Below are 51,495 nucleotides of genomic sequence, written 5' to 3'. Positions count from 1 at the left end.
ACGTACCCGTTCCTTGGCTAGAACAGTTGAAACTTTCCAGAACCTTTGTAAAAACACTAAAAGCGCAACATAGTGTTGTATCGTTGTACTTTCACTCTTTATTTTTAACTTATCCGTACAATTACAATTACTATGTCTTCGCAATACCAGCAACGTCCGTACTCCGTCACGGTTCGTAGGAGAGAGCCCCGAACGCTCTCTTCCTTGCACCCACGATGCTATGCCCTCCACCCGAGCGGCACTCATCTCTTCGTTCCCAGGGGCCGGCAACCTATCTTGTACTCTACAACATCTCCCCCTATTTAGTACCGGCGATATTGCTCAATCCACTGAGGCGGTTTACGAATCCTCGTAGAACGTCGTAGAGGCTGTACTGGCGTTGATGAACCGCTATCTGCTGTAGCGAACCTCGGAGATGTTGCCGATCTTAGCTCTTCTGAGGACGATGACGAGGGACTCTCGGATTGCACCGCTGACGGCGACAGTAGCGGTGAAGACGATGAGGATGATGGGGGTGATGACGATATAGCCAACGATGGCGATTCCGTATATTGTGCCCTAGCTATATCCGTGTTCATTTCAGCGTTTCCCTGCCTGCTAGCTCCCGATTCATTCGAGTTCATACCCCAAGCATCCAACAACACGTCTAACATACGGTACGAACGTGACTCATCAACGTTAAACGGACTTGATTATTTATCACTCACTCGAGAACGCAACTAATTAATGTGGGATCGTAAATGTCTATTTTCTGTGGTAACAATCTCGTACATAACCGAGCCTAAACGCTTCCTGACTGTTCCGGATACCCATTTCCATTTGTTTCTAAAATACTGTTTTGCGTAAACGAGATCATTACATTCATATTTTCTTAATCGCATCCTATGTTTAACTTCTGTGCCCAAATCCATAGACGGGCACATGGATCGCAAAAGCTCCATGCATGTACGCATTTTACGCCCTATCATAACTTCTGCTGGCGATTGATTCCGTTCCAAAAGCTTATGCGGTATGCTTCGAAACGTCATTAAGAAAATATCTATTGCTTCTTGCACTGTACCACCTTCCCCCTCCATTTTCTTAAGTGCCCGTTTAAATGTATCCACAAATCTTTCCGCTTGCCCGTTGGATTGCGGATGGAAGGGGGTTGTTCGCAAATGCTCAATGCCGTTTAACGTACAAAATAGCTCAAACTCCGTGCTTACAAACTGCGACCCGTTGTCGCTTACTAAAACATTAGGCATTCCAAAACGGCTAAAAATTTCACGTAAAATCCTAATTGTTGTTCTTGCTGAAATCGTTGCTGTTGCCACTATCGCCGGCCATTTAGAATAAGAATCGATGACTAGCAAATAATACATTCCATCGATAGGGCCAGCATAATCAACATGTATTCGCTACCACGGAGCAGTCGATTCTGGCCACGAGATGGGTGTGCTATGCGCTGGTGACCTTGCAACCGCTGCACACCGGTGGCACCTTCTAACTTTTCCCTCTATCTCTCGATCTATTCCGGGCCAATATACATAGCTCCTTGCCAGCGCTTTCATCTTATCCATACCAGAATGGCCTCTATGTAGTTGTTGTAAACATCTTTCTCTCTGTGGCCCTGGTATTACCAACCGCTCACCAAAAAGTAAACATCCGTTTACGATGGACAGGGATTCACTCCTGCTTTGGAAATTTCGCAACTCTTGGTTCTCTACTTTCTTACTAGGCCATCCTTTGATCACATAATCTCTAAAATTTCTTAATACCGGGTCTTCGTTGGTTTCATTCAGCACTTCTTCTAATGTCAATGGCATTATTTGCGTTACGCAGCCAATCATGGCTTGCAAATCCCTCTCTGTTTCGATGCTAGCAATAACATATTCTGCATCCGGTTTCTCATGATTTGCAATCAAGCGCGACAACACGTCAGCATTACCAAATTTCTCCGTAGATACGTATTCAATGCTGAAATTATACAGCAGCAGCGTCAACGCCCAGCGTTGCAATCTATTCGCGGTATACACTGGTATTCCAGTGCGCGAGCCAAAAATACGCAGCAAGGGTGCATGATCCGTTTGGAGCGTGAAACGTCGCGCCAAGGATCATTCGATGAAACTTAGTCACCGCATAAATTATTGCTAATCCTTCACGATCTGGCTGACTATAGTTTGTTTCAGTTTTAGTAAGAGCGCGTGATGCATGCTGAACTATTTTTATCGTGCCATCTGGCATTCTGTGGCTAATAGTGGCTCCTACTCCCACTGACGACGCATCAGCTGCCACTATTATCGGTTTCTTTGGGTCATAATAAGTCAGAAGGGGGTCTGAGCTTAACAACCGCTTAAACGTGTCAAATGCAATCTGACATTCTGGACTCCAATACCATTGCCCATCTTTTTTAATAACTCATCAAGCGGGTAACGAAGATTCCTCATTTGCGGCACAAACTTCCCATAATAGTTTATCGCTCCTAGGAATGAGCGTACTTCAGCAGGATTCTTCGGGGAAGGCATCTACACAATCGCTTCAATCTTGGCAGGATCCGGGCGTTGTCCATCACCATCTAAAATATGACCAAGATATTTAATTTGCTTTTGGAAAAAGTTACACTTTTCAGGCTTTATTTTGAACCCATATTCCTGCAACTTCGCGAGCACCGCGCGAAGGTTTCCCATGTGGGTGTGTTCATCCATTCCGCCAATCACGATGTCATCTAGGTACACCGCCACATCCTTTAACCCAGCTAACATGGTCTTCATTAACTGCTGGAAGGCTCCTGGTGCGACCTTCACCCCAGGCGGAAGTCGGTTATAAGCATATAACCCTCTGTGTGTGTTAACCGTTAGCAGCTCTCTGCATTCTTGTTCCACTTCAACCTGTAGGAACGCATCGGTGAGGTCTATCTGGCTAAACATGGCCGAATTTGCCAACGTTGAAAAAATATCCTCCGGCAGCGGGATCGGATACTGGTGAGGATGGAGTGCATCATTCAACCCCGTTGAGTAGTCGCCACATATACGAATGCTTCCACTCGCCTTGCGCACTACCACTATAGGCGCAGCCCAAGCTGACAAATTAACACGGGTTATTATACCTTCTTTTTCCAGCCGGTCTAGCTCCTCGTCTACAGCGGGGCGCATCGCATATGAAACAGGACGCTTTGGACGAAATACAGGGGCTGCATCCTTTTTCAGCTCCATCCTCACTTTTGCTTTCATACAGTGCCCCAACTCGTGGGAAAATAATCCTTCAAAATCCCTTTTTACTGCCTCTAGACTAACCGTTGCTACACACACACGATGTTCACTGTTGACCATGTTCACGAGGACTGTTCTCACTTTGCTGTGGGTTTTCGATGCGATAAAACGTGCCGCTGCCCCACAGTGCCCTTCCTTATGACCATATTTTTGACACTGCCTGCACTTGTAATTTCTATACGTGCACTTTTGAGCATAGTGCCCCTCACCACAAAGCCAACATTTTGTAGTGGACTTAGCCGGTTGCATATCACGTTGCGCTCCTCCGTTACCGCGGTTCATTTGCCACTTTGGACCGTTGCGATTATACTTCCCGTCAGTCACGACGTTTATTTGTTTCTCGCTCTCTATCATCACGGTGTCCTTTTTCAATGTCACCATCTTTTGGCACATTTCGACTAACTGCGTTAGTGTGGTAACTTCGTTGTCCTCTATTCTGCTGAGCAACCGCAACCTTACATCGGCGTCTCTGTCGTCCTTCAGCCCGCACACAAACAAAAAAACATTTAAACTGCTCCTCTGCTTCCTTGCACCCACGATGCTATGCCCTCCACCCGAGCGGCACTCATCTCTTCGTTCCCAGGGGCCGGCAACCTATCTTGTACTCTACAACACATAGGCACAAATTGATAGACACCTCACTCCGATACAATGTATAATTTGCACCTCAAAAAGAAATGTTGGAAAAACATATCGGTGCCAGCAACCACAAAATAAAAACAATAGAAATACAAAAACAAAAAAACTGGACCTATCAATAATACTATAATAATTATTAACAAAGTAATAGAAAATATCAAAACTTTGAAAGGAAAATATATTAAGAACATAAAACAACTCACAAAATATATCAACAAAATAGTATCAAACAGCAAATAAAAAATAAAATTTCATTTAAAATCATGCTGGAACAATACACTAAGACAGGCACTACATGATAGAAATGAAGCCAGACAAATTTTCAATACCACTAGAAATATTACACACGCAATCGATTTTAGAAAAAAATAGCAATACTCAAAAGTAAAAATCAAACGAGCCAAAATAAAACAAACAGATAAAAACCCAAATAGCCAGAATTGCTTAAGCAGCTCATTTTGGCACGCTAAAGATCGCTGCTCTAATTCGCCTTTTGCAGTAGATAAACAGCATCAAAGTTCTATGTGGGTCTTTCAAACAGCGCCTAAGCAGCTTCCTTATGCCACGATGCCAGGGATTATTTTTCTTTGTGTTTTATTTTCAAGCAAGCGTCATCGATGAAATAAACAACAAGATTTGTTTCGTTTAAACACATATGTATATTTTTAAATCCTTTGTATTGATGAATTACGCAAAATTTTACACAATTTACTGATAATTCACAATCACTTCCCTCAATATTCATTCTTCAATTAACGAATCTAACTTGTGCAGCAGCAATGAGATTATTGCCGGCGTCCGTCTTTGACACTTTGACAAGAGCCACCTTGTACCGATGTCATGCATTAAAAAGCTATAAAGTTCCACCAAGTTCAGTACCCTTTCTTAACAAGCCTTCAAGTTCCATCATGAACCCTACACATAGTGCTAATCAGCCGCAAAGTTCCAAAGAGTACCATGTGCCTGTTAAAAAGCTCCATAGTTCCGCAAAGTACCGTCTATCTCTTAATCAGCCATAAAGTACAACATCGGAACGATTTTTCGTTAAACAGCCCTAAATCAGCTATAAAGTACGAGCTGGCTATTTGGGAACATAGCATACATTAACTCAAACTCAAACAGTAAAGAATTATGGGATTTACTAGGAAGAATAAGCAATAACAACATCCAAAATAAGGAATCAAATTTGATACACAACGAAGAAAAACAAGCAAATATATTTATGAACCTTAATTTTACTAAAACCAAAAATCAAAATTTAGACTACACATAGACCCAACTTTTCCCATGGATAATAAACTAATCAATAAAGATTTGTGGGAAAAAATCCTTAACAGAAAAAATACGGCACCCGGAAACGACAAAATTATACATCAAATGCTGAAACACATAAATGAAGAAACATTAGAGAAAATAATACAAGATGGAAATAACATGTGGAAAAAAGGAAAAATAAGCAAAGATTTAAAATCAATTAGAATAATAGCAATACCTTAACCGAATAAAGACGTGAACAACCCCAATAACTACAGACCAATAGCATTATTACCAACCCTTTTAAAATTTTTAAACTCTTCAGTATTATTAAAACTAAAAAAAAAATCCTAGAAACCAGAAATATATTACCTGAAAACTCCCTGGGCTTCAGAAATAGAAAAAACGATAAACCAATGTATAAACCTTTTTAACAACCATATCAAACACAACCAAAGACAGGACAGAATTTGCGGTGCAATATTTATAGACCTAGAAAAAGCATACAACAAAGTAACAACTAAAACTCTTATTGAAAAAATGATAGCAGCAAACATACCACTACAAATCACCATATGGGTATACTCATTTCTCAGAAATACAAATCTACAAATAGAAAGTAACAAAAAATACAAAACATGTTAGTGATAGACGAATTACCTCAAAGAGACCTCATGTCCCCATCCCTTTTTAACATCTACACCAACGACATACACAAAATCATAAACGACACCCAGGAAAATTTCATAATCCAATATGCGGATGATTTTGTAATCCTTAGCAGTGGAAAAAACGAAAACGAACCTAAAATAACTTACAAAAAAGCCTACACAGAAAACTTTTTTTACTGAACTTCAGTAAAATTTTACTGAATTTTTTTTAACTGAAGTTTCAGTAATCCTTTCAGTAAAAAGAATGTTTACTGAATCATTCAGTAATATCCGGTGCTCACCAAAATGACAGCTCGTTTACTGAAATCCCAGTAAAGCCATTCTCATATTACTGATTTTTCAGAAGTTGGTAGCGATTAAAAAATGACGAAATATTTATTTTAAATTGAGTTTTTATTGATGCGCAGATATTGCCAGTCCCTCAGTTCATATTCATATATGTTTTGTGTTGTTTTATACAGTTTTTATACTGTATTTTGCAGCCGCAATTGTAGATGGTTCAGTAAGCGCTCACAGACACCACGCAATTTCAGCAAGCACAGTGGATTGTAGCAAATATTTTACACACCAACACGGCTGCCAATTGTGTGAAATAAATCCCGTCAGCCGAAATATAACCTGGAATTTCACCAGGGTGCCTGTAAGCGCCTACAAAATCAACTTTTTGCACATCACGAGCAAGTGGGAACCGCATTGTTTTGTTTTGATGTTCTGACTAACAGGTCGATTTGACAGAATGAATTGCTGCATTTTCAGTTGTTAAATGAAATAAGCGAAATGATTCCAACTCTAATGCGGCACTGTTCGGTGGGTTTTTTACGATGTTTTATTTGCGATCAACTTTCTGCATGTGCTCTGTTCTCGATCTCCTAGCGAACACACATTCACACAACGCTTCGGCTTCTGGTTTGACAGTTCAAAAACGCGGTAATCTGTCAGCGCGCAGATTGCGTCACTCGGTGGCTGTCAGCGGCCATGATGCCAAGCATTCTTAACATAGCCGGCCCCTGTGGAAATTGAAATTTCCACCACTTATTCCGTGTTGGAATGGATGGGCAAAACGCAGATCTTCGTAATTGCTCGTTTGTATTCGCCGTCCTTTGTCTTCACCGTGACCACGCGGATGTTGCCGTCGTCTCCTCGGTAGATTTGAGTTACTCGTCCATAACTCCATTTCAACGGTGGCAAGTTGTCTTCCTTCATCAACACGAGTGTTCCGATATGGATGTTGTCCCGTTGTTTCGTCCACTTCGTGCGGGGCTGCAAGCCAGACAGGTAGTCTGTCCTCCATCGGTTCCAAATGCGTCTCACGAATTCCTGATTCTGTTGATATCTATCCAGGCGATTAGATGGCACTTCCTCGTATGAAGGTTCAGGAACAGCAACCAGAGGACGATGGATCAGGAAATGCCCTGGAGTAAGCACCTCCAAATCCTCGGGTTCCGTGCTGATGGGGGTCAAAGGGCGCGAATTCAAGCAGCTTTCCACCTGGGCGATGATCGTCTCTCAGTCGTCTCGACGCAGGATCGAAGTTCCAATAGTAGCTCTAAAATGATGCTTAAAAGACTTGACGGCGGCCTCCCAGATTCCACCAAAGTGGGGAGACCTAGGAGGGATAAAACGAAACTCTATACCTTCTGGACCGCAATACGACGAAATTGATTGTTGAAATTGTTGTTGCTGCAGTTGTTGATGAAACACTTTCAATTTTCGTTCCGCTCCACGAAAATTTTTAGCGTTATCACACTGAAGAAGAGATGGTTTTCCCCGACGAGCGACAAATCGTTTCAGTGTTGATATGAACGCATCCGACGACAAATCAGCTACCAATTCTAGATGGATAGCCTTCGTGGCCAGGCACATAAATACTGCAACGTAGCACTTCACCGGAGCAGATTTCCTGGACGCCGAACGATAAAACAGCGGTCCACAGAAATCGACACCAGTGTTCAGGAACGGAAAAGTTGGAGTAACTCGTTCTGCGGGTAAATCTCCCATTATCTGTTCCATTGTCGATGGTTTACAACGGAAGCACTGGATACACTCGTGTACTACTTGCCGAGCAAGGTTTCGAACGCGTAAAGGCCAGTATTTCTCTCGAACAGAAGCAATCAACAGTTGTTGTCCAGCATGTAAGGTTTTAAGATGATAGAAATCCATGACAAGACGTGTCAATGGATGTTTGTAGGGCAGTATCATTGGGTGTTTCCGATCATAAGCAACAGGAGCATTTCAAAGACCTCCCCCAATGCGTAGTACACCGTTAACAAGCATTGGTGTCAATGATCTTAAAGATGACGATGTTTTGACTTCTCCAGCAGTTTCGAGAGAACGAATATCATCAGCAAAAGATTCGTTCTGTGCAATGCGTACCAAATTCTCTCTTGCTGCATGTAGTTCAAATGTTTGAAGGTAGCCTTGACGACGATTGTTTCTATTAACAGGTTTACAGTTGTAGCTAAACCGTTGCATATATGCCATCAGTCTAACGAGTCCGGAGAATGTCGATTTTAAGCTAAATATTGAATGATGAATATTAGACTGTTTGTTAATGATCAGAACAGTCTTCCGTTCTTCAAACTCAGAGGGTGGGCAATAGAGTATTGGATGATGTAGCTTCCAAGTATTGGATGGTTGGCTGATGGTTGGCTTAACCACTCTGGTCCATGCCACCATAGGCATGATTCTTGCAATTGACTCGGCATCATTCCTCTAGAGATGATATCAGCTGGATTTTGATCCCCAGGAACATGATTCCAATGTCTAGGTTCCGTCAGATGCTGGATTTCAGACATCCGATTAGCAACAAATGGCTTCCAGCGTGACGGGCTACTGTTTATCCAGTGAAGCACGATGGTCAAATCCACCCAGTAGAAACACGAATACTCGTGTTTAAGACTGTCTTTAACCTTTGCCAGAGATGGCATAACAATAAAGCTGCAGATAATTCCAGCCGAGGTAAAGTGACGTTCTTCTGTCGTTTGCTATTTGCGAGTGGAGCAACTCTGGATTTAGAGCACAAAAGGTTAACAGAAACATTTCCATCCTCAGAGACCGATTTCATATATAAACAGGCTCCATAAGCCTTCATGGACGCATCACTAAAACCATGGATTTCAATGCGATGGGTACTTCCTACCACTCTACGTGGCATACGCATGTCTTTCACAATTGAGAGCTGTTGGCGAAACTGATTCCATTGTTTATGCAATTCTTTTTCTAGCGGCTCATCCCATGCCTTTCGTTGTGCCCAAAGATTTTGCATAAAGCATTTGGCTATCATTATTGTTGGATCTATGAGTCCCAATGGATCGTATAGACGCGATGCATCTGATAAGGCGATCCGCTTTGTTATTTGTTCATCTTCTGTCCAAATCGGTACGCAGAATCCCAACTCATCGGTCGCTGGGATCCATTTAAGACCCAATGTCTTAATGGAACTATTTATGTCAAGGCTGCACAATCCAGAAGTATCGCGTTGGTCTACGGGAATACTTTGCAGAATTTGGGAAGAGTTAGACGCCCATTTTCTCAAAGTAAAACCAGCACTCGACAACAAGTCAGTTAGTTGATGGCATAATTCTTCTCCTTCTGTTTGAGTTTCTACTCCGGTAAGCAAGTCGTCCATATAAAATTCATTTGCCAGTACTCTAGAGGCTTTCGGATGAGTAGAAGTTCCATGAACGGAAAGCATTTGCAAATATTTGGTATTTGCTAAAGCAGATGCAGTGCCATACGTAATTGTTTTTAGCTCACGTATTCGAAGCTTATCTTCGGGATAATTCTGCCAAAGGATTCTTTGTAACGAGCGATCCTCTATTTTATTCCATACTTGTCGGTACATCTATTCGATGTCCGCTACGATTGCAAATTTGGGCAGACGAAAACGAATCATAATTGCGACCAAATCATCCTGAACAACTGGACCCACCATTAACGCATCATTCAACGAGAGGCCGGAGTCGGTAGCACAAGACGCATCGAACACGACTCTAAGCTTTGTAGTTAAACTGTCAGGGCGTAAAATACAGTGATGAGGTAAGTAATAAATGGGTGTGTCAATGTTCGTATGTTGTTCCGTGATTTCTTCCATATGTCCCAATTGAACATATTCCTCCAAAAAGGCTATATAAGCAGCCTTAAGGTCTCTGTTTGATGCAAGACGACGATTTAGCGAGTTCAATCTACGTTTGGCGATTTCAAACGAGTTTCCGAGTTGTGGAACGATATCCTTTTTCGTAGGAAGCGTTACAATAAACCTTCCTTGATCATCACGCGTTGTTGTTTCAGAGAAAACCTTCTCACATGATGTTTCTTCAATAGACATGGTGCTATTTTTATAACAAGATTCGATTTCCCAAAATTTAGTTAGTTGATTTTCTAGGTCTTGATTAGTACATACCAGATTTACTATAGAGGATGTAGGACGACGTTCGAGCTCAACCCTGCCAGAAACGATCCAACCTAACTCGGTGTTCTGTAGCATTACTTTCTCGGGTACCAGTTTAAGAATACCTTCTAGCATCAGCTCATCATAGCTCTCTCTGCCGATCAATAAATCGATGGATGATGGTTCGTAGAATTTGGGATCTGCTAGAGTACAAGTGTTGGGAATGCAGTAACGTGTTTTGTTCACTTTCTCTGCAGGTAAATTCCAAGTAATGTAACGCATTACATGAAATTTCCAATTTGCCTTGAAGCTAGTGCAATGAGATTTTATGGTAAGCTGTGTCGAGTGCGATGATACATGCTTGCTTTGTCCAACTCCGCCAATTGGATGGTTCTCTCTCTTTTTAAAGAACCTGCAAACGCTGACACAAACGCTCAGTTACAAGATTAATCTGCGATCCTCCATCTAATAGAGCGCGTGCCCAATGCAACGATCCGTCTGGTAACTCTTTTTTCACCAAAGCTGTGGGTAATAGGATAGTAGATGGTGTTTCTATCGAATTTGTTAACAAAGCATTGCCACAGTATGTGACCACGTTCTGATCCGCAGGTGGATCCGGTTGCGTCACTATCTCCTGGTCATTAGGAGATGCTTCAGCTGAATTACTGGTTTGTACTGGTTTGTGCAACATAGTGTGATGTTTTTTGTTGCAAACTCGGCATACACTAGATGTACAGTTCTTCATAATATGCCCAGGCAACAAACAGTTGATACAAAGCTTCTTTTCTTTGACCTTGTCATAGCGCTCTTGTACTGTCCAGCCACTAAACATGTCACACTTAAAGGGCGAATGTGAACCTTTTTTACAAAACGAGCATATCTCCATAGAAGAATTTACCACGTGCACCTCACTCTTCGATCGCTGCTTCCACGACGATGTATATTGTTCTTTCTTTTGGCCTGGAGACAGCATTGCCAGCAACACTAACGCATGACTCTTCAAGAACGTTAGAAGTTCATGGTACTCTGGAACGTCAGTACTACGATGGTGAGCCTCCCAATGCATTTGAGTTGCCGAATCAAGCCGAGAATCTAGCATGTGCGCCAGAAGCACACTCCAACCCTCTGTTGCCACACCAAGCTGCTTCGTTATGTTGACGCTTCTCTCGAAACTATCTAGAATGTTTCATTACCTTCTTCATTACCGGTATCAAAAACAAAGCATCAATATGTCGCTTCACCGCTAGCTTTTTGTTTTCATAACGAGCCTTAAGAAGCTCCCATGCCACTATGTAATTAGCCGAGGTAATCTCAATGTCCGCAATTAGCTTGTTTGCTTCCTTTGTCAATGCTCCCTTCAAATACCGCAATTTGTCCACGTCTGACAGGCTTGCATTAGCATCAATCAGGCTACTAAAAGAATCGCGAAAAGGTAGCCAAGCTTCGAGAGAGCCATCAAACGTTGGCAGCCGTAATTCGGGAAGCTTTACACGAGATTGCGAAACATTTGTAGTGATCGACATACCACGTTCCATCCGTAGCAATAATTTGAAGTGACGTTTTTCGAATCGTGCATATTCCTCCTCACCGTTCTCAAAATTCTCCATATCGGCCGTTTCCAAGACGGTTTGATGCCATTTTTCATACTCCGACGCCAGTGAGGTAAGCCGATTTGCACATCCCTTCAGAAACGTCGTGTCACCCAACGATGTACCACTCAATGCTTCTTCGATTCGCTGTAATTTGTTAAGAAAATGCTTGCGTATACATTGGTTTTTATCAATAGGCCGATGCACTTCCTTTGCTTCATCCAAACCCGCAGGTATTTCCGATGAAGGTCCAGCTTCTTCCATGTCAATGGGTGCAATTTTCCATTCCTCGGATTCCACTGGCGTTTTGTGCACATCACTTCTCCTGACCGACATTTTGTTGAGCTATTTGCGCCGACAATACTTTTTACGATGCTGCTCTGCAAAATGGCTGCGAAACGATCTCACCAACACTTCCAAACAGGTACAGCCTGACGACGCGTACACGCACACCAATGTATCTTTTCCTAAAAATTGTCCGCGTCTAATACAGCATACCCGATAGTAAGCTGAATTTGTACAATATCACACTCAATTTTATGATATTCAACAAAGTATCCTCTAACAGGAACTGTCTTCAAATTATCACCATAGATAATAACAACAAGATAAAACTCCACACGAACAAGGTGCATACAACGAAAGGAACACCTATGAACAACGCATACGATAATGCTCGACTGTTCACAAAGGCGTACGAATGTTCACGAAAGATCACCATAGATCACGATTTTCAAACGATATCCGGATTTGAAGGACCAAAAATGTTAAATGAAATAAGCGAAATGATTCCAACTCTAATGCGGCACTGTTCGGTGGGTTTTTTACGATGTTTTATTTGCGATCAACTTTCTGCATGTGCTCTGTTCTCGATCTCCTAGCGAACACACATTCACACAACGCTTCGGCTTCTGGTTTGACAGTTCAAAAACGCGGTAATCTGTCAGCGTCACTCGGTGGCTGTCAGCGGCCATGATGCCAAGCATTCTTAACATCAGTAATTTGTTTTACTGGTATCCAGTGAAACGACTAATTTGACACTTATTTTACTGATTTTCAGTAGAATGCGTATTACTGAAATGAATTCAGTAAATTATTTTGCTGAAAGTCAGTAAAAACATGACATTCATGCTGAAAATCAGTAAAATATTCTATTACTGAACCGTTTCAGTAAAAAACTTTACTGAAGCAGGATGAGAAAATTTGCTGTGTAGACTTTTTCACTCAGGAAACTGAAAACTTAAATCAATACATAAATATAATTAATACAAAATTAATGATTTTTTGAAATAACACTCACAATATTCAACTCAACATAACAAATATACACATAGAAAACACAAATACGTACAAATACCTAGGCACAATTATAGACAAAAAACTAAATTTTGAAAAAAAAAAACACATAGAACACATAAGAAATAAAGCCACAACAAGATTCAATTTCTTAAAAATAATAAGCGCCAAACAAAACAACTAAAGTCCAGAAAACAGCCTAAAAATATACCGGGCAACAATAAGAAATATATTAGAAACAGGAGCTTCGTACATATCAAACAGCAGGAAAAACTGCATAAAAACCATTAACATCCTAATAAATCAAGCAATAAGAAAGGCGACAGGATGCACAAAAACGACCCCACTCAACACCTTACACGCCATAGCATCGGAAATTCCGTTCAATATCAGAAGCAATTTTATCGTAAGGAAAGAACTAGCCAAAGATATAGTGTTCTCCAGACCAATCAGACAACAATTAAACAAACAACACAGAACACAATACAAAAAGAATAAAAAAACATTTCAGGAACAAACATACGATAAAGACATACATATAATAAAAAATATTTATACACCCAAGAATAATGATTTAACAACAAAAATAAACACAAGTCTCACACTGGATATAGGATCTAAACACAAGTAAAACGCTCAAACCATCTGTGGGGGATTTGGGGTTAGATGTGATATGCACTTTTAATTGTCCGAACACTGTATATGTTTGTAAGATGTTGTTAATTCACAAGTTTATTTAACTTTAGAACAGATTGGTTAGAACGCGACTTTCTGTGTCAGAGGTCAAAACGCGATTTGTTGGCATGGGGATCAGAACGCTACTGATCGGGTCAGAGTTCAGAACGCGACTGTATGGTTTGGGGATCAGAACGCTACAAATTAAGCTGATAAGAATTCTCTCGGTCAGCGCGTAGCGCTTTCTCGTTGAGCAGCGCACGGCGACAACGATTAAGTTCCCTCTCTCTCTCTCCTTCTCTCTCTCGTGCGCACGTATGCTATACGGAATACGGTTTCTTCAACACCATCAAACAAATCACTTTAGCAAACATAAACAAAAACGACAAAAATAGACCACAAATTTTCCCAGATGGAAGTATCGTAGGAGAAAAAGCGGGTATAGGTATCTACATTAAAAACAAACAACACCAACACTACTACAGCTACAAAAAAATACTACATCCATAACTACAACTGAACTAATCGGTATAGAGATAGCCTTACAAATAGCATAAAATGAAACAGAAAACCCCATTATATATACCGACAGTCTAACATCCTGTAACATCCTTCAGAACGCATTAATAGAAAATAAAATAGAACAAATCTTGTACAACATACTAAAACTAGCAGCTAAAATACAAGCAGACATTTGTTGGATCCCATCACATGTGGGAATTGATGGAAATGACAAAGCTGACGACCTAGCGAAAAAGGGAACCCTCTCAACAAGCACAATACAGAATTAAATAAGATATACAGACGCTATCCAAACATTTCGAAACGAAATGAAAAAAAACACACAAAAATGGTTCATAAACACATTAAGAGAAAAAGGGAAAAAATCTTAAAATTTCAAAAAGAATTTAGACTAGAGTTGTGGCACAAAGGAATTGATTTCAAAGGAAATGAGATTAAAATAATAAATAAGATTTTAGCAAGACATGACCTATCTGAAGTTTGGCTACACAAAATGAAACGGTACGTGCGATATATGCCAGACCCCTGAAACCGGAAGACATAAAATTTTCGAAAGTCACACACATGTAAACAAATACAGGTAGTCCCCGAAATACACGGTACCTCTTATACGCGGATTCGGAGATACGCGGTTTTCTAAATTTGACAGTTCTTTGAGTAAATTTGATTTGACACATCAATTGTAAAATGCCAAATAATTTCCCTTTTGATCGAATGTTAAAAACCATTTAAAAAGGTTTAAAATTGTTAAAATCAGTCATAATCATATCAAATAATTAATTAATAGGCTAAAACCACCCCTTACCCTTACTTACTTGCAAAATTATATCAAAATTAGAAATTACGAGATCCGACTTTCGCGAAAATTCGAGATACACGGTTTTTTGCGGCCGTTTTCGGTCCCCATTAACCGTGTATCTCGGGGACCGCCTGTAATACAATTCATAGCAAAAAACAACATAGCATTATAGTCACAACAAAAAAAAAATGCACTGCAACATTATAATTATACATAAGATTATTTAATTTAATTCATTTTTTATTTTATTTATTTATCTATTATTTATTTTCCAAAAATTCATGTTAAATAGTTGTCGATTCAAAGAGGATTCTTACCAAGGATAATGTATTTAGAAGGTTGATTTTTATCGCTTTTGCTGGGCGACATTGTGGGGGACATCTGTCACTCTCTGCATACAAATTTCATTACCCCGCACCAGCCCTCCCCGATTTTTATACCGGAGCCCCCGGAAGAGAAATGTCAAGTCGAGAAATGTCATTTTGCTCTGAACAACTTCACCTTGTCATTTATAACACCTTGATTCTTACGCACGTGCAAGGTGTGTTTATTAAGGAGGTGAATTGTTAGCGCGTTTTCGGGCGCCATCATTGAGTATTGTTATGTCAAATCGCATACAATTTTCTATACCCCCTCCAGCCCTCCCCGATTTTAATACTGGAGCCCAAGGTGTATGGATATTAGGAGGTGAAGTGCTTCAGAGCAAATTGACATTTCACGACTTGACATAACAATACTGGGGGCTCCGGTATTAAAATCAGGAAGGGCTGGAGGGGGTATAGAAAATTGTATGCGATTTGACATAACAATACTCAATGATGGCGCCCGGCAAACGCGCTAATAATTCACCTCCTTAATAAACACACCTTGCTGGAGCCCACAGTATTGCTATGTCAAGTCGTGAAATGTCAATTTGCTCTGAAGCACTTCACCTCCTATTATCCATACACCTTGCGCACGTGTTGTCTGGTTGAAGGTTTTATACGGACGTCACACGAAGCGTAAACTTTGGCGTAAATTTGGAATTTGATCAAAACATCTGTCAAAAAGTTTACGCTTCGTGTGACGGCGTTTTTGGTCGGTCAATAGCGCTGATGCGTAAACTTGCTGTCAAATCGTTGTTACCGGCGGATTGTTGATGTGGATGCCATTGTGTGTTGTGTTGATATTTTATAAAAACGTCGAAGAAAGTTTAATATAATAAAATGGACTCACTACTAATGAACAAATCGTGGCTCTCTGCAGTTGAAAAAGTGTTAGAGGCTTCTGAAGCTAGGGAAGCCGGTCGCCGGCCAGCAAATCGCCGTTGCTATTGGGTTCAACCGTTGTTTATGGAGCGCCGGCAAATTGGAAACGATGTGCTAAAGCATGTATCTGCCGAACGTACAGGTGCGATGCTGCTGAAATTCCTTCGCATGAATAGGCAAGATTTCGACTTTTTGGTGGGGCTTGTTCGTCCTATGATCGAGCGCATGGATACAAACATGCGGGAAGCGATTACTACCCAGGAAAGGGTATTAATCGCGTTGCGTTATATGGCAACTGGCGAAACGTTTACAGGCCTGCAGTATATGTTTCGTGTAAGTGAAGTTCAGCATTGCTAGAGCAAGAAATATTAAATGATCCTTATTACAGGTGTCTCGTCCATGCATTGCCCAAATAGTAATGGAAGTGTGTAAATGCATTCGAGAGGCTCTACGTGACTATGTTAAGGTAAGACCAGGAGTATTATGATTGTTTACTTAACTCATTTTTTTTATTCAGGAGGGACGGCTTTGCCGTATTGCTTAATAGTTAACTCATTAATATTACTACATTTTATTCATGTTTTTGTAGTTGATGATATATTTAAAATTTTAACTTACTTACTTACTTATCCGGCGCTACAACCGCTTTGCGGCCTTGGCCTGTCTCAGGACTGTCCGAAACCTCTCACAGTCTCGAGCCCCTCGTTTGCCAGTCCGTTATCCCGGGATTATATAACATTGATTGAAATTCGTTTTATACCAAAATTCACAAAATTTATTTCTCCTACATTTCTTCACTGGCCCGAGCAGCCATCACCGATTCTTCTTCTTCAAGCAGGAGTCGCAAAATTTTGGAGGTTACCCGATCCTGCTCCTGAGGGGTAAACCTCCGCAAAAAATCAGCCACCATACGGCCGAACGTGTTCTCTCTGCTATTTGCGGCAGCAAGAGTCTGCTCCATCAGCCGGTTGACGCTTCCTATGAGGACCTCGTCCAGCTCATTATCCCGCTTTCTTTTCCTTGGGTTGACCGGGGTGGAATTTGAGGGACCAGGAAGTGATGAGGAGGGACCAGGGAGTGATGAGGAGGGACCAGGGAGTGATGAGGAGGGACCAGGGAGCGATGAGGAGGGACCAGGGAGTGATGAGGAGGGACCAGGGAGCGATGAGGAGGGACCAGGAAGTGATGAGGAGGGACCAGGGAGTGATGAGGAGGGACCAGGGAGTGATGAGGAGGGACCAGGGAGTGATGAGGAGGGACCAGGGAGTGATGAGGAGGGACCAGGGACAGGGATGGAAGGCTCATATTCATGTTGATTTCAACATCATCCATTCCGACCAGGAAATAATCATCTTCCGGGGAAGATTGAAATTGGAGTGGGGATGGGAGTGAGGTTGGAAGTGGGGCTGGAAGTGGGGCTGGAAGTGGGGCTGGAAGTGGGGCTGGAAATGGGGCTGGAGGCTGTGGAACAGTTATCTGAAAAAAAATCGAAAAAAAGGATTGAATAGTTCTATTAGAAAAACATAACTTTTCACCTATGAATACTATAATACCACTACAAAATGAAAAGAATATATTGATTATTTGATGATATTTAAGACAAGTTTTCTTCCTTTTTAATTACAGACGCCGTGTTCGCGACATGAATGGCTCGATATTTCTGAGCAATTTGAACGACGCTGGAACTTTCCACATGCAATTGGTGCCATCGACGGCAAACATGTCCGTATTCGAAAACCCAATCACGGCGGCTCTGAATATTTTAATTACAAGGGTTTTAATAGCATTGTGTTAATGGTTGTAGTTGATGCTAACTACAATTTCCTGTGTGCTGATGCTGGAGGCAAAGGAGGCATTTCTGACGGTGGAATTTTTAAAAACACTCGATTATATCAAAAATTCGAGAACAAACAGTTGAATATTCCGGAGCCGAAGCCATTGCGTGTGCCGTATGCAATAGACGTTCCGTATTTTATACTCGGCGATCAGGCGTTTGCATTTACGGATTATTGTATCCGTCCATTTCCTGGGACACATGCATCGGGCAGCATTGAACGCGTGTTCAATTATCGTCATTCTCGTGGCCGTACGGTTGCCGAAAATGCTTTAGGCCACATATCCAATCGGTTCTGGATATACCAAACCCCAATTCAACTTCAACCAGAAAAAGCTACTGAAGTTGTACTAACTACAATTTATTTGCATAATTTTCTCTGCAAAAGATCGTCAAGAACTTTGTATGCTCCTGCAACGGCATTTGATAGAGTTGTTGACGGGAGGCTTGTGGCAGGTGATTGGAGGAGTAATGACACGTTGGCTCCTTTAGAGTATTTTTCATCCCGGCCTTCTAATACACTGAGAGATATACGTATTCACATGGCCAAGGACTTCGTGAACAACAATCGTTTAAGATAATAAAACAAGAAACAAAACAGATAATTATCCCCATTTGGTCTTGGAAAGAAATGAATTTGTTTTTCTTTGTTTCCCTTCTTCATCAGATACTGGTCATGTTGCGTTTTCTATCTGAAGGGGTTAAAGATCGAAAAAACTTGAGTTCTTTTAAAATGGTTTGTTTCATAACTACTACTCGCTTTTAGTGATTATGTAGGACAACTTACAGTATTCAAGAATCAACGGCGATTAGATCTCCACTCCGCGTGTCACTGTTGCCAGTATTTCTGTTGCGCTGCATGTTAGGCCACAAATACAGCATGAGCATCTCTGCGTTACCGCGGTAGCGCGTTCGAATGACATTTCATTTCTATGGCTGGATTGTTATACGCGTTTCCGCGGGCGCGAAAACGCAAGTCGTATATTAGCGGCCTTAGATAACTTTAATTGCTCGTTGCATTACTACAAATGGTATGGAGTAGTGGCGGGGTAGTTCTAGCCAAACTCGCTGCACCCATTTTTCGGATTTGAATCCATTTACCATTCACTTACGCGTTTGAACCAGAACAGCTTCGTGTTGCTATGGCATCGACCCTTTAGATGCGCGTCGTCCCGCATATAACGTTTGTGATATTATCTTTGAGCAAGTTATGTTTTAGCAATACATTTATATTGATTTTTGTTATACGAACTATATAGTTCGATTGTCGTGGTAATGGTTTATTATTATATTCATCCCTGACAATTCAAAAACCTGGATAATTATATGATATGTGGTTTTCGTTTAACTTGTTTTATATATGTAACCTATAATTTGAGTCATCAGTAATGTTCTTGCGTACAGGAGTTATCAAAGTTTATTTTATGTTATAGCCTAAACTAGAGCATGTGCTCTTTCCACCACCTCACTGTATTTAAAACGAATAAATGATAAACTATAAATTAAAATTAGTAAATTATTAGTATATTAGACCTCTGTTAGTTCCGAACTACCTCTAATGGACTCGATTATTAAACCTTTTTTGATTTATCCATACCAGGATATTCATTTTGCATATAGAAGGCTCTGGCCGTACGAAACCTGATCCTTTATACGTTCATCATTTCAATTAAGCTCTCTATCAGCTATTCGGAAAAGCTTTTACTGCTATAATCATTTGCTCAACTGTTTCACATTAATTAGGTGCTAAATTAATTCTAAGTTTCTTCTTCTTCTTCTTTCTTCTTCTTTGGCTTAACAACCGTTGTCGGTCAAGGCCTGCCTGTACCCACTTGCGGGCTTGGCTTTCAGTGACTAATTGAATCCCCCCCATAGCAGGATAGTCAATCGTACGTATGGCGGCACGGTCTATTTGGGGATTGAACCCATGACGGGCATGTTGTTTATGTCGTACGAGTTGACGACTGAACTACGAGACCGGCTTCTTCTTCTACTTGGCGTAAACGTCCTACACGGAAATGCCGCGGGATCACCTCAATATTCTTATAGTTTATAATCTTATAAAAAAATCTAATTTTAAAGTATTAAAAGCAATTAATTAAAGTTAATATTGAACATTAAACATTAACCAATAAACATTAATACTAAATTAAACATACATATACTTAAACCAAACATATATTATACATACGGTATCCTGATGGTTCGCATCCTCCATCGTGTCCTCGACGAACGCCATGGCTTCATAGGCAAACCATCTTGGCACGTACACCTCCGATGCGCCTAAAAGAAAAAGAAAATATAAATAATATAAATAATATATCTTTTAATCCTTAATTAATCATCAATTTACCTGCCCCACTATGCTTCGACTTTTTTACTTTACTCCTGTACGTCCTATAGGAGTTGAGGAGGTTTTTCCACACTGCTTTAGCTTCAGCAGTTGGAAGCCCTACCTCACTACCTATAGCCGTCCACCCATCATTTTGGACGTTTCGATTTTTGTAGCTGTCCAACTTTTTATTCCATAAAGATGGACGCTTACTTACTGCCTCTATCACGGCACGGCTTTGCTCGATATCCTTAAAAAATATATAAATGTATACATATCACTTATACAAAAACAATAAACGTGTGGGTGTTGGACCGAATATGTAAATACATTATAGTGAGATATCTAGCTACTTTTATAAATAAGTACCTGTTTTGCGTAGTTCCGGACTGTTTTTTTGTGTTTTCCATTGCTAAAATTATATTAAAACCATTTAAAAATTTAATTTTCTGATTATTTTTAACATGCACAATAGTTGTATACATACCGCTCGCTTTTTGTTTTTCGTTTGTTTACCATGTGCGATGAAAAGCGCGCGGTAAATTTATCTGTCAAAAGTTTACGCTCAAAGTTTACGCCAAGATTTCACCCTCTCGGACCTGAAATCTTTTTGACATGAAGTTTACGCCTGGCAACCCAGTTTACGCGTAAACTTTTTGAGTTTACGCTTCGTGTGACGTCCGTATTAGCAAAAGAGAGCGAGGTTTATTCAACATCTGACGTTCTTGCTTATTCGACGTCCCGCTTAGCCTTTGTCGTCGTTTACATATGTGCGGATCGACTTCTTGCGCGTTGCACTTATTCAACAATTCAGAATACAATACAGAATTCCCCCCTGTTTTTGTTTTTTGGTATGACATATGTACACTACATAGTTATTTAAGTCATCTATTATATTTTTCTATCTATTTGAATTCATACCGCCAACGTAAATATATTTTAAATATATTTATTCATATACGTACATATACAATTACAGTTGATTATTCTTTAAAGAAAAATATAGTAATAGGATAAAGATCACTCCTGAAGCAAAAACAAAAAAAAAAACAAACAAAAAAGTAACTTCTATATTGTATATCAGGCATCTTTAAAATAAACCCAAATGAAGCTAAGGAAATCCAATACCATCCTTCCATTACCCCCCTGTGCAAAGCGACGGAAGAAATCATTCCCTTTCGCGCATTTTCTCATGCTTTCTTTTTCCTTCCTACGGCAAATTTGTCAAGCAGCGTTTCGAGCTACCCGTCCCTGGCACCGCCTCATACCCTTCGCATGAGCGCGCTGTCGAAGGTTTGGATGTGTTGGTGCGTCAGACGGCCAATCGCTGTCATTCGTCGTCCGTGCTTTTTCCCTCCATAGCGCTATCTCTTTCACGCGTATGGTCAATGCTCGCGAGCTGTTGTGGCGCTCAAAAAAACCGTTAACAAACATTGCGGCGATCAAGTTGCATTTTCACAAATCAAACCAAAAAAGCGCAATGAGTTCAATCGCTGCAATGTAAAAATGACTAAGGAATCGCTAGTTCACGTTGGAGGGTTTGCTGTGCAACGCGCAGAACCCTAATTCCAAGTAGCGCACGCAAGACAGGTGGCCATGGCCGTGCATAGGAAAGCTTAAACCAAATTACATAAAGCTTAAGTTTATGTGACACTATGATTTTCCTTTTATATGTTGTAGATTGCACAGATATGCTGAGTCGTATGCGCATGGGTGTGAGTGTGCGTGTGTGTGCACAACTGTCGCCGAATGTGTTTTCTTCCGGAATGTAATGATCCATCGGTCAAAGAAAGGAAGGTGTTCATGACGGTGTTTTTTTTTATTGTGGAGCTGCATCCTTCCCCCTGCCTACAGCGTATGCATCGGGCAGGATACAGTGTGGCAGTATGCAAGTTGCCCGCTGGATAGGAGCGGGCCCGCGGCACCGCCATCATTCCGCACATCTTAAAAGCATGCCCGTCGTGGGTTCTAACCGCGTATGAACCGTCCGCCGTAGCAAGGGGTGACTATCCGGCTACGTGGTACTCAAGTCCTGAAAAGGCCGGCATGATCGCGTAGGCCATTACGCCAATAATAATAATAAGAAGAAGAGGAATAACATAGCATAACAGCCCACACCCGGAGAAGAGATTGGCTTATCTTTGTTGCTGCCGTGTTACCGCTGTGACGCGACAAATGCACGGAATGCAATCGACCAAAACATTAACCTACCGAGCCGAACCCATTTCCATGGCAGTGCCGGTCGCTCGGCGTCATGATATCGACTCTGAGCCAACAAGCCGCCGGATTCTGGACGGACAGGTACAGCACCATACGCGCACCGTAATAAACAAATCCAGAATCCTCTTTTGTATGGATTCAATTCAAAATGTTGTTTCCACTTGCATCCGCTAGCGGAATTGGAAAGAAATGTGCTACATATCACACGCACGTTTGCTTCGATCGTTTGTCTTTTTAATACCCCCAACAGCAGAACCAGTCGCAAAGATGGTGGTGCCAATTAAATGGTTGTATTGTCTTCTAGGTAGCGGTAATCGATCGGACGGCGTGCAGTGCGTTTTCTAAGAATGCATGGAGTGTGTAGACGCAGCCGGTGACAATGCACGCATCAGAATCAAACAGTTTTGGGGTTCCCGCACGCACACACACACACGCGCACGCACGAACGCATGCACGCATGCACGAATGCACGAATGCACGTACGCGCGCACGCGAGCACGCACCCACGAAAGCGCGCAGGCGAGCACACACCCCCATTAACCCCCACCCCTCCCGCATGATCGATTACGGCTACCTTATCGGAAGAAAGGCTGGTTCCTCACTCAAAGCACCGGGAGGGGGAGGGGGATCGCGGCATGATAGAGTGGACGATCACTTTCCCCGCGCTGTGTGTGTGTCCGTGTGTGTGTGTCGTGGCCAGAAAACTCGAGACAAATTCCGGCACATTGAAAAAAAAAATTTTTTTATTGCCACTATACACCGTGCTACATGATGCTTAGAAGGTCGTTGAAGCATCAAACATGTTCAAATTAAAAAAATATTAGATTAGTGTTAGACGTTCTCGTACGCTTGTTTTAAATAGGCTTCTTCGCCCTCAATTGGCAGGGGCATCGAATGGTCTCATCAGCAGCGGCATGAAATAAAATAAACCATCAATACACCGATAACACTTTATAATCCCAAAATGAACCAGCTTCTCCCGCATCGTCAAGGTCACACACAATAAATAAATGCTATACCCACCAAATACAATACACAACCGCAATGTACATATATACCAACGCATACACACAATCAGCTGACGGCGAAAGGCACGGGCTGAAGCGCAAGTAGGCAAGGCAGGGAGGGGAAAGGGAGTGAGAGGAAGAGGAGGAAGGAATGGGCGCCAATATTTTTTTAATTTTTCGGCCGTTTTTTTTGCTCCGCCGTCTGAAATAGTTCATCCATTCCTTCAGCAGATGGCGCTCGTTCCGCACCTAAAAACTGCAAGAAATACGCCGGCTATCGTAGTTTTGGCTGAAGTCTAGCGTATTTTTTTGCGTATTTTTTGACGCAAAACTACGCAAAAACTACGCAGAAAACTGCTCGAATTTGCGCAGCGGGTAACTAGTTTAATGAAACAAGATGCAAAAATACATATACAGTAGAACGTCGATTATCCGGGGACGGATTAACCGGCGGGCGGCTTAACCGTGCGTATAAATCTGACAGCGTTCATACGTACGGCGAAAGTTTGCAGCGATAATCAATTGGGAAACCAGTTTTTTTGTGTAGCTTTGTAGTGTCTAGGGGTGTTTACGAAATTCATTTTTGTTCATGAACAGTTGTTTAACCTGCAGTTATTGATTTAAATAATATTCTACTAACGATTAATCGATTGATTCTAGGTGAATTAATAATAACCCCCTGTGCAAAGCGACGGAAGAAATCATTCCCTTTCGCGCATTTTCTCAGGCCTTCTTTTTCCCTCCTACGGCAAATTTGTCGAGCAGCGTTTCGAGCTACCCGTCCCTGGCTCCGCTTCCTACCCCTCGCCTGAGCACGCTGCTGAAGGTTTGGATGTGTTGGTGCGTCAGACGGCCTATCTATCTCTTTATAGCTCGGCTTATAGCGCTATCTCTTTCACGCGTGTGGTCAATGGTCGCGAGCTGTTGTGGCGCTGCATTTGATTTTTCACAAATCAAACCAAAGAAGCGCAATGAGTTCAATCGCTGCAATGTAAAAATAACTAACGAATCGCTAGCTCACGCTGGAGGGTTGGCTGTGCAACGCGAGTTAATATATTTTCGGATCAAATGATGCGAACGCTTTTATTTCCAGATTCTAACTGTCTTTATTTCTCCTAGTTTGATTCTCCTAGTTTGATTCCTATCAACTCTAATCCTAACCTTATCTTGTATGTATGAGTGTACGGCTTATCTTATATGAATATGGTGCTTGGCTATAGCTATTGGTAAATATAGTGGTGTGTCACATACACATAGGATGGTTAACTACTCCCGGGCCAACAAGAAAAGACGTCTTCGTCTTTTAGTGATACTGCTTGCGGAACATTTCATAGTATTAGAACAACATTCATGCTTGGATATTTTTGTATCCTTTGTGTTATGTTCCTTTCTTTCTATGCTATTATTACTCAGAGAGGTACACGCGTTTGTAACATAAACGAACATAAAACTGTATTAACATAAAAGACGTTCTAACGTAAAATAAACGAAGACTGTTTCCCGCCGTTCCCGTTCCGTGCGCTATCCTATATTGCCAGTTGCCAAGTGCCGGCGTGTTCGCCGGTCGACCCCGTTGACCGCGCAAACGATGACCCGGATGGATTGCACGCACACATCAACCGATGATCACTCACGCGCCAACGGTGAGTTACTAGTAGCAATCCATCCGGTCCAGGTTAGCTCACAACATCTCCCCCTGTTTAATAAAGACGATACCCTTCGAACCGACGCGGGAGCCTTCTATCTCTAGAAGATCGGCGTGGCGATCGTATCGGCTGCTGACGTCTTTGGACTGCCAAAGGGACTGGACTCAGGGACGGCTGTGCAGGGGATGTGTTGCTTTGCTGCTCCGTTGGTGTAACAACCGTTTCCGCTGTTGCTCTGCCCATTAAAATGTCTAGCGGTAAACGACTTGGCTCTTCAGAATCATTGCTTGATTCACGCACGCTAAGTGAATCACGCCTACGTAGCTGGTTTACGTGTCGACGATGTACCCGAAAATCATCCGTCTCCACTTCGTACATTACGCTGCCCAGCTCCCGTTTTACTCGTGCAGACACCCATTTCCACGAGTTCCGCACAAACAGCTTTGCATAAACGCGGTCACCACGCTGAAAACGTTTATGAACTAAAACTGCCGGTTCATCTCGCGCCGCAAGAGGAGGTTTTAGCAGTTCCAGAGCCGTTCGAACTTTTCGCCCAAGCATACCTTCCGCTGGCGATTGTTTATTCTCTAGCGCCGGATTGGGAGTCGTACGGTAGGTTTCTAAAAATATGTCAAGAGCTTCCTCACGAGTTGCTCCGCCTTCCTCAATCTTCCTTGTTGACCTCTTGAAAGTGTCTACGAAGCGCTCGGCCTGCCCGTTTGACTGGGGATGAAATGGCGCCGTTGTGATGTGCTGAATACCACGACTGCTGCAATACGCTGAAAATTCAGCACTGATGAATTGCGGCCCATTATCGCTGACCAGTGTTTCTGGGTATCCGAATCTCGCGAAAATGCTTCTTAGTACTGCGATGGTTGCTCTGGTTGTTGTTGTTCGCATTTTTACCATTTCTGGCCACTTCGTGTGCGCATCTACCGCTATCAAAAAGTAATCACCTTCGATCGGCCCGGCGAAATCGATGTGAATGCGCTGCCACGGCTTCTTTGTCCTCGGCCAGGACATCGGTATCTCGCGTGGCGAGGACTTTGACGCTATCGCGCAAGCATGACATGTTTTAACATAGTCTACTACATCTCCGTCTATTGACGGCCAATAGACATAACTCCGAGCTATGGATTTCATCCTCTGGATTCCTGGGTGCCCTTCATGCAGCTGTTTTAGGCATCGCTGCTGAAGTTTGGTTGGGATTACCACCCTTTCCCCGAACAGAATGCAACCTCGGACCGTGGTGAGGGCCTCGCCTCTGTGGTAGAAGCAAGCCAATTCTGTAGCGTAGGTGATGTTTTGGGGCCACCCATCCATGATGTACTTGTAAACTTGTTGCAGCACCGGATCGGATGCCGTAGCCTTCGCAACGTCACTAAAATTGAGTGGAAATATATTAATAGAATTTAATGCTACGTATCTTACGTCATCTTCCAACTCAGCGCTTGCGATAATGTATTCCGGATCCGGTTTTGCGTGCTAATTAATCAGTCTCGAAAGCACGTCCGCATTGCCAAACTTCTCGGTCTGCACATACTCGATGCTGAAATCGTACATTTGCAACTGCAATGCAAATCGCTGCAATCTGTTGGCTGTGTACACCGGAATACCTTTGCTAGACCCAAAAATCCGTAGCAAAGGTCGATGGTCGGTCTGTAGTCGAAAATGGCGCCCAAACAGCATCTTGTGAAATTTCTTCACAGCAAAGATAATGGCCAATCCTTCGCGGTCGATCTGACTGTAGTTGGCTTCGGCCTTCGTGAGGGCTCTCGATGCATGCTGCACGACTTTCAGGGAGCCATCCATAAAACGATGGCTAATCGTCGCGCCTAGACCTATCGACGAAGCATCTGCAGACACAACAATTTCCGCATTTGGGTCGTAATGCGTGAGCAGCAAATCAGACGATAACAGCTCCTTAAACCTTTTGAAAGATTGCTCACACTTGTGCGTCCATACAAAATTTCTGACGTTCTTCAGTAGTTCATCCAGCGGGTATCGGAGCTCTCGCATCTTCGGTAGGAATTTACCATAATAGTTCACGGCTCCTAAAAAGGACCGAACTTCGCTCACGTTTGTTGGTGCTGGCATTTTGCGTATAAAGTCGATCTTCGCTGGGTTTGGCCTAAGACCCTGTCTATCGATCACAAAGCCCAGGTACTCAATCTGCACCATTTTAAATGAGCATTTTTCCGCACGGATTGTAAATCCGTAGTCCTTTATACGACGGAAAAGATTGAGGAGGTTCTCATCATGCTCGCGTTCTGTTCTTCCGCCAACAACTACATCATCCATGTACCCAGAAGTACATTTCAATCCAGCGAGCATTGCATCGATTAGTTGTTGAAACGCGGCTGGGGCGATCTTTATGCCTGGCGGTAAACGATTATAGTGATACAATCCGCGATGCGTGTTAATAGTTAGAAGAGGACGATATTGCTCGTTTATCTCGACTTGCAGAAATGCATCGGACAAATCTATCTTGCTGAAAAATTTGCATTGTGCCAATCTTGCAAATATATCGTCTGGCAGTGGGAGTGGATACTCATATGACTGGAGAGCAGCGTTCAGGCCAGTCGAATAATCTCCGCATATTCTTATTCTGCCATTTTTCTTCCGCACCACTACGATTGGGGCTGCCCAGTCCGAATAGTCGACTGGGGTAATCACACCTAAGCCTTGCAAGCGATCGATCTCTTTATCCACCGTTGCTTGCATCGCATATGCCACAGGGCGCTTCGGGCAAAACACCGAACGGTGATTTTCTTTTAGCTTTATCTGGATGTTTGCCTTGGTGCACAGTCCAGTGCCGCTAAACACCTCGGGGAATCGGCTCTCCCATTTTCCAGATTCAGCTTCGATTCTATTACAGAAATGATCCATCGGTACAGACCCAAGCTCAAATAGCTCTATTAAATCGGCTCCCAGAAGCTGCAAATCAGAAGCTATTACCCGTATTACGGCAACCCTCGTTATGTCCCCAATCGTTACCTGAGCACAGAATTCACCATCCAGCTGAAGGTGAGAACCAGACGCTGTTCTCGCATGGACTTCTACCGGTCTCAATGTTGGCTCATCAAGCTGCTGCCAAATTTTTCGTCCAATGACAGTTATATCGGAGCCGGTGTCTAGCTGTAGGCGAACCCTGTAGCGATTGATCAAAACATTAACAAATTTTCTTGCATGGCGCACGCTGTGTACATTCACGGTAACTGTACGTGTGTCCACCGGTGTATTTTTGTTCCACTTGTTGAACTTTCTCTTCTTTGGCCACCACTTCTTCCGCTGGTTACAAAATCCTTCGCGGTGGCCCGTTCTTCCGCAATCACAACACTTGTGTAGGGCATACGGGCACTCCCTGGCCCAGTGTGGATCGCCACACAACCAACAAGATCTGGGCGGCTTGCTTGTTCCCTCGAAATTCTTCCGCTGCTGATTCTGCTGCCCTTGCTGAAATCTACGCACCTGTGTTTGTTGTTTCTGTTGCTGCACTTTACTTCTACTTGCACTGTGTATCGCTAGGACTTTCTCCTCCGCCTGAGTAGCGATCATGGCGCTGTCCACCTTAAGACTGGAGATTCGCTCACACTCAGCGGAGAGTTGCTCCAACGTGACATCGGCTCTCTCCTCGATGCGGGAGAGCAATCTCGTCCTCACGTCTGCATCGGCATCGTCCTTCAAGCCGCACACCAGTATCAAGCACTTGAACTGCTCTTCGCTCATCGCCGATAGCTGAAAATTAACACAAGAGCGGTTAACGCGGCAGACAAACGACAACAGGTCTTCATTGCGTGATTTAATCAGCTGCAAGCATTTATATCGCTTGCTCACGAGGGTTTCCGCTCTCCCAAATAGAGCGGTCAGCTTCTTAACCGTTTCATCAAACGGCACATCACGAGGGACACTTGGCAGTATGAAGCTGGCGTAGCGCGCGTATTCTGCAGGGCCCAGCTTGCGTACCAGCAAGCGCACTTTCGCTGCATCATCAAGACGAGAGGCATCTTGCGCGAAAAGATCCTCATATCGGGCAAACCACGTAGCAAAGGTGATATCCGACTCCGCCTCATAGCGGAATTCCATGATGCTGCCCGACAACGCTTCCATGATGAGTTCGGGATTGCCGGGGGCAACGGCCTGTGAGGGAACAGTCTGGCTCGGCTGTGATAGTGACTGTGGCTGTTGCAGCATACGCGAAATGAGCTGCTGCTGCTGCTCCATCTGTTTCTGCTGCTGCTGCATCTGCTGTTGCATTAGCTGCATCATCTGCATCATCATCGCCGAATCGGTGGTGGGCGCTGGAACTGCGGCTGGCGATGGCTGCGAAGCTGCATTCTGCGATGGCGGTTGCACCATCGACGCTTGCCCTTCGCTGGTGGGCGGCAAAAGATGCTGCGACGGGGCAAACGCACTCGCACGCAACAGAGATGCTCTTCTCTGGTCCACTTCCATAGAGAAGTCCGGTGCACCATTTTCGCCGGTGTTCATCCTTCTACGCTTTGCTCGCGGACGCGTAATTTTTTTTTTTTTATGAACAGCACTAAATTCGCACACAACTAATCACAAGCCTTTTTCTGTTTTTTTTACTCCTCGTCGCCACTGTTATGTTCCTTTCTTTCTATGCTATTATTACTCAGAGAGGTACACGCGTTTGTAACATAAACGAACATAAAACTGTATTAACATAAAAGACGTTCTAACGTAAAATAAACGAAGACTGTTTCCCGCCGTTCCCGTTCCGTGTGCTATCCTATATTGCCAGTTGCCAAGTGCCGGCGTGTTCGCCGGTCGACCCCGTTGACCGCGCAAACGATGACCCGGATGGATTGCACGCACACATCAACCGATGATCACTCACGCGCCAACGGTGAGTTACTAGTAGCAATCCATCCGGTCCAGGTTAGCTCACAACACTTTGTTTCATTCGAAACACCTGACATTTCTGTCACTGGATGGTACACTGGTGGACATAAAAATAGGAACTTTTTTCTGTGACCGAAAGACATAGTTCTTGTCAGAAATATTTGGTAGCCCTGAAAAGGACTGTTTTAGTGGTTGTTGGGAGGAGGTGTTGCGGTGTTCCACTGAGCGAAAACACATTCTAACGGTCAATCTGGTGACCGTTATTCGCTATCACTTCCTGACAGCGTTTGGCCATATCGCCGATGAGATTACGGCATTCGCTTCTGTCTATGCGTTCCCACATAACCTTGCAGCGTGTCCATAGATCATCGGCTGAACGTGCAGGCTGGTTCTTAAGCTGACGCTTGAGAGTTGACCACAGATTTTCAATCGGGTTGAGGTCAGGACTCAACGCAGGCCACGGTAGAACTTGCACATCCTGGTTTGCCAAATAACATTTAACTGTTCGCGATGTGTGCTTAGAGTCGTTATCATGCTGAAAGATGTAATGCTCTTCGTCTCCGAATTGTTGTCGGGCGTATGGCAACATCTTACGACTAAGTATTTTTCTATGCCCTTCCGAGTTCAGTGTCCCGTTGATACGGAACAAAGGACCCGTGCCGTGCCAGGAGAAGCAACCCCACACCATTACGTGGCCGCCTCCGTGACTAAGTGTTTTTATCGTATTTTTCGGATGATACGCCTGATTAGGAAAGCGCCAGACGTATTTAATGCCGTCCGAACCATCCAGATTGATTCTGGACTCATCCGAAAAAATGATTTTGCTCCACCAAAAGATGGATGCAGATAAATGTTCTTCGGCAAACCGAATGCGCGCTTCTACGTGGTGCGGCTGCAGCTTACGAACCTTCCTCGGTCTCCGGGCACAGAACCCAGCGGCGTGTAAACGGCGAGACACCGTTTTCGCCGAAACTTGCAAACCAAGCTCCTGCTTGATACGAGTGCAAGTTTTGAAAGGATCCGCCCTGATCATCTCAACAATCCGCGCGTCAACGTCGGCCGTTGTTTTTCGCGGACGACCTGTCGATTTACCCGTAGCCTCGCTACGAATGGCGTTGTCCACAAACGTCCGCGAACGGCCGAACGCCTTGCAGATTGTCTTGATTGGTACGTTCTCACGATACAGCCCCTGAATGTGTTTTCGCTCCTCTGGTGTGCAGTGCTTTCCGCGACCCATGATGATTTTGTGGAATTTTTAAACAGCAACCTTTCACCTTGACCACTGATGGAAGAATGAAGCACAACACGGTTTGGCTCTCCTTTGATACTGCCGCAAAACGCTGCCGGCACTCAAAACTCAGATAAGTAGCGCACCAAAAATGAGAGTATAAAAGGCAAAATTCGGCTATTGCAAATTCAGTACGCCTCGAACTGTTGGCGATGACACACCTAGTGTATGCAAAAAAAACACACAAATTTTTTTTTCCTATTTTAATGTCCACCAGTGTATGTTGTTCATGTTGTTCATGTTCGTATAATCCATAATGGACTTTTCACAAGGACCTTTACCGATCGCAAGTGATTATAAGACTTAGTTCCTTTTTCCTGACAGATCTTTGTCGTTGGCCTCTTTCGCATCAAAAGATCGTAACGGATCTTTGAATTCCTTTGCGACAAATTGGAGAACACAACGAATCTCGAAATCTGAACAGATTGTAGCTCCTCATCACTTAAAATTGTACAGCCCATTTTTTCCTCACTTTCTAGTATAACCATTCTCAGTATGCAATACCACTATTTACACAAATATACATGTGTAGAACCCACATGTCCACATATTCCGATGTGTATAGATATATAAATATACTTAAGCATTAATATATAAATACACACACGCATGTACACATGTAGACTGTCTACAAATCCATTTGTTTAAGATGTAGAAGAATTGCACAAGCCATATTTTGCCGTTGATTATCTACGTTATTATTATCATTCCTCTTTTTTTTTTAGCATAAGTGGAAATAATCTAGCATGTTTGTATCTATTCTTTGTTTAACAAATGCATTTATGTTGTCTTAAGTAAAACTTGGCATATTTAAATTATTTTAAATTTTACCTACTCTATTCTATTATCTATTTTACCTTAAAAAAGAATGAAAAGAGGAACAGTTCAGGTGTTCTTGTGGCTCTCGTTATGAATCCTTTGCTTCCTATCAAAAGAATCAAAACTAATCTTTAACTAACCACAATATATATGTAGATATAAAAAGATATATATACATACTAACATTATTAAATAGTGCCAAACAAAAACTTTTTTTTTGGACAAAACACATAGACAACACATACATAAATTTAACATATAAGAAATAGAATAATGAAAAGAGAGAAAAAAGTAGCAGCAATTAAGTATGAGTATCAATTTAAATTAAGTTGATTAATCAATCAATTATGTTAAGAATTCAATTTAAATTTACAAATAACGTTGATAAATCATTTTTTTGGTTTAGTTCTTTTAATTTTTTATCTAATTTTAAGGTCATTTTTATGAACTTTTCTATTACCTTCTAAGAGAACTGTACTATTGTTTATGTTCATAATATTTTTCTTTTTGTACCTTGGTTTATGTTTAAGTCTTGCTCTAGTTTTTTCGTAAGTGTCATTATTTATGTCTATTGGGACTGATTTTTTATTTTTGTTGTGAAAAATTAGGTCTTGAGATTGTTTCTGGATCAGATTTTTGTGTACATTATTAATTATCTCATACGATCTTACTGAAGGCAAGATAACCTCAATAGGAGTATGTTTGGTTACTGAATGGATTGAACTGTTATATTTTTGTACGGAAAGTTCGACAAGATCTGGTGTACAAAATGTTGGATTTTCTTTTTTTGTTATTCTATAGATTTCTAATAACGTTGAATGAAATCTTTCGATGATACCATTCATTTCACTTCTTTCCGTAGCCGTTACATATGTTTCTATGCTGTATGCTTTATAAAATAATTCCAATTCTCTAGAGCAAAAAGACTTTTCTCCGTCCATCACCAAGGTTTTGGGCGGAAAGAATTTTGTTGTTAATTCCTTAACTGCTGGTAAAATGTCGATAGTTGCTCTTGATTCAATTAATTTAATTTGGGCAAATTTGGAGAATTTATCTATGCAAGTAAAAAAATAATTATTTTCAAGAAACAGTATATCAACAGTAGTATAACAGTATGAGCTATTTCAAACGGGTTTGATGGTATTGGAGTTTTTTGAATAGGATAGTCAATTGGTTTTCTATTGTACTTATTTTCATGGCAAGTTTGGCATTCTTTTGCTATTTGTTTTGATTTTGATCTTATTTTGGGAAAATAAAAATTTCGAAGAATTTGCTGTGTATTTTCTTCTGCACATCTATGAGCTCGAACATGCTCTGTTTTAGCAATTTGCCATTGTTCTTCTTCGTCCTCTATGTCTCGAACTAATTTTTGAGTGTATCTAATTTTAAATAAATTTGTATTACCAAAATACTTCCTATATACTTCTTGAATTTTTCCCATTATCGCTTCCGATGTAAATAACCCATTTATTTTTGATGGGTCGAAGTACTTCTTAAGAACCTGTAATAAAGAAATTTCATTAGTGTCGTTCAATGATATTGTTATTCGGTTATGCGATGAAAATATCTGTCTTCGTTGCACATTATCACAACCGTTTTTAATTATCACCTGATGTTTGAAAGCATTTAGCGGTGTTTCTGTACTGATTATAAAAAAATCATCCGATGTTTCAGCCGAGTGTTGAGTACCAGTCAAAGAACATACATTTCTGCTCAAAGCATCCGCCACAACATTAGTGTTTCCTGGCTTGTAAGCGATTTCGAAATCATGCTCCTCTAGGTACGATTTCCAACGTTTCAATTTGGCATTAGTATTTTTTTGCGGATAAGGCAAATGTTAATGGTTGGTGATCTGTCAAAACTGTAAACTTAGTACCATACAGATAGTTACGGAATATTTTGAGAGCCCAAAATATTGCCAACATTTCCTTTTCGGGAACAGAATATTTTTCCTCTGTCTTTGACAATGATCTGGAGGCAAAATGAATTGGTCTATCTTTGCCAATCTGACCTTGTGATAATACGGCACCTATTGCCGTATATGTCAAGAAGCGTCAGTGGTAAGTAAGAAAGGTTTACTGTAATCCGGATAGATAAGAATATCTTCTGACGATATAATGCTTTTGAGTTTTTGAAAACATGCTTTTTCAGCAATAGATAAATCTATTTTCTTTTTTGAAGCCTTATTTTCGTCACCTCTCAATAAATTTGTTAGCGGTTTAGCTATTCTAGCAAAATCTTTGATAAATCTCCTATAATATCCCATCATTCCAAAAAACCCACGCAATTCTTTTATGTTGGAAGGTTCTGGGTATCTGCTTATTGCTTCTATTTTTTTATAATTCGGTTTAATGCCTTCCGAAGTTATAATATAACCTAAAAATTCGATTTTATCGTGTAGAAATTCTGATTTATCAATCTGTACTTTTAAATTAGCGTTGCTTAATAATTGTAAAATATTGTTTAAATTGTTTAAATGTTCTTCAAAACTTTTACCAAATACAATTACATCGTCCATATACACATAGCATGTTTTGCCAATTTCACTACGAAGTACATCATCGATCACTCTCTGAAAAATTGCTGGGCCATTTTTCAGCCCAAAAGGCATTCGTAAGAACTCGTACTTACCATTATTAATTGAAAATGCAGTTTTTTCAATATCACATGGTCTCATGCGAATTTGGTAAAATCCTGATGCCAGGTCTAATGTGGTGAAGTATTGATGCCCCTTAAGCTGATCAATTACGTAATTTATTTCTGGCATCGGATATCGATCGGCAATTGTTTTCTGGTTAAGCTTTCGGTAGTCAACAACCATACGAAATTTTTTTTTCTCCCGATGCATCTATTTTTTTCGGGACTATCCACACAGGAGCTGTCCACGCGGAGTGAGACGGTCTTATAATACCGTTATCTAAAAGGGTTTTGATTTGATTATTGACCTCTTGTGTATAGGCCGCTGGGTATGGATATACTTTTTGATGTATTGGTACATCATCGTTAGTATTGATAGCACATTCTACTCTTGTTGAGCATGTTAGTTGTAGTTTCGGCTCGTGGAATACTGAATTGTTTGCATCCAGTATCTTTTTAAGCTTCGCTTGTTCGTTACAATTTAAATGTTCTAATCTAAATATTGGATTTAATGTAGTTTTAGAAGATGAGTAAGAAAAAAGTGGAATATGTAAGACCTGAGAATTTTTTTTTAGTATTAAATTGTCTGTTTCTAAATCTATTACAGCATGTAAACATTTAAGAATATCTGTACCAATTATTCCAAAAAAGAAAGAATGAAAAGAATGCAAAAGAAATGTGCAAATTTGATCAATTTTCGGACTAAAAAAGTTAATATCTATCGCTGATGATGTAATAAATTTCCCACTAGCACTTGCAATATTTCTGTCACATAAATCATATGGTTTTCCTATTTTACAAGAATTCGCCAATTTTGGATCTATAAGGCTTACATTGGCTCCTGTATCAATTAGGAAAGGAAATTCTCTGTTGGAATCTCGCGTTCCAACTACCTGTCATAAACGGGACGTTTTAAAACGAGCGACCAGTACACGAACAAGGCACGAAGCGTAACAGGAAAAAAGCGTTAAAAAGGGCCGCAAGATAGGAACGAGCTCTTTTCTAAACCAATCTCGGAAAAACGGACAAATTTTTTGGCGCGTAATAGTACAATAAATCGTTTTTGGCAAGAAATTTAATCCGCCTTGGTTTTAGTTCCCAACATTCTCCAATATTAGTTTTTAATTTAACAAATGGTAAAATAGGTTTTACCATTTGGGATTCCACTCTAAAAAATGGTTCTGATATAAAGAGCCGTCCAAATTGTGATCATGACCCGCTTCGTATTCACTTTGTTGGTGTTGGTAATCACTTTCTAAGCCTGTATTATTTATTTTTCTGTCCGTGTCGTCATGTACAGTATTCGCCTGACGCTTAAAATCCTTCACTTGTGTAGATGGTACTCTGGGATATGTTTGTTGTGTGAAGCGTCTAGAGTGTGAACCGTTATCGTATCTGATACTACCATCCACTTCCATCGGTGTTGGTGTCTGATAACGATTACTTTTTATCGTGTGTGTTGTATTCGGTACGCTGTGGGATGCTGTGGATGGCACGAAGCTTGTGCTAGCTCTTGGATAGGGCATTGGATTGAAATTACCACGAGGCTTCGGAACCGGTTTTTGGTTGAAATCGGCTTGGCCGCGTGGTTCAAACATTCTAGCGAAACGTAAATCTGTGCTGTAATATTCCTGACACAACTGATAAGCTTTTCTTAAATTTGCTGGAGCAGATGTTTTTAGGATGAAAGACAATGGCTTATCTAATCCCCGTATAAACGAATGCAGTGCTTTTTCGTTGAAAAATTGCGTATGTATTGGTGTATGTTCTCGATACTTTTCATTAGTTTGTACAATTTGTGCAATTATAAGTGCTAACGTCTCTTTTACTCTCCCATAGTATGCGGTTAAACTTTCACCGTTACTTTTCCGCATGGTAGATAATTCGAAATCTAACGTGAACAAATCTCTTTTATCACCGTAATGTAAGAGAAGTACTTCTTTAATTTCTTTCCAATCTGTGGAAATATTATTCGTATTTAATACTTCAGCTGCCTCACCACCAATTTTTCTTCTTATTGTTCTTTGAACTAAAGTACCTAGCAGCTGCGATATTTTGCATCTCACACACAGAGTTAAAATTTCTTCCACATCTGCTATCCAGTTCATTAGCTCTGTATGTCGACCATCGAATTCTCGAAGATCTTTTACAAAATCGGGAACTTTTCCAAGCTCATAAATGTTCGGCACATTTGTCTCCGGAGTCATTTTTACTTCCTACTTACCAAAAAAAAAATTGTCACAGTATGATGTCTTCGGGGGAAAACTGGGCAGCTTGCAGAGGATGGTCCTTTTTTCCGTTCGGGTACTAGGGGCCTCAGCAATCAATCGGGCGAAATCCACAGTGTCCCAGTTCTCGCTTGGTGCAAATAATTAGTGGCTCCTTCAACCACTCGATGGAAGTGTTTAGCTTCACGTGTAGGATTTTTTTATACTTTATATGCACTTATACTCTTCCCTCACACACATACAACCTATTCGGGCGCCAGTTAATATATTTTCGGATCAAATGATGCGAACGCTTTGAGTTCCAGATTCTAACTGTCTTTATTTCTCCTAGTTTGATTCCTATCAACTCTAATCCTAACCTTATCTTGTATGTATGAGTGTACGGCTTATCTTATATGAATATGGTGCTTGGCTATAGCTATTGGTAAATATAGTGGTGTGTCACATACACATAGGATGGTTAACTCGCGCAGAACCCTATTTCGAAGTAGCGCACGCAACACAGGTGGCCATGGCCGTGCATAGGAAAGCTTAAACCTAATTGCATAAAGCATAACTTTATGTGACACTATGCTTTTCCTTTCGTATGCCGTAGATTACATAGATAGGCTGAGCCGTCTGCGCAAGGGTGTGAGGGTGCGTGTGTGTGCAACACTGACGCCAAATGTGTATTCTTCCGGAATGTAATGATCCATCGGTCAAAGAAAGGAAGGTGTTCATGACGGTGTTTTTTTTTATCGCGTCGCGTGAAATTTATCGCATGATCGCGTAGACCATTATGCCAATAATAATAATAATAATAATAATAATAAGAGGAAGAACTTAGCATAGCAGTCCACACCCGGGTAAGAGTTTGTCTTGACTTTGTTGCTGCCGGGCTATCGCTGTGACGCGACAAATGCACGGAATGCACTCGACCAAAACATGAACCTACCGATCCGAACCCATTCCAAGGCAGTGCCGGTCGCACGGCGTCATGATACCGACTCAAAACCAACAAGCCACCAGATTCTGGACGGACAGGTGCAGTATCATACGCGCACCGTAATAAACCAAACCAGAATTCTCTTTTGTATGAATTCAATTCAAGTTTTGTTTCCACTTGCGTTCGCTAGCGGAATTGGAAAGAAATGTGCAACATATCACATGCACGTTTGCCTCGTTCGTTTGTCTTTTTAATACCCCCAACAGCAGAACCGGTCGCAAAGATGGTGGTGCCAATTAAATGGTTGTATTGTCTCCTAGGTAGCGGTAATCGACCGGGCGGCGTACAGTGCGTTTTCTGAGAATGCATGGAGTGTGTAGACGCAGCCGGTGACAATGCACGCATCAGAATCAAACAGTTTTGGGGTTCCCGCACGCACACACACACACGCGCGCACGCACGCATGCACGCGCGTACGCGAGAACGCACCCCCGAACGCGCGTACACGCACGATCGATTTCCGCTACCTTATCGGTAGAATTGCTGGCTTAACTTGTAGCGCATCCTCATCCAAAGCACCGTGAGGGGGGGGGGGGGGATCGCGGCATGATAGAGTGGACGGTCACTTTCCCCGCGTTGTGTGTGTGTCGCGACCCGAAAACTCGAGACAGATTTTGGCACATAAAAAAATATTTTATTGCTACTATAGATCGTGCTACATGATGCTTAGAAGGTCGTTGAAGCATGAAACATGTTCAAATTAAAAAAATATTAGATTAGTGTTAGTCGTTCTCCTACGCTTGTTTGAAATAGGCTTCTTCACCCTCGATTGGCACGGGCATTAAATGGTCTCATCGGCAGCGGCACGAAATAAAATAAACCATCAATACGCCGATAACACTTTAAATCCCAAAATGAACCAGCTTTTCCCGCATCTTCAAGGTCACACACGAATAAATAAATGCTAACACCCACCAATTACAATACACAACCGCAATGTACATATACACCAACGCATACACACAATCAGCTGACGGCGAAAGGCACGGGCTGAAGCGCAAGTAAGGCAAGGCAGGGAGGGGAAAAAGGGAGTGAGAGGAAGAGGAGGAAGGAATGGGCGCCAATATTTTTTGAATTTTTCGGCCGTTTTTTTTTTGCTCCGCCGTCTGAAATAGTTCATCCATTCCTTCAGCAGATGGCGCTCGTTCCGCACCTAAAAAACTGCTAGAAATACGCCGGCTATCGTAGTTTTGGCTGAAGTCTAGCGTATTTTTTTGCGTATTTTTTGACGCAAAACTACGCAAAAAACTACGCAGAAAACTGCTCGTATTTGCGCAGCGGGGTATGTGCCTTCGCGTTCAGATGCAGGTAAGATACAAATTCTTATGAGGGGGCATGTTACAATACCTTTCGTTATTTTCAGCTTTACTACCCGTGCCAGCTTATCGTCTTCGGTGTGCGCATGCCGTGTGGTGTTGCGAAGGAGCAAACCGATCTCCGGGATAATCTTTCTGCCAGGTAAGCTAAGCTGTTGTTCATCATCGCCATAGAATAAACGCGTTGTACTTCTTGTAGGCAAGCCGTCGACAAATGCTGAACCTATGTGCCGACTAGGATATGCGCTAAGTGTAAGTGACGACTAATCGATAGGGTCATCAGGCATCGATAGAAGAGGACGCGAACGCGTCGCTGCTTCGATTAAGTTTAGACCGGTAGTGCAGGTGAAAGCTGCAGTGTAGGTGGTTATCGCTTGACGGTCTTCGCTGCTGCCTTCCACAATCCGCAAGAGGGTGGTGGTGTGGGTAAAGGAATGTGCCAAGTGCAAATTCGGTTGCAATCTGTAACGAATAAGTAGAGTTGTTCGCCGCGGAACAGATTAACTAGCTCATGAAGCTCGCTTGCAGCACTCGCGTTGTGTGCTGGTAAACCGCGTCGCGCAGTCAATCGTGGTAGTGATGAAAGTTGTAGTTGTTAAACTGTCGGTTGCTGTCGTGTGCATCGACAAAAAATTATCTCATCTGACCAATACAAAATTAGCCTTCCATCTAACGGCCAATGCTCATCCCGTACCGTCGAGTGCAATGATCTTCCTTCTGGCTGATGAAGCTCCGTGTAACGGCACTTGTCGATCATGTGCGTAAACGGCTGTATTTTAGGAGGCAGGACAGGATGCTTTGCATGGTAGGGCAGCTGAGTATGCCGTAATATTTCTCCTACTCGAATGATTCCTAGAGGGTCTAGAAGTGAAGCTAGTGTTCGCCAGGGTGTCTGTTTCGTCACCACGTTGCCTTTTTCGGGCTGCCCGATATCCATTGAAAATGCATCCAGCTGCGCTGTATGGTGTAGCACAGTGTTTGCAGTTTTCATGCGCTCGGTAGTGATGATTAAAGGTGCGTGGTGGTGTGCTGCTGTTCGTTGAGTGCGTGACCTTTCCTTAGTGTTACGTGCGCGGTGAATGCAGTATGCAACGATACGCGACAATCGCTTGTAGCTGTAACACGTAAACAAAGGAAAATTAGTAGGCGTTATCATTACGGTAGCACTCACCATACGAATCTCAAGATTCGTTTCTACGGTTGGTTCAGGGTTAGAGTTGGGCCAGATGGAAGCGGGTAGACAAAACCAATCCGGACCGAAGCTCCGCAGCTTACTTTTCAGGAATTCTGCTGACATACCGTAAGAAACGAAATCTGCAGGATAATACGCGCAGGATAAATGCTTCCACGGTCGCTGGTGCGAAAGGTGCTGCACATCGAAGCATGAATCATCTTGCTCTGGATCATATAAAATAACGTGAGCCTTTACCTCCTCGTATGGTAAAAGCTTTCGCGCCTCGATCTGTTCAGCATATAAAGCAGCGAGCACATTAAGTGAATTGGATACGTCATACGTTTTATCTAAATGTAGCTCAATAGGTAAGTGAACAGCTTGGTGTTTTGTCACTTCGTGAAACTTTTCGTGCTTTCGTACTTTGAGTGAATATCTATCATTAACTTGTGCTTCTTCTTCGTTACAGAATCGCACGGTGGATTCATTTCGTGATACCATGCATGCTACCGATGGCATGTAAAAGATTTCGAATTTGGGGATCATCAAAACACCAACATCCAGCTCGTAGTGGGTGGCTTTGTACGCAAACTTCGCAAGCACCGTGTTTTGCACCGGGATGGAAAATTGATCCGCACCAATCAGAGTGATGTCGATCGAATTATGTGTTGTATTTGATGTATAAGCGAATCGATTGCTGATTGGAATAAGCTGAGTTACACCATCTAACTGTATGCTTGTAGGATGCATTATACTATGTGCATCGCTAGCATGAATAACCGCAGTGTGAGACAGAACTTTCTCAGAAGTTTGTCTCAGTGCTGCCTCGCTGTTTGTTTGAGTGCTTGCCGTATGATCGTCAGTGTTGTGTGTGTGTGTGTGTGTGTCACCGGAGCATTTTGCGCAGCTGGCTTGGTTGCAGTGGAAAATGCACCGATTTTATGTGTGTAACACGCGGGAACATTTTGCGCAGCTGGCGTCGGTGCAGTGGAAAATGTGTCGGTGTTTTGTGTATTACACGCAGGAGCATTTGGCGCAGCTGGCTTCGGTGCAGTGGCAAATGTGCTGGTGTAGTGCGGTGTGTGTATCAGTGTGTGGTGTGCTGAACTACAGAGCTTACACTTGTGTTGCGACGAGCAATCACGCGTGTGGTGATTGTCGTGCAAGCAATTTAGGCAGAGCTTGTGTGTATTTGCGTTCTGACATCGTTCTTCCGAATTCATGAGCATGAATTGCGGGCATTTCGCTATAGAGTGTTGCGAATAGCATATAGGGCATGTGCGTGTGTGTGCGTAAGTCGTAGCCGGGGAATTAGCTTCGCGCAAAGATTTAGCTTTTTTATGCTGGTAGGACATTTACTTTCCGCTTGGTGTCGCCGCGGTATTGTTTGCACGAGTGTAACCACAAGCTAACCCGGGAAGCGCGATGGTGGGCTGTTTTGTCCCTGCCAAAGAAATTATGCCTGCGCTTTCATTTCGCGGAGAACGCATTTTGTTTGATTTTAACACGGCTTCTATGCGTATCAAACGGTCATAGTAATCATCGCGTACAACGGCATTATGCACAATTTCGTCGTGTGTGACTGCTGCGTCTTCTAATTGGCATTGCACAGTTTCCAAGTCGATGGAAAGCTGTTCGATTTTTGCAATGAGAGGGTCGATCTGCATTGCATCCCGTTCTGGGTAAAAGTTTATGAGAATCTTTTCGTAATCCGGTAACATCGCTAGCAACGCTGTCCTTCCGGACGATAGGATGCGTTGTTGGGTTGCCATAGTTCGGTTTTAGGATGACGCTAAATTTCGCGGACACATTGAGCTCGGTCGACGGTGTTGCGACTAAAGCAAAGTTACACGCACAATAATCACAATTATCGCGAGAATCCGTAAAACTATTTCAACCAGAATCCGTCATTATCCTGCTCACGGCACCAATGTTCAATCTTACGATTTCGTATAATGTTCTTTCGCGTTTCGGTGTAACTTTTTCTAGCGTTTTATAATTACCGGGTGTTGTTCCTTGTATTGCACAATTAGAAGAGAGTTTATTTCACGCAATTCACTTATACTTATAAACTAATCGATCATGCCCGAACGCTCCGAACTTAACGAATGATCTTCGTGTTTCGTTAAACACGAATCAACTGGCAGGGCTTCCGTGCCTAAGCCTGAACACGAACAAACAAATAAAACTTTTACATAAACCAAACCGATGCAAGGAAAAAAAATACAAATATATATGACGGAAAAATCAAGAGTCACAAGAAAATAACTATAATCTGTAAACCAAAGAAGAGAACACAGAACCCCTGGACCCTGAATCCCCCTCCTATAAACAGATGGTTAAAACTCTGATTATGGCTCCGTATGACGGAAAACATAGGAGAATATATGCCATCAAACCAAATAAGAAGAAGAAGACCTATTGCGAGAGAGCATAAGAAGTAAAATAAGGAATGAGCGTAGAAGCGTTAGGTTTGATTTTGAATTAATTAACAGAAAGAAATCAAGTGAATTAAGGTAAATTGAAGTGAGGCCATATGATATTTAAGAAATAGTAAGGTACATTTTAGGTGTTAATCAATTAATTAGGAAACTAAGTTAGTTTAGAAAGTACGCAAAAAAGTTAGGCCGGCCTTACTGTAACCTGTACTGTACCTTATTGTAAATTACGCATCGCTAACATAGCACGCCTTGCGAGAAGGGACGGCGCATTAAAAAGAACATATAAATCGAACTTCTCAAAACCAAGGAAATAAGCCTAATTTATTTGGTTGGCTTTGGGATCGAAAGGACAAGAGTGGCTTCCAATCGTCCTCGCTTCGACGAGAGCACCGTTACGGGTTAATTGATCTGACGTGCTGGGAACAATTTTGACAATCCTGCCCAGCATGTTCGCTACTGATCAAAAACGCGGATGTGTATATGTGTGATGGACTCTGCAAGGCAACTTTTCATGTTTCCTGTATTGTGATCAATGACGGGGCGCTTCTAAACTTCTGCGCCCGAACTCCCAATCATTATGGATGTGCCGCTGCTGTATCGATTTGCGACGAAATGGGAGACTTGCACTCATGGATAACATTTCTGCTGAATTGGCCAACTTAAAATCTGAATTGCTTTGCGAGTTTGATAGCCGCTTAACTCAAGCGTTAGATGCTGTTCGCTACGATGTGTTCGTAATCCTTGATAGAGGCAGCGCTCTCACACACACAACGAATATGGAACGTCCACTTACCTCAAACATCGCAGCAGTTACACCTATTAACTCTCGGCCATCTGATATGGATCGTGCTTCGCAAAATGCACCGTAACGGAATGCGCCTAAACGTAGGCTTGTCGATTTTACTCCTCCTGCTCCTGATACTGCGGCTCCTCTACACATTGGCACAGCACCCATTTCTCCTTTGTCTCGGACTGTGTTGACATTTCTTATGAATGCATCAAACGACGCCAGATTTTGGCTCTATCCCAAGTGCCACAAATCCACTAAACGACCACTAAACGGCTTCTAAACGACTCAAACTATCAACTTAAACGGAATATAGAAAGATTTCGTTTAGCAGACGGCAAACGACTCATGCATTCTAAAAATAGCAAAAAAGCTGGTGGCGCCATCTGTTTGTGGGATACCCAACCAGTTGAGCTTCCTCGCTTGGAGGATAGCTTTCTCATTTCCTCTGTACTGTTGTATGGTTCTGCATTGAAGTTATGCATCGCTAGAACTAGAACGGCGATACGCTTGTTTAAATACTAAACTCCAACGGAAACCACCAGCACTGAAGCAAGTGAGATTTGAGTAATGGTCGTTGGTGTTGATACCCACGTATCTGACCACACGACCATTCATATAGATTATTGCTCAGAAAGTTAGAAGGCTATATAGGTCATGATTAGATGAAACTTGTCGAAAGACATTGCAAGAAAAGGATAGCAATATAATGATGAGTTGTAATACGCCATCTATTGATCAAACCAATGAAGCTGTGGAGCTTTCATTTTTTTTCTATGGATATTCAATTTTCCAGTCGTTTAAACTTAATCTGTGGCGCTTGGGATATAACACGAATTGCTCCTTCGGTTTCCGATCAGGAAGTTAAAGAGATGGTCATTGGACAGCTGGGAACCGATGACGTGATTATAATACAGGGTTTTCCACGATTTGTTGGTCAGTTCCCATGATTTTTTTGTGCGTTTCCACGATTTTTTTATCGTTTCCCATAGATTTTTGGTTCGTTCCCATAATTTATTGGTATTTTCCGATTGGATATCAAAACAATTTGACCAAAAAATTCTGGGAAACGGCCAAAAATCGTAGGAACGCACCAAAAAAATATGGGAATCCATCAAAAATTGGTGGGAACCAACCAATAATCGTCCTACGGGTAATAATCGCAAGTAATCGTGGGAAACCCTGTAAAGCTGTTGCCAATTGGTCGTAAAGTAAGTACACTGACTTTTACATCGTTTAAAGTTGGAATGTTGCTTAACTTCAAAGAGAAAGCACTATCAGCATCCACTTGGCACCGAGGTATTGTGTTCCGGGAATTCATTGATAAACGAGCTACCAATACACAAAATTTTTGGAGGCCTGTCAATCACGATCCTCAATTTCCTACTGCTACTCTCGCACCGCAATGTTTGCTACAAACATAGGCTCATCCACTGCATTACATCAGCGACCCGTTAAAATGCCGATCACCAACCCAGCATCTTCCATTGAACAACAAAATGATTGCTTACCACTAACACAGCCACAGCACAACACCAACAACCTGTTACAACGTACAATAGTTCCAGAGGAATCCCACATGGTAAACAACTATACTACAGTCTCAACTACACTCTCCAATAATTGAGTTATTTACTATCAGATTGTGAGAGGACTTCGCACAAAAATCGCTGACATTCGTATGGCAATCATTGAGTCCGAGTTCGATGTGTTTGTACTGACGGAAACCTGGTTGGACGACACGATACCTTCATCGTTAATCATCGACGAGACATACTTGTACCGCTGTGATCGTAATTCGTCTAATAGTTCGTGCTCTCGTGGTGGAGGAGTGCTTATTGCCTGCTCTGCAAAACTCTCTTCATCGATCATCCCGGACACCTTTACATCGCTCGAGCTGTTATGGGTTCGCATTCGATTGCGTTGCTCTTCTCTCTACGACGGCGTAATCTACATACCCCCTGACCGGAGTGGTTCTGCAAGTGTATTCGAATCGCTTCATGAGAGTGTGTCGATCCTTTTGGAGAGCAGTGGCGTATTTAACGGTATGCAAAGTAAGCAATTGCGGGGGGCCACGTCAATGAGGGGCTCCGGAATCTTTAGTCCATTATCCATAACAGTTGATAGAATATGGAACTGTATTAGCAAAGAGGGCCCCGTGGGTGATGGGCGTTGGGGCCCCGCGCTAGACAAACCATAAGCACCCCCCCCCCCGGCAGCAACAAAATTTAAGTTGAAATGCAACATAATCAAAGACGGATGCCGAGTACCCCTCGGTAATCATGTACAAAGGGGCCTCAACAATTCTTACTGCTTAGGGCCCCCGACACTGTAAACACGCTACTGTTGGAGAGTATGAATGCTGAGGATCTCATGCTCCTTCTCGGCGATTTTAACATTCCTTCTCTCTTGTGGAAAGCCGATAAATTCTTTATCCCTTATAACGTGCTGTCTAATGGGGCTTGGCTTTCGGGCGGGATGAACTTAAATGGGTTATTTCAAATATCGGATGTAAAAAAATTCCGAGGGCGTCAATTCGATCTCGCCTTCGCCAACGATGCTACGGTTCGTAATTGCACCAGTATTCTCGAGTCTCCTTATGCGCTTCTCACAATTGATCGTTATCACCCGGCAATGGAATTGTCCCTATCGATTCCCGATTCGAACCCGTTAATGACGCGTCGTGCTTCGTCTAATTCTTCATTACACCGTTTCAACTTTAAACGAATGGATTTCTTCAACTTCAGCCAAATCATTGAAAGCGCGTACTGGGCATTTATCGAAGAAAATTGTGATATGTATGTACATGAGGCACACCTGCCCTTGGCTGGGGAATTGCCTACGTTCTTCACGTCGGTGCACTGTAAGATTGCACGCATACATGTACGCCATGCGCACACTCACAGTTACCATCCTCGTCACATTAGGATTTAGTGACACATTAGGATTGTGATAGTGGATGTGAACATCATTAGATGCGTGCGCGGCTGATCCCAATACACTAACGGCGGGTCAGTTGCAAATCAGAGGTACTTGTGTTCGGATCATTACAACAATAAAAATTGCTATCGCTTTATCCATAACTGGCGCAGCCGTTCGGGCCATTCCTAAGTGCGTTTTTTTTTCTTCGTAAACTCTCATAGGGAATTTTGCAGCCATGGAAGAACGTTTAACCGTGCTTCAAGAACAAAATGACGAACTTTCTCAAATACTGCAGCAGCAGCAACAACAACACAATAGTTTTGTTCCTACCGAACCTTCGGTTAGATTCCAAAATGATATGTTTAGGATACCAGATCCTTTGAAAACCATCCCAACGTTTGATGGTAATAAGAAACATTTAATATCATGGATTGCCACTGCGCAAAACATATTAAATATGTTTAAACCAATCGTCTCCGAGCAAGTTTACGAAATGTATGTTCAGGCCGTAATAAATAAAATAGAAGGCAAGGCACGCGACACTCTTTGTGTTAACGGCAATCCGACCACATTTCAAGAGATTGTCGAAATTTTGACAAATTCGTTTGGCGACAAGAGAGACATGGCTACTTATCAAACGCAGTTTGGACCATGAAGATGGATGAATGCATACATGTGTACTATAAGCGAACAAAAGAGATTGCACATAATATGAAAGCGTTAGCGAAACAAAAAGATTTGTATCGCAACGGTTGGCAAGCGATTAACGATTTTATAGACCAGGAGTGTTTGGCAGCATTCATAAAGGGGCTCAGTAAGCAATACTTTGGATATGTGCAAGCTGCGAAACCAGAAGATTTAGAAACAGCCTACTCGTTTTTGTGCAAGTTCCAGAATTCAGAACAAACGGAAAAAATAACTGAAAATTCTAATGCGTTCAATAAGAGCAAACCTACACCTTTTGTTCCGAAAACGGGTAATTCCAATCATTCTAGCAGTGGTAGTGTAAATAATACTTTTTCGCACAAGCAAAAACCCATACCAATGGAGATCGATCAGTCAAAGCGATCACGCGGTAAAATATTCGCTCACACTGCTGAGGACGGTGATAGTGATTGCGATAACGAAGAGAACGAGTTAGAATCGGCAAATTTTCAAATGGCTTCCGTGCAATTAGATCCGAGGTAAATGCTATAAATGGTTTGCCTTACGTTTCATTACAAATAGGAAATAAAATTGCTAAAATTTTAGTTGACAGCGGGTCAAATAAAAATTTCATTTCACCAGAAATGGTGAGTGATTCTACAATCCATAAATCTAACACAGTTACAATAACAAACACCATTGGCCGAACAAGACGAGCAAAAAATTCACTTGTAATATTTTTGATACAGACACAAAATTCTACCTTTATAAATTCCATGATTATTTTGATGACATATTAGGGTACGAAAGCTTATCAAAATTAGAAGCAATTCTAGATTGCAAAAACAACAAGCTGATCTTCCCCTATACAACGATAGATTTGTGTATCCGAAAAATGGGTCGCGATAAGCAGACAGTTCACGCACACACTGTAAGGCATATTAAAGTTCCTGTTGCCCAATACAATGGAAGCGTATTTTTGCCAAGAGATATTAGGATTAGTGATGTGGTCATACCTTCTGGTTTGTATGAAGCTGAAAATGGATACATCACAGCTCTTGCTAGTAATTTTGGACAAAAAGCTGAATTTTATTGGACCAAAATAGCTACTACTTTAGCAGTGGAAGCAACTGTTGAGGTTAATAAAATGGAAATATTTTCAGAAACAATGTCAGATTCGGATCTACACTCTTAAAAAATTTTGCCGAATTTCGGTTAATTTTTGCCGAGATCTGCACAACTGAGATCTCGGCAAAGATCTCGGTTAAATTTCTGTTGCCGACATCTCGGTTAATGTCATTTTGTTTTGACGTTTACGTTTAACCGAGATTTTCGGTTAGAGCAAATCGAGATTTCGGCTAAATATAAAAACATTTTATTTTTATTTTAGTGATTTTATTTGCGTATCAAATGGGGTTTTTTGATGTGATGGAAAGCGTTGGGACAGGCGCCGATTCAACCGCCGGATGGGGTACAGCGTTTGGATGTGGTACCGGTACAGGAAAATGAGCCGGACAAGGAGCGGGCACTGGTACAGGCACGGTTCTGTAAAGCGGGCAGAGTGAAACAAGTCTGAGTGAACCCTTTTTAGATTTCATGTGATCGCGTGTTGATACTTACCTCGTGTAGGTGACCGGAAATGAATCCTGGAAGTCTGACCGGCCTGGCTAAGGTTGAACCAATCGGATTAGCTTCCACATCTGATCCTTGAATAGGGACTGCTCCGAGCGACGATCTGAAGAGCACCGGTTGCGTGCGCTGATGGAGTTTCCTAGCCCCAACCCCGCTCCATACCTGTGCTCGATCGCACGCTACTGATTCTCGTTTTTTTCACGCTGAGAGACTAATTTCACTTTTTTTTACATTTTTTGTTTTACATCACAACATCACTCCGAAAGGTTTTCGTTTCATTAGCACGAGATTTACAGAATGGCGAATGACAGATAGAATACCGAACCTCGGCTAAGGGCGGTGGCAACGCTTTTTCGCATGCGATTTTATCGGACGGCCTGTCAAATTTTTATATGGGATTTGACAGATAACGTCGGACGACGAAATCGCACGTCCGACGTTATCTGTCAAATCCCATATAAATCTCGTCCGATAAAATCGCATCCGATGAGCGTTGCCACCGCCCTAATCCAAGTAGTAAAGCTGAAATCTCGGTTATTTTGATGGATTATCTCAGTGACAGCAGTGTTAACGTATGTGCTTGGCATGTTGTGTTGCCGAGTTTCGGTTCAAATATTTATTTAACTGATATTTCAGTTTTAAATGGTACTGATTTTCGGCTACTGGGTTTTTTCAACTGACATATCAGCAAGAATCGAAAGAGCCGACGGATTTCGGCAGTTTTTTTAACCGAGGTCGTGAAATATTTTTAAGTGTGTAGAAAAAAATATTAGATTTGATCATTTAAATTCTAAAGAAAAGACCGATTTATTAAAAATATTGCACAAACATATCTCCGTTATACACACAACGGGTCATAAACTTTCATGTACTAGCAACGTAAAACACAGAATAGATACTACAGATGAAATTCCGGTCCATAATAAATCGTACAGATACCCTCACATACACAAAGCAGAGGTAGATAAACAAATTAAAGAAATACTTGTGGACGGTATACTTCAGCATTCTTTGTCACCGTGGACATCACCAATTTGGGTTGTCCAAAAAAAACCTGATTGTACTGGTAAAAAGAGATGGAGAATCGTAGTTGATTTTCGCAAGTTGAACAAGAAGACGATCAGCGATAAATTCCCCATACCGAACATTGAGGAGATTTTAGATAAGCTTGGTCGTAGTGTATACTTTACTACGTTAGACCTCAAGTCGGGATTTCATCAAATCGAAGTCGAAGAAAAAGATAGACCGAAAACTGCATTCAATACTGATAAAGGTCACTTCTAGTGTTGGGCATTGTGCGCGAGTGCGCACTGTGCGCACAGCACACCTCAATGTGCGCACTGCACAGCACACTTTGTACTGTGCGAGCACACTTCGCACAGTGCGCGCACTCCGCACTGTGCGCGCACTCCGCACTTTCCACACTTTTCGCACACTCCGCACAGTGCGCGCACTTTTCGCACAGTGCGAGCACAGTCCGGTGATCGATTCTTGCAAGAAACCTCAACCCACTGGAGCGCCGTATACCTACGACCTTCACAGTTCATAGTTGTTTTAAAGAAACGCGTGCTTGGTGTCAGCCGATTTTTCCTGATAATTTCTCCGGCTATGGACCGCTGTGTTGATATTGTGTTTTCTGGGCTTTTAAATTTTTGTCTGGGTGTGTTGTATGCATGTGGTTGTGTAACGGGTTTTCGATGGTGGTCAAGCGCAGCGTTCTGTGCATTCGATTCTCGCAGCAAATGTCTCCGCGCGGTTTCGGTGTGCTCGTGCACCGGCCATCCACACTTGCAAAGAATTATGTTGTTTCTCGCTCTACCCAATGCCTACGATGATTAAATTGTATTGATTTCAGCAGTGCGTGCGTGTTTCAGCGTTCTGCGCTTTTGCCATGCGTAAAAGGGTGGAAAAAAAGAACGAGGATTGAAGTGCAGTCTCTCTCTCTCTCTCTCTCTCTCTCTCTCTCTCTCTCTCTCTCTTTCTCTCTCTCTCTCTCTCTCTCTCTAATGATATGTCATTGGTTGCTTTGTGTACGTTCGACATACATTTGACAATGTTGTATTGGGATTTTACGAATTGGAAATGAAGCTTACAGTTGAAACTTGAGTTAGTTAGAGAAATAAACTAGTATAAAAGTTTCCTATAATTTAGTACGAAGTGTGCTCGCACAGTGCAAATTGAAGCAAGTGAAGCTTCCACTGTGCGAAGTGCGGAGTGTGCTCGCACTGTGCGAAGTGTGCGAAAAGTGCGGAGTGTGCTCGCACTGTGCGAAAAGTGCGAAAAGTGCGCGCACTGTGCGGAGTGTGCGAAAAGTGCGCGCACTGTGCGAAGCGTGCGAAAAGTGCGGAGTGCGCGCACAGTGCGGAGTGCGCGCACAGTGCGAAATGTG

The 51,495-nt window shown here is 42.2% G+C and overlaps 3 protein-coding genes across 3 annotated transcripts; 1 reads left to right on the top strand and 2 right to left on the bottom strand.

Annotated features, from left to right (window-relative positions):
* Positions 1-16,075: 16,075 nt before the first annotated feature.
* On the top strand, positions 16,076-19,183 carry LOC120902049 (putative nuclease HARBI1). The gene is made up of 3 exons (XM_040310525.1): positions 16,076-16,663; positions 16,719-16,796; positions 17,957-19,183. Exons 1-3 carry the CDS (start codon positions 16,289-16,291, stop codon positions 18,743-18,745), a joined length of 1,242 nt encoding a protein of 413 aa, XP_040166459.1. The 5' UTR covers positions 16,076-16,288; the 3' UTR covers positions 18,746-19,183.
* An 891-nt stretch (positions 19,184-20,074) lies between these two features.
* LOC120902929 lies at positions 20,075-21,178 on the bottom strand. The gene is made up of 4 exons (XM_040312024.1): positions 20,984-21,178; positions 20,866-20,908; positions 20,518-20,746; positions 20,075-20,447 (listed from the first exon to the last, which is right to left on the bottom strand). Exons 1-4 carry the CDS (start codon positions 21,013-21,015, stop codon positions 20,314-20,316), a joined length of 438 nt encoding a protein of 145 aa, XP_040167958.1. The 5' UTR covers positions 21,016-21,178; the 3' UTR covers positions 20,075-20,313.
* Positions 21,179-25,149: 3,971 nt separating this feature from the next.
* On the bottom strand, positions 25,150-29,909 carry LOC120904173 (uncharacterized protein K02A2.6-like). The gene has a single exon (XM_040313984.1). It carries the CDS (start codon positions 29,858-29,860, stop codon positions 26,855-26,857), a length of 3,006 nt encoding a protein of 1,001 aa, XP_040169918.1. The 5' UTR covers positions 29,861-29,909; the 3' UTR covers positions 25,150-26,854.
* Between the last annotated feature and the right edge of the window lie 21,586 nt (positions 29,910-51,495).

Source organism: Anopheles arabiensis, chromosome 3 (assembly GCF_016920715.1).
Source record: "Anopheles arabiensis isolate DONGOLA chromosome 3, AaraD3, whole genome shotgun sequence".
NCBI classification, from domain to species: domain Eukaryota; kingdom Metazoa; phylum Arthropoda; class Insecta; order Diptera; family Culicidae; genus Anopheles; species Anopheles arabiensis.
This window is presented reverse-complemented; position numbering and strand designations above follow the sequence as displayed.

Coding starts and splice junctions, on each gene's coding strand:
- LOC120902049 (XM_040310525.1), top strand. CDS start 16,289: ATGGACTCACTACTAATGAACAAATCGTGGCTCTCTGCAGTTGAAAAA. Junction 16,664..16,718: donor GCCTGCAGTATATGTTTCGT/GTAAGTGAAGTT, acceptor TCCTTATTACAG/GTGTCTCGTCCATGCATTGC. Junction 16,797..17,956: donor CTCTACGTGACTATGTTAAG/GTAAGACCAGGA, acceptor TTTTAATTACAG/ACGCCGTGTTCGCGACATGA.
- LOC120902929 (XM_040312024.1), bottom strand. CDS start 21,015: ATGGTAAACAAACGAAAAACAAAAAGCGAGCG. Junction 20,909..20,983: donor CGAAAAACAAAAAGCGAGCG/GTATGTATACAA, acceptor ATATAATTTTAG/CAATGGAAAACACAAAAAAA. Junction 20,747..20,865: donor TCCGGAACTACGCAAAACAG/GTACTTATTTAT, acceptor ATATTTTTTAAG/GATATCGAGCAAAGCCGTGC.
- LOC120904173 (XM_040313984.1), bottom strand. CDS start 29,860: ATGAACACCGGCGAAAATGGTGCACCGGACTTCTCTATGGAAGTGGAC.